Genomic DNA, 70454 nt, shown 5'->3' with positions numbered 1-70454 from the left:
CTGAGTTTTGTTGAGACGAGCTCAGGTGGTGCTGTGATCGGAGCAGCGGTCTGTGTTACTCTGAGCTACTTAGGTTCCAGCACCTTGTGGAACGTTTGCTGGTGGTTCTTAGGCTGAACGGATGTTTGTTCGTGACACGAGTCAGCTCTCCCAGCTGGGGGAGGTGGGCAGGGGGTTACTCACAGTGCCTGACAAATGCAGCCGTGCTGGCCGGGTGCCCCCCGTCCGCGCAGTCTTTCCCCCGAGTTTGGCTGATCCCTTTGTTCCGTACCAGATCTTGCAGGGATGTGAAATACGTGGCGTGCCTCTGCTTCCTGTACGGGGAATAAAAAGCATCAGATTCCTATTTAAAGGGGTTTGACTGGTTGTGAAGCGCAGCTCAGGTGGGCAGATTTCAGAACTGTTAGAGAACCCACAGATGCATTTTGCTTGATGTCTGCTTGCGATGACTGTCGTGCAGGAGGGTCTGCAAGCTCTCTGAGGCTGATGGCAGTGGGACAATGCGTGGGCCTTCAGTCACGGTTTTTCTTTTTCTTTCTCCTTGGGAGTGGATTTTCCAAAGTAGTGATCCCTACACCGATCGTATATTCCGAGCGTGATCCGTGACAGCATGGTTCACTTCTTCTTTTCGCTTTTACGTTTTTAATTCCTCGTAGCGTTGGTTTGATGTAAGGAAGGCAGTCTTAGGTGTAGAGCGTGCATTTTTCTATTTTGTTCATGAATTCCATCTGCACGTACCGAAATTTGGCTGGATGCCTGCACTGTAGCAGTCTAAGAAGTCTTCCTGCTGTGAGCCAGCAGTAAGGAGCTCATCTGTGATGCTGCAGGAGGGCTGTGAGGAGCAGAGGGAAAGGTTAGAAGAGAGGTGCAAGTTTGGACGAGATTGTAATCGCAAGTGACCGAAGAGAGCTGAGAAAGATGGTAGAATCGTAGAATGTTTGGGTTGGAAGGAAGGATCATCAAATTCCCACCCCCCTGCCACAGGCGGGGCCGCCAGCCTCCAGATCTGGTACTAGATGAGGCTGCCCAGGGCCCCATCCAAGCTGGTCTTGAGCACCTCCAGGGATGGATGGAGCGTCCTGAGCCTCTCTGGGCAGCCTGTGCCAGCACCTCACCGCTCTCTCTGTGACAAACTTCGCCCTGAAATCTAGAGTGAAGGAATAATAGAAGGAAACCAACTAAAAAGGTTAGGTAGAGAAAGTAGTACGAAAGCGTGCTGTGCATATGGAACGGTGCAGGCAATAGCTGCGTGCATCATCTTTGTGCATCTTTGCTTTCTTTGTGCATCTTTCCATTGTTGTGAAGCTTCAGTTGAAGGCGAGCAGCAGCTGTGATCTTTTGATTTGTGCTTCTGTTTTTGCAGGCTGAGGCAGAAGAAACGGTGGAGCAAATTCGGAACCAACCAGGAGTGCAAGGAATCATTGTTGTTAATTCTGAAGGTACTGTTGGTCTGCTTTTTGAGGTCATAACTTACTGAGGACTGGTGGTTGTACTGTTTGCAGTTAACTCTTTAGTGAAGATTTTCCTGTAGTGAAGCCCAGCTTTTTAAAATTGTGTGATTACCAGTTTAAGCCAAGTGTTTCCTAGAAATAATCCCTAGAAAACATGACAAATCTTCCCACTCTCCCCCTGAAATACTTGTCTGTGTTTTTATTTGTCTGTTTATACATCTCAAGTGAGTAACTGACAAAGCAGAAGTAAACCACTCACTGATTCTTGTAGAGGTGAGTGCTTATTCTCTCCTGCATCTGTGGTTCCCGAACTGAACTTTTCTGTCTTATTTCTGTTTACACTTTTGCTTTTTAAGCCTTAAAACAGGCACTCCTAATCCCATGCCCCTGTTTTGGCCCTAACACATACTACAGTTGGACGTGGCGATACCCGGAGGGATTGTGTTCTGAGGTTGTGTTACTGACCCTTGCTGTCCCAATGGTGGCTTCTTGCAGGTATTCCCATCGAAAGCACTATGAACAACGCCGCAACCATTCACTACGCAGGCCTAATGCAGAACTTCATCATGAAGGCAAGGAGCGCTGTGCGAGACATCGATCCCCAAAATGACCTCACGTTCCTGCGCATCCGCTCCGAGAAAAATGAAATCATGGTTGCTCCAGGTAAGAGGAAGTGGGTTGAGAGCAGACCTCAGGGCATCCAGCAGATACTTCTGTCGTGCGGTCTGTCAAACGTGCTTCCTGTTTCTTTGGTGGTAGAGAGGCTGTGAGCCTGAGAAAGAAGTTCTGCCTGCTGCTTTTATTCGTGTTACCTACTCTCTTGTTTTCCAAAGACTTTGTCCTTGGTTGCTGTCTTCAGTTGGAGACTTTTATTAGTAACCTGAGATTGCTTTTTCATGTGAAATCACTTTCCTCGTTCCCTTTTCATCGGAATAGAAATGATTAATTAGCATTTGACAGCAGGTTGCAGTCTCTCATGCTTTGTGTTTTTCGATACGAAATACAGGAAGTCAGCAAGAAAGATGTTTTGAGAGCCGTTTCACTTAGCTGAGAGCTGAACTGATAAGGCGGTGTAATGCATCTGAAACAGGATAGTTCAATTGGGAGGAACCAGCAGAGCTCTTCAAGTCCAACTGCCTGACAGCTTGAGGGCCAACCAGCAGTTAAAGGGCATTATTAAGGGTGCTATGCAGATGTCTCTTAAACACTGGCCAGTTTGGGGTATCCACAACCTTGCTAGGAAGTCTGTTCCAGTGTTTCACCACCCGCATGGTAAAGACAGCTTTCTTAATATCTGGTCTAACCCACCCCTGGCACGGCGTTGGACCATTGCTGGGCATCCCGTCCTTGGTTCCCAGGGGCAGATCCCAGCAGCTCCCTGTGCTCCCCCTCCTCAGGAGCTGCAGTGTGCAGTGAGGCCGCCTCTCGGCCTCCAGACTGAGCAGCCGCGGTGCCCTCAGGCTTTCCTCTCAGCACACACCTCCCCGCCCTGCTGCCTGCTCTGCGTCCTCCTGGGGACGCTTCCAAGGACCTTAATGTCCTTTTCATGTTGTGTAGCCCAGAGCTGCGCACAGTGTTCAAGCTGAGGCTGCACCAGTGCTGAATTTCGTGGAAGAATCACCTCTTTTGAGCAGCTGGTCGTGCTTTCTGTAATCCTCCCCAAAATACGTTTTGCCTCTTGGCTCCCAGGGCACGCTGCTGGCTCCTGCTGAGCCTGCTGCCGCCAGTGCCCCCAGTCCCTTCCTGCGGAGCTGCTCCTTCCCCACTGCAGAGCCCAGCATTTCCCTTTGCTGGACTGGATGCCGCTGATGATTCCCCAGTGTTCCCATCAATCCACATCCTGACACAAGGGCTGTCGTCCCACCAGGGGATCGGCAGCAGCTCTCAGATCAGTGCCATCCTCAGACTCGCTGAGGATGCGTGCCTGTATCCGGTTAGTTGATAGAAATGTTGGACAGGACTGGCCTTAGAGCTGAGCCCCAGAGAACACCGCTGGTAACGGTACGCAGCCAGATGTGGCCCCGTTTACCCCTTGAGCTCTACCATCGGGCCAGTTCATCACCCAGCATGGTGTGAACCCATTTGTCTCACAGTAGAACAATCCATCCAAAAGTGTGCCATGAAGAGCTGTATCTCAGGCCTTATCAGAATCCAGAGCAGTGACATCTGCTGCCTTCCCTTCGTCCACCGAGCAGGTGACCTTATCAGAGAAGGAGGTCACGTACTGAGGCAGGACTTTCCCTTTGTGTGCCCATGTTGCCTGTGCCTGATAAAGGCATTTAAGAATAAAGCTCTTCTGTATCCCCCAGGGTGAACTTCTCTGTCCCCTTCCCGGGGACTGAGGGTGGACTGACAGGCTGTAGTGTCCTGGCTCTTCCCTCGTGCCCTTGTGGTGGGTGGGTGTGATGTTGGCTGGCTTCAGTCGCAGGGACCTCCCCAGACTGCCAGACCTTCGGTGAATTGTTGGGAGGGATCCAGCTGTAACATCCACTAACTCCCTCAGCGCTATGAAGCGAGTCCTGCCGAGCCCCATGGGCTTATGTACAGCTGGATCCCTACAACTGTGGTGTGTGCACACTGAAAGTTATTGCTTCCCCAGTCCCAGTCCTCCCACTCAGAGGTCCAGGCAAACGAAGGTCTGTCACTGTTACTAAATACTGAGGCAGAAAAGGCGTTAGGTGCCTCCACCATTTCCTCCTCACCCGTGGGGTGACCATCCACTCCAGTTATCAGTCCCGTGTTTTCCTTTGACCTCCTCTTGCTGCTGCCATACTTGAAAAAGCATTTTTTGTAGTCTCACACCACACGGTTCACCGTCAACTCAAGTACAGCTTTGGTTTTTCTTGTTTTCTCCCTGCAGATGTGAACTGCATCTCTGTACTCTCCCTTTGAAACCAGGCCTTGCTTCCGGAGGTTGTGTGCTTTCTCTTTCTGTCCCAGTTCCGGGTGTCCCTCTTCATCCAAGCCAGCTGCCGCACTTGCTCAGCTCATGGCACGGTGGGATTGCCTTCTCCTAGGCTTTTCAAAGGTGTTTCTCGACAAGCATCTAGCTCTTGCAGGCCCCTAGGGGCTGGAGAGCAGAATTCTAGGGGGCAATGCTGATTGGCTCCCTGAGAAGCTTCAAGTTTGTTCTCTTAAAAGTCTGTGGTGACAGTTCTGTTGTGTTGTTTTTTTTTCCTCCTCACACCAAGAATTTTGAACTCAACCACTTCACTGCTTGGGGAAGGGAGACTCTGGGGTTTTATGCTGGTTCATCCTCTCGTTTCCATGTGAAAGATGAAAAGAGAAATAGCCATCGCGCCAGAACAGATGCAGCTAGAACCCCTTCAGCCCAGCAGTCTCCTGTGGGATGAGGAAGATGGCTGTCTTGCACTGCCTGTTTGGGTTAAATCCTCCATGTGTCTGTTACTCTCACTTGTTAGGCACGGGCTGTGTTAAATTTGGCTCTTGAGCTTGTGAGACTCAGATGTGATCCGACGCATCAAAACTGTTTTGGTCATTGGCGATGAATGTCAGGACTGAGCCGTTCCTACAGCGTGTCAGTGAGATACGAAAAGCAAAAAGGCTGAAAGCTCCTGTATTTAGCAGCAGGAATGCTTTTCTTTGCGAGTAAATTTCAGCAATGAAAGAATAATTTGTTTTTCTTTTTCCTTCCAGGTAAAGACTACTTTATGATTGTGGTCCAGAAGCTGTCCGAGTGATACACCAACTTGCTCTGCTTTTTTCCCTTTGCCCAACTTGCTTTTTTATTTCAATTTAACATTGAAGAGTAGAGCACTAGTGTTAACTGTTAACTGTGCTGTGCCGCTTCTGTCGTGTTCTGAAAGAGCAGCAGTAGGTGTTCTCGATGCCTGCACGTTTCTCACGCGGAGGAAGAGCGGCTTCTTTTGGTACTGCTCGTCGTTTGGAGCAGGAGTTGGTGAACAGTCTGGGCAGTAAACTAAACCATGGCAGTAAAAAAAAAAATAAAACCACAAGAGATGCTTGTACTAGTTGACAGGCTGGCATGAAAAGGCCTAAAATGGTCTGAAAGATTATTGTCTGTACATTCCCGTGCTCCTGTCACCGCTGTTTGCGTCAAGCTCTTGTACCATTGCTTTTGAATGACTGTGAATGTGAAACCTTCCTGTCCTGTTGTTCTCTTATTCCGTTGGTTTTATAAGTTACTGGTCACATTAAACTGAGAAGTGTCATCAGTGATGGCTTTTGTCTTGTTTTTCCTGCTCTTGTAAGAAGTTTAATTACTGGCATGATTGGGTTTTTTCTTCAAAAAGTAGAACCCTCATAGGGCTTTTTACCTGTGTTGCCACCTCGGAAGAGTGATTTCCCTGAGGTACACGTGCTGCGTGCTTACTATTGCCTCAGCCATTGCAGCATTTTCCCGTTGCATCTCTCTGTTGTCTCAGGCAGCGGGGAGAAGTGCTGTGACTGAGTGCAGACACCGAGGCTCTGTTGGAGCTCTCAGCTGTCACAGTTCACGAGCTGCTTCCATCTGATGCCTGGCTATTTCATTTTTGGCAGCTCCCAGTGAAACTGATCCCTGTGTGTGTGTGTAAATTCCAAAGTGCCGGTACCAATCTGAGTTGAGTATATTCAGGAACTTGGATAAGAGTCTTGAAGCTGGTTTTGGTGTGTCACATCCAGCTGCTGAGGGCAGAGCCTAGTTTACGTTATGCTGTTGCCAATTTTCCACTATCTGAATCAAAGTTGTTCGTTTTTTTGTAGATAGGGTGCATCAAGGCGAAGAGCAATACTCTCTTTTAAAGCATTGTGTTTACATACTCTCTTTTAAAGCATTGTGTTTACATCTACGTAGGTCTGTAAATACACACCTAAAGTTCTTTAAGTATCGTGCAGAAAAAGTGTCTTAGATGGGGAGCATTGGAAGGGTGACAAAGATCTGGCTGGAAGGATGTGTGTCAGGGCAGGACTTTGCTAAGGTGGCTTTAGAAAAGTGAAGTCCAGGAAAGAGCCTGGGTGACATTTTGCTGCTGGTCCTGTGTTGGCTGGGCCTGGGCCTGGGCCTGGTCATTCCTGCGGTAAAATTACTGACAACAGCAATCTGAGGAAGAAGAGAGGAATAAGCGTTGTGGTTCTGAGCTCTTTTTTGTAGCCTGAAAGCAGAGAACTGTGACTCAAAGGGGGGCTTGAATAGCGCTCGAAGCTCTGTGGCGTCAAGCTGCTTTGTGTTACGGTTGGAGAGTGGCCTAACTTGCTGTCTTTGAGAAATGGATCCCTCTCTGAAGGCAGAGGAGGAAGCACCTGCTGGGAGGACAGAGCAAACCAAAGCTACGGCATTAAGAAGCTGGTGGAAGGAGTTTGGGGTAAGGCTCTGGGCTGTGAACAGCAGCACTGGAGGCCCGAGGCCTCTTTAGCTGACTGAGATAACGCCGTGGCAGCGGAGTGGAGGTGCTAACACTCAAAAGATGGCAGAACGTAGACTTGTGGGAGCCCTTGGGGTCACTACGGTACAGCTTTGGTGCTGCAGGTTTGGTACCACTGGGTCGGTGTGTGCGTCCGACGGTTGCAAACCTCTGGCTGGCCTGCTGTTTTCTGGATCTGGTGTACAGCTCCTTGTACCCAGAGTTTTGGCAGTGATGTTGCTAAGAAGGCAAGAGAGGTGCTGGTGTGAGCAAGAGGAAAGCTGGGACCGGATGGAGAAGTGTGTAAAGCACGGCATGCTCTGCTGCACTGTCACTAGAACGTCGTTCATCCGTGCCCTGTTGCTGGAAGCAGAACGGTGTGCAAGAAGTCCGGCGCCCCTGAGAAGCAGCAGTGTCTCCCATTCACAGCACGCAGACGATGCTGGTGGCATTAGGCCCAGCCCTGCAGCCTGGGCTGTGTGGATGAAATCGGGTCAAATCACAACATCAAGTGCTCCCCATCCAAAATGTGTTTGTACTTATGGGCGGGATGGCTTTAACTAAAAGAGGGGAGGTTTAGGTCGGCTGCGAATGGAGGTGCTTCACCGAGAGGCCGTGGATGGGCGGCGGGCAGCCCGAGCCGGGGGGGCGGCTCCGATGGGAACGGAGCAGCGCTCAGCGCAGCAGCGACGCGGCGGTTAAGGGGAAAGCAGCTCCTGGCGCGGAAGCGGATGCTGAAAGGCTGCGTCTGCAAACGATATCGATCGCTCTGAGGTCATCAGAGCGGAGCAGGAGAGGCGGCGGCGGCGCTCCTCGGCGGGAGACGTCACGGCCCCTCCGCCCGCCCCGTACCCGCTGCCGCTGCCGCTGCCGCTGCCGCTGCCCGCCCCGCGGTGACGTCACCGGCCGCTCCGCCGCAGTCCCGCGCAGCCGCGCCATACGGAGCCGCCGCCGGCACCTGCGCTCCGGCCCGGCCGCCGCCATGCCCTCGGACCGGGCCTTCAAGCAGCGCCGCACCTTCGGTGAGCGGGCGGCGGGGCAGGGGGGGACGGGGCGATCTCCTCGGAACCTCTGGGTGCGGTGCGCGGGGGGAGAGGTGAAGTCCGGGGCCGCGCGGTGCTGCGGGTCGGGCGGTGCCCCTCCGGGCGGTACCGGTACCGGGCGACCCTCGGCCTTCTCCTCCTCCTCCTCCCCCCCCCTCCGCTCGCAGCCCCCGAATGCGGCGCTGAGCGCACCCGCGGAGCGCTCCGCGTTTCCCATCGTTGCACCGCCCGGGGCGCGACCGCTTCGCCCCGGGGCGCTCCGGACCCGGGAGCCGTGCGATGCCATAGTGTCCCGTGCCGTGCTATGTTATGCCGTGCCGTGCCGTGCCGTGCGGTGCCGTGGCGAGCTCCTTCCCACCGCGAACGGGCGGTCGCCGCTTCGCTATGTACCGCCCCGGTCGCGCTGGGAGCGGTCGCGGTGCATTGCTCCCGTCGCTCCCCGGCCCTGCTCGCTCTGTGCTCGCGTGGAGCGCGGCGTTCCGCTGAATGCGGGCGGTGGGAAATCCCCGGCGCTGCGCGGTTACCGTGCGGGGTTGTGCCCGGCCCGGCAGCGCGGTCCGCGGGAGCACCGCCTGCTGCTGCCCCTGAGCTTTGCCAGCCGGGAAGCGGCTGAGCCCCGCAGCGCTTCTCCGAATCTCTTTGTTAAAAGTAACGGGACCCTCAGTTACAGCCCTAGTGACTACCCGCTGCTGAGCTGTGGGAATCGGCTCGTTACGGGCGGGAGGAGTCTGCTTTGCCTTTACGCGCTGCTCGGACCGGGGGAGCACAAAACCCGAGGCTCAGAGTGGGTGAAAGAGGGCAGGGTTAAAATAGCCCAGGCGGGAAAGGGGGAGAGGGGGTTGGGTGCCGGCAGCTGCGAGTGCCGCGGGGGTCTGTGCGCCGTGCTCTGCCCTTTGTCTCTCGGCTGATCCGCGGAGCTCAGCGGCAGCAGGAGGAGGAGGAGGAGGAGGAGGAGGAGGCGGAGGCCCAGTGCCCGCACGGCCGCTTTGGGTCAGGGCTGGGATTGCTCCGCTGCAGAAAGTAAACACCGCTTGTTTTGGTCTTCAGCTCGCTGCACAGCGGGAGCAGGAAGCGGTTGTTTACAGTGCCGTTGGAGAGGGCCGATGGAAAATATTTCCAGTGACACTGCACCGTCAGAACGGCTCTGTTTGTAAGGCCGCAAAACTGCAGCGAAAAGTGGAACAGCTCCAAAAGAACAGAAAAGGCAGAGCCAGGAGGGTGGCTGTTTACAAGAGCTGCCCAGGCTCCGGTGTCATGGCACGTGGTTTGGCGAGGCCTTGGCCCACTGCCCCGTGCTGAGGCTCTGCCGTCCTTTGTGCCCGTTTTCCCCGTGCTTGTAGTGCTGAGATTTGATTTTCCATCGAGTTTCTTCTGCTTGCTCATCTGCTTTGTCTTGGGTCTGTTCTGAATACGTTGTCTGGATTCCTGTGCGTTGTTGCTGGGGGCTCAAGCGCAGAGCCGGGGCACTCCCCCAGCTCCTGATGGACGCTGCTGGGGGCCCCGCAGGGGTCTGCTCCCTGGGGCGTCTGTGGCAGTGTCTTTGGCTTGGGGGTGAGGTCTGGTGGAGCCCCTCTGCTGCCATGCGTGATCCTGCGCACAGGAGCTGTGTTCTGCTTAGTCAGATCCGCGGTAGGTGTCCAGAACAGTTCCCCGCACAAAGCTGTGGTCTGTGTCAAAGGAACGGGGTGTCCTGGCTGCAGCCTGTGCACGGCCGCCTGCTGACCCCGCAGTGCTTCCTTTGGGCTGAACGATCCCACCCCAGTAGCAGTTTTCTGGGAGGTTTGCCTTCTGTTCTGGCAGCGTACTCAGACAGAAAAGGCAGCAGTTGTTGAGAGCAGCGAGTAGAACTGAAGTGTGGCCTCCTCCAGGTGGCAGAGGGGCAAGAAAGGGGACTGTCCCGTTCTGCTCCGCTCCTGTGAGGCCCCATCTTGGTACTGCGTCCAGCCCTGGTTTAAGGAGGGTGCAGAGTTGATGCAGCAGGTCCAGAGGAGGATGCAAAGGCGCTCAGAGGCCTGGAGCATCTCTGCTGTGTCGAAAGGGGAAAGTAACACCAGACTTGTATAAACTGATCTTAGCAGGAGGAAAGCTTTAAAACTTGTTGAGGAAAGCTTACATGTATTTACAGTTGATTTTACAAACTGCTCGATTGAAGAATGCAGTGTTCCTTGTGTGGTTAGTAAGTGAATGTATGAAAGCACAGTATTTTAAAGTACAGGTAATACACGGTGTCGTTTCCGCACAAGTGCTTCTGAAAGAAAGTGGAAGAGGTTTGACACAGAACGTGTATGTCTAAACATGGAAGAATATACCGTGTTACGGATTGGCACGTCCTTACGTAATAGCAAATTGCAGTGCTCTTCTTGGTCCTTTAAACGCTGCAAATACCAGAGGATTGTGTAACCTGGTACCTTGGAAGAAGTCTTAATTTTAAGTGTTCCAGTTTCCTGAAGTCAGGAAGCCTAAGTTTTCACTTTGCACAGAATAACCTCAATTCTTAGTTTGTTTTTTGTTGTTGTTTGTTTTTTGAATTAAATGCTGGGCTAGAAGGCCTTTCTCACTTAGAAAACGTTAAGACCAAACAGACAGTCTCATACTGTAGAAGAGCAGAGTGTTTGAAGCTGTTCAGACAGGATCGGGAGGTCTGTACACCTTCCTGTAGATCTCAATACTGGAAGCAATTGCTGGGGGAGTAAATGAAAATGAAAGTGTCGTCGTCGCTGACTGCTTTATGAGGATTAGTGGAATCCACATTTTCCTCTTAGAACAACGTATATAGCAAACTAGAGTTACCACGGAATTAGAAACGTGAAGAGATTGTGTATCTCACCTCTGACAAATGTCATTTCAGCAACTGGCAATGCCACAACACATGAAGATGACAGTGAGCAGAAAAACATTATGTGGAGACTCATTTCAGCAGGTATCGCACCTGTAAACTATTGCATAGCTGGTACTTCATCAGCTCGCTCGTGAGGCTGTTGCTGGAGGCAGTGCTGAAAGCCTTATTGAGGTGGAGTGAAGCACAGTTCGCTGGTGTTTCCTCGCCCAGCAAACTGGTCACCCCGCTGTGAAAGGCTGTCGCTTTGGTATGGAGTGGAGGGATTTCCCCTCTCCTCCCAGTCACCCTCTTTTCCTTAACGAGATTTGAGATGACTCCTATGAGAAGGTGCTCCCTAACTCCCCATAGACTGCTGAGGCAGACTGGTATCCCTGCAGACCTCTGGGGGTCGGCCTCTCCTCTGATGCAGCCGTGATAAGACAAGAAGGAGTGGCTTTAAGTTGCGCCAGGGGGAGTTTGGGCTGGACGTTAGGAAATAGCCCTTCTCCAGAAGAGTGGTCAGGCGCTGGGATGGGCTGCCCGGGGAGGAGGTGGAGTCACCGAGGCCGGAGGTGTCCGAGGAACGTTGGGACATCGTGTTGAGGAGCACGGTGTCACGAGAACTGTTGGCGAGGGGTGGATGGTTGGGCTGAATGACCTTGTAGGTCTTTTCCAACGTCAGCGATTCTGTGATGAAACGCCATTCTCGTCATAAAGGCAGAAGGGACGTTTGCTTTCACGCACGTCAGGGGCGCGCGCAGTTCCGCGGATTGGTGGAGCCGGCGGCGCATGCGCGGCACGCGCGGAAGCGAGCGGTGAGGCGGCGGTTGGCGATGGTGAGTGGGGCCGCGGTGCGGTGCTTCGGGCCGCCCCTCAGCTTACGGCGCTCGGTGCGGGTCCGGTGCTGCGCGCGGGCCGCTCCCGCCGGGGAAGGAAGGGAAGGGGCCGCTCCGCCGGGCTGAGGGCGGCCGGGGCGGTTACGGGCTCGCGCGGCAGCAGCCGGGCGCCGAGGTGTGCCCACAGCCGTCCGGGGGAAGGCCGCGGCGCTGCCCCGAGCTTTGACGGGGCGCAGCCGTTTCCGGGCGCCGTCCGTTGTGTCACGCGGCCTTTTGTTGAGATGAAGGTTTTGTTCGGGGCGCGGGTTCGGGACGGGGCGTTCTGTGGGTGGTGAAGGGCACAGGCTCGGCCAGGTGTCGGGGAGGGGACCGCGTGCGTGCGGCTGCGGGCAGCGGTGAGCTGCCGGAGCGGCTCCCCCTCCTTTGTGTTCGGTTACCTGCTGGTGGGCGGAGGAGATTCAGAGTCGGTGTCGTTCTGCGCGGATGCTTCTTGGCACCCAGGCAGACTTGCTGAGGTGCGCTAAGTGCTGGATGACTTAGTGGGGCTTAGGTGCCTCTACAAACAGGCAGGGAGCTGCTTCACGTGGAGCTGTGTCCCTGTTTATCCCGCCACGCTTTCACACCTTGCACTTACGTTTGTTTGTTTGTTTGTTTTCCTCTTTCTTTCCTTGCCCTCCACTCAGAAGCAGTCCAGCAGTCGGAAGGAATCGAGGGCTTTGTCAAAGTGGCTAAACCCTGAGTTTTGTTGAGACGAGCTCAGGTGGTGCTGTGATCGGAGCAGCGGTCTGTGTTACTCTGAGCTACTTAGGTTCCAGCACCTTGTGGAACGTTTGCTGGTGGTTCTTAGGCTGAACGGATGTTTGTTCGTGACACGAGTCAGCTCTCCCAGCTGGGGGAGGTGGGCAGGGGGTTACTCACAGTGCCTGACAAATGCAGCCGTGCTGGCCGGGTGCCCCCCGTCCGCGCAGTCTTTCCCCCGAGTTTGGCTGATCCCTTTGTTCCGTACCAGATCTTGCAGGGATGTGAAATACGTGGCGTGCCTCTGCTTCCTGTACGGGGAATAAAAAGCATCAGATTCCTATTTAAAGGGGTTTGACTGGTTGTGAAGCGCAGCTCAGGTGGGCAGATTTCAGAACTGTTAGAGAACCCACAGATGCATTTTGCTTGATGTCTGCTTGCGATGACTGTCGTGCAGGAGGGTCTGCAAGCTCTCTGAGGCTGATGGCAGTGGGACAATGCGTGGGCCTTCAGTCACGGTTTTTCTTTTTCTTTCTTCTTGGGAGTGGATTTTCCAAAGTAGTGATCCCTACACCGATCGTATATTCCGAGCGTGATCCGTGACAGCATGGTTCACTTCTTCTTTTCGCTTTTACGTTTTTAATTCCTCGTAGCGTTGGTTTGATGTAAGGAAGGCAGTCTTAGGTGTAGAGCGTGCATTTTTCTATTTTGTTCATGAATTCCATCTGCACGTACCGAAATTTGGCTGGATGCCTGCACTGTAGCAGTCTAAGAAGTCTTCCTGCTGTGAGCCAGCAGTAAGGAGCTCATCTGTGATGCTGCAGGAGGGCTGTGAGGAGCAGAGGGAAAGGTTAGAAGAGAGGTGCAAGTTTGGACGAGATTGTAATCGCAAGTGACTGAAGAGAGCTGAGAAAGATGGTAGAATCGTAGAATGTTTGGGTTGGAAGGAAGGATCATCAAATTCCCACCCCCCTGCCACAGGCGGGGCCGCCAGCCTCCAGATCTGGTACTAGATGAGGCTGCCCAGGGCCCCATCCAAGCTGGTCTTGAGCACCTCCAGGGATGGATGGAGCGTCCTGAGCCTCTCTGGGCAGCCTGTGCCAGCACCTCACCGCTCTCTCTGTGACAAACTTCGCCCTGAAATCCAGAGTGAAGGAATAATAGAAGGAAACCAACTAAAAAGGTTAGGTAGAGAAAGTAGTACGAAAGCGTGCTGTGCATATGGAACGGTGCAGGCAATAGCTGCGTGCATCATCTTTGTGCATCTTTGCTTTCTTTGTGCATCTTTCCATTGTTGTGAAGCTTCAGTTGAAGGCGAGCAGCAGCTGTGATCTTTTGATTTGTGCTTCTGTTTTTGCAGGCTGAGGCAGAAGAAACGGTGGAGCAAATTCGGAACCAACCAGGAGTGCAAGGAATCATTGTTGTTAATTCTGAAGGTACTGTTGGTCTGCTTTTTGAGGTCATAACTTACTGAGGACTGGTGGTTGTACTGTTTGCAGTTAACTCTTTAGTGAAGATTTTCCTGTAGTGAAGCCCAGCTTTTTAAAATTGTGTGATTACCAGTTTAAGCCAAGTGTTTCCTAGAAATAATCCCTAGAAAACATGACAAATCTTCCCACTCTCCCCCTGAAATACTTGTCTGTGTTTTTATTTGTCTGTTTATACATCTCAAGTGAGTAACTGACAAAGCAGAAGTAAACCACTCACTGATTCTTGTAGAGGTAAGTGCTTATTCTCTCCTGCATCTGTGGTTCCCGAACTGAACTTTTCTGTCTTATTTCTGTTTACACTTTTGCTTTTTAAGCCTTAAAACAGGCACTCCTAATCCCATGCCCCTGTTTTGGCCCTAACACATACTACAGTTGGACGTGGCGATACCCGGAGGGATTGTGTTCTGAGGTTGTGTTACTGACCCTTGCTGTCCCAATGGTGGCTTCTTGCAGGTATTCCCATCGAAAGCACTATGAACAACGCCGCAACCATTCACTACGCAGGCCTAATGCAGAACTTCATCATGAAGGCAAGGAGCGCTGTGCGAGACATCGATCCCCAAAATGACCTCACGTTCCTGCGCATCCGCTCCGAGAAAAATGAAATCATGGTTGCTCCAGGTAAGAGGAAGTGGGTTGAGAGCAGACCTCAGGGCATCCAGCAGATACTTCTGTCGTGTGGTCTGTCAAACGTGCTTCCTGTTTCTTTGGTGGTAGAGAGGCTGTGAGCCTGAGAAAGAAGTTCTGCCTGCTGCTTTTATTCGTGTTACCTACTCTCTTGTTTTCCAAAGACTTTGTCCTTGGTTGCTGTCTTCAGTTGGAGACTTTTATTAGTAACCTGAGATTGCTTTTTCATGTGAAATCACTTTCCTCGTTCCCTTTTCATCAGAATAGAAATAATTAATTAGCATTTGACAGCAGGTTGCAGTCTCTCATGCTTTGTGTTTTTCGATACGAAATACAGGAAGTCAGCAAGAAAGATGTTTTGAGAGCCGTTTCACTTAGCTGAGCGCTGAACTGATAAGGCGGTGTAATGCATCTGAAACAGGATAGTTCAATTGGGAGGAACCAGCAGAACTCTTCAAGTCCAACTGCCTGACAGCTTGAGGGCCAACCAGCAGTTAAAGGGCATTATTAAGGGTGCTATGCAGATGTCTCTTGAACACTGGCCAGTTTGGGGTATCCACAACCTTGCTAGGAAGTCTGTTCCAGTGTTTCACCTCCCTCATGGTAAAGACAGCTTTCTTATTATCTGGTCTAACCCACCCCTGGCACGGCGTTGGACCATTGCTGGGCATCCCGTCCTTGGTTCCCAGGGGCAGATCCCAGCAGCTCCCTGTGCTCCCCCTCCTCAGGAGCTGCAGTGTGCAGTGAGGCCGCCTCTCGGCCTCCAGACTGAGCAGCCCCGGTGCCCTCAGGCTTTCCTCTCAGCACACACCTCCCCGCCCTGCTGCCTGCTCTGCGTCCTCCTGGGGACGCTTCCAAGGACCTTAATGTCCTTTTCATGTTGTGTAGCCCAGAGCTGCGCACAGTGTTCAAGCTGAGGCTGCACCAGTGCTGAATTTCGTGGAAGAATCACCTCTTTTGAGCAGCTGGTCGTGCTTTCTGTAATCCTCCCCAAAATACGTTTTGCCTCTTGGCTCCCAGGGCACGCTGCTGGCTCCTGCTGAGCCTGCTGCCGCCAGTGCCCCCAGTCCCTTCCTGCGGAGCTGCTCCTTCCCCACTGCAGAGCCCAGCATTTCCCTTTGCTGGACTGGATGCCGCTGATGATTCCCCAGTGTTCCCATCAATCCACATCCTGACACAAGGGCTGTCGTCCCACCAGGGGATCGGCAGCAGCTCTCAGATCAGTGCCATCCTCAGACTCGCTGAGGATGCGTGCCTGTATCCGGTTAGTTGATAGAAATGTTGGACAGGACTGGCCTTAGAGCTGAGCCCCAGAGAACACCGCTGGTAACGGTACGCAGCCAGATGTGGCCCCGTTTACCCCTTGAGCTCTACCATCGGGCCAGTTCATCACCCAGCATGGTGTGAACCCATTTGTCTCACAGTAGAACAATCCATCCAAAAGTGTGCCATGAAGAGCTGTATCACAGGCCTTATCAGAATCCAGAGCAGTGACATCTGCTGCCTTCCCTTCGTCCACCGAGCAGGTGACCTTATCAGAGAAGGAGGTCACGTACTGAGGCAGGACTTTCCCTTTGTGTGCCCGTGTTGCCTGTGCCTGATAAAGGCATTTAAGAATAAAGCTCTTCTGTATCCCCCAGGGTGAACTTCTCTGTCCCCTTCCCGGGGACTGAGGGTGGACAGACAGGCTGTAGTGTCCTGGCTCTTCCCTCGTGCCCTTGTGGTGGGTGGGTGTGATGTTGGCTGGCTTCAGTCGCAGGGACCTCCCCAGACTGCCAGACCTTCGGTGAATTGTTGGGAGGGATCCAGCTGTAACATCCACTAACTCCCTCAGCGCTATGAAGCGAGTCCTGCCGAGCCCCATGGGCTTATGTACAGCTGGATCCCTACAACTGTGGTGTGTGCACACTGAAAGTTATTGCTACCCCAGTCCCAGTCCTCCCACTCAGAGGTCCAGGCAAACGAAGGTCTGTCACTGTTACTAAATACTGAGGCAGAAAAGGCGTTAGGTGCCTCCACCATTTCCTCCTCACCCGTGGGGTGACCATCCACTCCAGTTATCAGTCCCGTGTTTTCCTTTGACCTCCTCTTGCTGCTGCCATACTTGAAAAAGCATTTTTTGTAGTCTCACACCACACGGTTCACCGTCAACTCAAGTACAGCTTTGGTTTTTCTTGTTTTCTCCCTGCAGATGTGAACTGCATCTCTGTACTCTCCCTTTGAAACCAGGCCTTGCTTCCGGAGGTTGTGTGCTTTCTCTTTCTGTCCCAGTTCCGGGTGTCCCTCTTCATCCAAGCCAGCTGCCGCACTTGCTCAGCTCATGGCACGGTGGGATTGCCTTCTCCTAGGCTTTTCAAAGGTGTTTCTCGACAAGCATCTAGCTCTTGCAGGCCCCTAGGGCCTGGAGAGCAGAATTCTAGGGGGCAATGCTGATTGGCTCCCTGAGAAGCTTCAAGTTTGTTCTCTTAAAAGTCTGTGGTGACAGTTCTGTTGTGTTGGTTTTTTTTCCTCCTCACACCAAGAATTTTGAACTCAACCACTTCACTGCTTGGGGAAGGGAGACTCTGGGGTTTTATGCTGGTTCATCCTCTCGTTTCCATGTGAAAGATGAAAAGAGAAATAGCCATCGCGCCAGAACAGATGCAGCTAGAACCCCTTCAGCCCAGCAGTCTCCTGTGGGATGAGGAAGATGGCTGTCTTGCACTGCCTGTTTGGGTTAAATCCTCCATGTGTCTGTTACTCTCACTTGTTAGGCACGGGCTGTGTTAAATTTGGCTCTTGAGCTTGTGAGACTCAGATGTGATCCGACACATCAAACCTGTTTTGGTCATTGGCGATGAATGTCAGGACTGAGCCGTTCCTACAGCGTGTCAGTGAGATACGAAAAGCAAAAAGGCTGAAAGCTCCTGTATTTAGCAGCAGGAATGCTTTTCTTTGCGAGTAAATTTCAGCAATGAAAGAATAATTTGTTTTTCTTTATCCTTCCAGGTAAAGACTACTTTATGATTGTGGTCCAGAAGCTGTCCGAGTGATACACCAACTTGCTCTGCTTTTTTCCCTTTGCCCAACTTGCTTTTTTATTTCAATTTAACATTGAAGAGTAGAGCACTAGTGTTAACTGTTAACTGTGCTGTGCGCTTCTGTCGTGTTCTGAAAGAGCAGCAGTAGGTGTTCTCCATGCCTGCACGTTTCTCACGCGGAGGAAGAGCGGCTTCTTTTGGTACTGCTCGTCATTTGGAGCAGGAGTTGGTGAACAGTCTGGGCAGTAAACTAAACCATGGCAGTAAAAAAAAAAATAAAACCACAAGAGATGCTTGTACTAGTTGACAGGCTGGCATGAAAAGGCCTAAAATGGTCTGAAAGATTATTGTCTGTACATTCCCGTGCTCCTGTCACCGCTGTTTGCGTCAAGCTCTTGTACCATTGCTTTTGAATGACTGTGAATGTGAAACCTTCCTGTCCTGTTGTTCTCTTATTCCGTTGGTTTTATAAGTTACTGGTCACATTAAACTGAGAAGTGTCATCAGTGATGGCTTTTGTCTTGTTTTTCCTGCTCTTGTAAGAAGTTTAATTACTGGCATGATTGGGTTTTTTCTTCAAAAAGTAGAACCCTCATAGGGCTTTTTACCTGTGTTGCCACCTCTGAACAGTGATTTCCCTGAGGTACACGTGCTGCGTGCTTACTATTGCCTCAGCCATTGCAGCATTTTCCCGTTGCATCTCTCTGTTGTCTCAGGCAGCGGGGAGAAGTGCTGTGACTGAGTGCAGACACCGAGGCTCTGTTGGAGCTCTCAGCTGTCACAGTTCACGAGCTGCTTCCATCTGATACCTGGCTCTTTTCATTTTTGGCAGCTCCCAGTGAAACTGATCCCTGTGTGTGTGTGTAAATTCCAAAGTGCCGGTACCAATCTGAGTTGAGTATATTCAGGAACTTGGATAAGAGCCTTGAAGCTGGTTTTGGTGTGTCACATCCAGCTGCTGAGGGCAGAGCCTAGTTTACGTTATGCTGTTGCCAATTTTCCACTATCTGAATCAAAGTTGTTCGTTTTTTTGTAGATAGGGTGGATCAAGGCGAAGAGCAATACTCTCTTTTAAAGCATTGTGTTTACATACTCTCTTTTAAAGCATTGTGTTTACATCTACATAGGTCTGTAAATACACACCTAAAGTTCTTTAAGTATCATGCAGAAAAAGTGTCTTAGATGGGGAGCATTGGAAGGGTGACAAAGATCTGGCTGGAAGGATGTGTGTCAGGGCAGGACTTTGCTAAGGTGGCTTTAGAAAAGTGAAGTCCAGGAAAGAGCCTGGGTGACATTTTGCTGCTGGTCCTGTGTTGGCTGGGCCTGGGCCTGGTCATTCCTGCGGTAAAATTACTGACAACAGCAATCTGAGGAAGAAGAGAGGAATAAGCGTTGTGGTTCTGAGCTCTTTTTCGTAGCCTGAAAGCAGAGAACTGTGACTCAAAGGGGGGCTTGAATAGCGCTCGAAGCTCTGTGGCGTCAAGCTGCTTTGTGTTACGGTTGGAGAGTGGCCTAACTTGCTGTCTTTGAGAAATGGATCCCTCTCTGAAGGCAGAGGAGGAAGCACCTGCTGGGAGGACAGAGCAAACCAAAGCTACGGCATTAAGAAGCTGGTGGAAGGAGTTTGGGGTAAGGCTCTGGGCTGTGAACAGCAGCACTGGAGGCCCGAGGCCTCTTTAGCTGACTGAGATAACGCCGTGGCAGCGGAGTGGAGGTGCTAACACTCAAAAGATGGCAGAACGTAGACTTGTGGGAGCCCTTGGGGTCACTACGGTACAGCTTTGGTGCTGCAGGTTTGGTACCACTGGGTCGGTGTGTGCGTCCGACGGTTGCAAACCTCTGGCTGGCCTGCTGTTTTCTGGATCTGGTGTACAGCTCCTTGTACCCAGAGTTTTGGCAGTGATGTTGCTAAGAAGGCAAGAGAGGTGCTGGTGTGAGCAAGAGGAAAGCTGGGACCGGATGGAGAAGTGTGTAAAGCACGGCATGCTCTGCTGCACTGTCACTAGAACGTCGTTCATCCGTGCCCTGTTGCCGGAAGCAGAACAGTGTGCAAGAAGTCCGGAGCCCCTGAGAAGCAGCAGTGTCTCCCATTCACAGCACGCAGACGATGCTGGTGGCATTAGGCCCAGCCCTGCAGCCTGGGCTGTGTGGATGAAATCGGGTCAAATCTCAACATCAAGTGCTCCCCATCCAAAATGTGTTTGTACTTATGGGCGGGATGGCTTTAACTAAAAGAGGGGAGGTTTAGGTCGGCTGCGAATGGAGGTGCTTCACCGAGAGGCCGTGGATGGGCGGCGGGCAGCCCGAGCCGGGGGGGCGGCTCCGATGGGAACGGAGCAGCGCTCAGCGCAGCAGCGACGCGGCGGTTAAGGGGAAAGCAGCTCCTGGCGCGGAAGCGGATGCTGAAAGGCTGCGTCTGCAAACGATATCGATCGCTCTGAGGTCATCAGAGCGGAGCAGGAGAGGCGGCGGCGGCGCTCCTCGGCGGGAGACGTCACGGCCCCTCCGCCCGGCCCGTACCCGCTGCCGCTGCCGCTGCCGCTGCCGCTGCCCGCCCCGCGGTGACGTCACCGGCCGCTCCGCCGCAGTCCCGCGCAGCCGCGCCATACGGAGCCGCCGCCGGCACCTGCGCTCCGGCCCGGCCGCCGCCATGCCCTCGGACCGGGCCTTCAAGCAGCGCCGCACCTTCGGTGAGCGGGCGGCGGGGCAGGGGGGGACGGGGCGATCTCCTCGGAACCTCTGGGTGCGGTGCGCGGGGGGAGAGGTGAAGTCCGGGGCCGCGCGGTGCTGCGGGTCGGGCGGTGCCCCTCCGGGCGGTACCGGTACCGGGCGACCCTCGGCCTTCTCCTCCTCCTCCTCCTCCTCCTCCCCCCCCCTCCGCTCGCAGCCCCCGAATGCGGCGCTGAGCGCACCCGCGGAGCGCTCCGCGTTTCCCATCGTTGCACCGCCCGGGGCGCGACCGCTTCGCCCCGGGGCGCTCCGGACCCGGGAGCCGTGCGATGCCATAGTGTCCCGTGCCGTGCTATGTTATGCCGTGCGGTGCCGTGGCGAGCTCCTTCCCACCGCGAACGGGCGGTCGCCGCTTCGCTATGTACCGCCCCGGTCGCGCTGGGAGCGGTCGCGGTGCATTGCTCCCGTCGCTCCCCGGCCCTGCTCGCTCTGTGCTCGCGTGGAGCGCGGCGTTCCGCTGAATGCGGGCGGTGGGAAATCCCCGGCGCTGCGCGGTTACCGTGCGGGGTTGTGCCCGGCCCGGCAGCGCGGTCCGCGGGAGCACCGCCTGCTGCTGCCCCTGAGCTTTGCCAGCCGGGAAGCGGCTGAGCCCCGCAGCGCTTCTCCGAATCTCTTTGTTAAAAGTAACGGGACCCTCAGTTACAGCCCTAGTGACTACCCGCTGCTGAGCTGTGGGAATCGGCTCGTTACGGGCGGGAGGAGTCTGCTTTGCCTTTTACGCGCTGCTCGGACCGGGGGAGCACAAAACCCGAGGCTCAGAGTGGGTGAAAGAGAGCAGGGTTAAAATAGCCCAGGAGGGAAAGGGGGAGAGGGGGTTGGGTGCCGGCAGCTGCGAGTGCCGCGGGGGTCTGTGCGCCGTGCTCTGCCCTTTGTCTCTCGGCTGATCCGCGGAGCTCAGCGGCAGCAGCAGCAGCAGCAGGAGGAGGAGGAGGAGGAGGAGGCGGAGGCCCAGTGCCCGCACGGCCGCTTTGGGTCAGGGCTGGGATTGCTCCGCTGCAGAAAGTAAACACCGCTTGTTTTGGTCTTCAGCTCGCTGCACAGCGGGAGCAGGAAGCGGTTGTTTACAGTGCCGTTGGAGAGGGCCGATGGAAAATATTTCCAGTGACACTGCACCGTCAGAACGGCTCTGTTTGTAAGGCCGCAAAACTGCAGCGAAAAGTGGAACAGCTCCAAAAGAACAGAAAAGGCAGAGCCAGGAGGGTGGCTGTTTACAAGAGCTGCCCAGGCTCCGGTGTCATGGCACGTGGTTTGGCGAGGCCTTGGCCCACTGCCCCGTGCTGAGGCTCTGCCGTCCTTTGTGCCCGTTTTCCCCGTGCTTGTAGTGCTGAGATTTGATTTTCCATCGAGTTTCTTCTGCTTGCTCATCTGCTTTGTCTTGGGTCTGTTCTGAATACGTTGTCTGGATTCCTGTGCGTTGTTGCTGGGGGCTCAAGCGCAGAGCCGGGGCACTCCCCCAGCTCCTGATGGACGCTGCTGGGGGCCCCGCAGGGGTCTGCTCCCTGGGGCGTCTGTGGCAGTGTCTTTGGCTTGGGGGTGAGGTCTGGTGGAGCCCCTCTGCTGCCATGCGTGATCCTGCGCACAGGAGCTGTGTTCTGCTTAGTCAGATCCGCGGTAGGTGTCCAGAACAGTTCCCCGCACAAAGCTGTGGTCTGTGTCAAAGGAACGGGGTGTCCTGGCTGCAGCCTGTGCACGGCCGCCTGCTGACCCCGCAGTGCTTCCTTTGGGCTGAACGATCCCACCCCAGTAGCAGTTTTCTGGGAGGTTTGCCTTCTGTTCTGGCAGCGTACTCAGACAGAAAAGGCAGCAGTTGTTGAGAGCAGCGAGTAGAACTGAAGTGTGGCCTCCTCCAGGTGGCAGAGGGGCAAGAAAGGGGACTGTCCCGTTCTGCTCCGCTCCTGTGAGGCCCCATCTTGGTACTGCGTCCAGCCCTGGTTTAAGGAGGGTGCAGAGTTGATGCAGCAGGTCCAGAGGAGGATGCAAAGGCACTCAGAGGCCTGGAGCATCTCTGCTGTGGAGATGGGCTGGTGGAACTGGGGGTGTTCTGCTCAGAGATGGGACAGCTGCAGTTAGGGCTCATTATGTCCTTCCAATATTTAGAGGGAGATTATAAACAGGAGGGGAATCAATGTTTTACCCAGGTAGATAGCGATAGGATAAGGGAAGATGCTTTTATGCTAGAGGGAAGATTCAGATTAGACATCAGGGGGAGTTTTTCTCAGGAGGGGAGATCGGCCCTGGCACCTCTTCCCAGAGCTGGCAGTGCCCTGTTTCTCAAGGTGCCCACAGCTACCGATGTGGCCCAGTGTAACCTGATGGAGCAGTTGGCCACCCTGCCCATGGCAAGGGGATGGAACTAGGGAATCTTTGAGGTCCCTTCCAAGCCAGACCATTCAGTGATTCGGTGAGTTGCCAGGTGTGAGCTGGGTGTGCTTGTACTAGTGGAAAGACCACCAGTGGACAAACTGTCCCACGTGCCATCCTGCTCTTGTCAAAACTGTTGATGCTTGATGGTCAGCTTTCCTGGAGTTGGGCTGGCTTGTCTGCACACCGTGCCCTGAGGGTTCGTGCAACAGTGCTGCAGGAGCTGAGAGCCCCGAGGTGAGCTTTGCTCATTGGTACCTGGCTGTCTCTGTCTGCTTGTGTTATTTGCTGCGGGCTTTGTGTGACTTGATGTGGGGCTGATTAACAGCACTGATGAAAGTGCTGTTAGAATAGGTAAACAAATGCTGAGGAGAAATGCCAGTGAAATATATAGGCCACAAGTGCTGATCTTTATTTTATTTGTCTTTAAACAAAAGCTCCTGACCAGAAGCCAGCACTAATAAAGCCTGCATCTATTTTGTTGATTCTTTAATAATGTATTTGCTACAAAAAACATGAAGTATGCACTGAACCAGCAGGGCAGAGGCTCTGCTGAAGGTAGGACTGACAGCTTTGGCACTCACATGGTGGCATCTCATGTATCATCTGCTGCCTGTGCTGTGCTTCTGGAACTGTCTGATGCCTCTTGTCTTTAGAAGGAAGTTTGGGAACAGGGTGTGAGGAAAAAGGAAGGAGCCCCTGCATGGCTCAGCCTCTGCCCATCCCCACGTGCTCACGTGCAGGCGGCACTGAGAGGCCCCTGCTATCTCTTCGTACGTGCATGTGTGTGTTCTCCCATATCCAAGTGTAATTCTGTCAAAAACACCAGTTGTTTGCTTGAGCAATTTGAAGTGTCCTGAGCAGTTCTGAGAAATAGGAGCACATTCCTTCTGTCTTGGGAATTTGTAATTATGGAGTTATGAAGATGGAAGGAAAGGTCAAACAGAAGGCAGAGGGAAGCCCCAGCAGGGGACAGCCTGCTCGTCACACAGGAACTGGTTGTTCTTTTTCCAGTACTAGTGAAGCTGTGATTAAACATTGAGCAAAAACCTTTATCTGGAGCACTAACGTGAGCACAGCGTACGCAATCCAAACGTGTGGAAAATATTTTTCTCGGTGTTGAGGGGGAAGCTTTCAACATGAGCTTTCTCCTTCTTGGCTTCTGCCTTTCACACAGACCCTGTTCCCTGGAAGCAGAGCTGTTGGTTCCCTTATGCCTTTTTGTAGCAGGGGTGCCCTGAAACTGGGTAAGAAACAACAGCCTTTGCTTGGTTACCTTTAACTGATGTGAAAAGAAAACATCTGGTTGGATTTAACAAATTGGTGATTTCTTTCTCTGTCTGTACCACATCCATCCTTTCTGGAGCATGTTGGCTGATGCTTCCTGGGTACAAAGTCATAGAATCACTGAGGTTGGTAAAGACCACTGAGATCATTAAGTTCAACTGCTAGCCCACCCCCACCATGCCCACTGACCACATCACTCAGTGCCACATCTCTGTGTTTCTTAAACACCTCCAGGGATGGTTACTCTGCCACTGCCCTGGGCAGCCTGTGCTACTGCATCACCACTGCTCCAGAAAACTAATTTTCCCTAATATCCAACCTGAACCTCCCTTGGTGCAGCTTAAGGCTGTTCCCTCTGATCCGATCAGCTGGGAGCAGGGGCTGAGCCCCAGCCTCCTTTCAGGGAGTTATAGAGGGTGATAAGGTCTCCCCTTGAGCCTCCTCTTCTCCAGGCTGAACATTCCCTCAGCACTCAATCCCCTTGTCCAGGTCGTCAATAAAGCTATTAAACAGGACTGACCCCAATGCTTACCCCTGTTGAACACCACTAGTGACTGGGACTCCATTCACCACCACTCTGCCTGGCCATCCAGCTGGTGTTTACCCAGTGAACAGTGCACCTGCCCCAGCTGTGGGCTGCTGGATTCAGGAGCATCTCTGTCCCCTGGGCTGTAAGCAAGAGAGCATCCTGAGTGGCTGAAGATCAAGCACTGTTCTTGTTGCTTGGCATCCCCTATGGTGATGTGATTTTGTGCTTTTCTGAGTCTCTGTGTTTTGCTGGGCACAGTGGGATGCCTGCTGATGTTGTGGGTGTCCTGAAGGTGCCAGCAGAAGCAGCACTTTCTGAGCAGTGGGGGTCTGATGTGCACCCTGCATGTCCTGGCACAGGGAGGTACTGTGCTGTGTGACTGGAGATCAGCTGTCCTGACTTGAATCTACACTTCCAGTTGCTGTGACAACACTGTCCCACATGTGCTCCCAGGGCAGTGCTGGCCTCTGGGCCTTGTTCTGCTTTCTGGACAGTGGGAGGCTGCTGCCTCTCCTGCAGTGCCCATGTGGGAACGAGCTCTGCAGCACTGGGAAGGGACGGCAGGTCAGCTGTGTGAGCCCTGCACGTAAACATGGGTGGATTTCCTGGTAGGTTGAGTCCTCAGGGCAGTGAATTACATAAATATTATTGACCTTCATCTGGAATGAGCTACTACGCAATATGCCCACCCCTTCAGCCATCGCCAGCTCATCCCAGACACATCCTGATTTCACACCATCCAGTCCTCCATGCCCGAGATCTCTTGGGGAGAGGACCACAGTAACAGTGCTCTGTCCTGGGGCTGACCACAGACATCAGCCCTGTGCAGGCTGTGGGGCATGCAGTGAGAACCCCATGGCTGCTGTGAGCAGACACCTGCACACGCCCCGTGCACATGCACTGAGCTGTGTGGGCCGCTGCCAAAGGCAGGGCTGGGGCTGAATCCATGCTTTGCTCTGCCCTCTACGTGCAACTCTGGCTCAGGTCCTGAGCTGTTGCCCTTGACGCTGTGTCCAGGTGGTGTGTTCTTACTGAAGTAGTGTTGGTCACAGCCAGCGGGGCTGGGCATGGAGTCTGGCTGATGCCTCGGGGCAGCACCAGTGCCTGACCCCCTGAAAATGCTGCTCCTTATGCAGTCCTTGCAGGATTTGCCTTGTGTTCTTTTGTTCCCTCACTTGCATCTGTGGTCTGGTGGACCTGTCATGCTGTCTTCTTGCCTGTGTCTGTGCAGTGTCTGCATGGCAGAGCAGTGTCCCATGGGCACTGCTGGTAGAGGTCAGCACAAAGCCACAACGTCTTTCACTGTTCTCCTTAGCTGGCATAATGGCCTCATCCCATATTGCTGTGGGAGATCCTGTACACCCTGATCTTTGGGAGAACAGCTTGGGAAGGACCTGCCTCAAGAAAACCATGGAGATTCCTATGTTTTGCAGCATTGCTGATGGTACTCAACAGCTGAAACTGCAGTTGGAGGAGAGAGAGGCAGTTTTCCTGTCATGTGCACAGCTACAAAAATAACTCCTGTCTTTCAGTGGGCCAGAGCAAGGAGTATTTTGGGAGTAGCCAATAAAAGGTGTGGGTTTTGCCTTACCACCATTCTGAGGTCTCTTGGCTTCCTGGGGCCCGCACTGGGAGCTGGCACGGGGCCTTCCCCCGTGGGTGGATGCAGCTCATTCATCATTGCTCGGCCTCTCCACACAGCGGCTCCATCCCCTCCTGCTTCAGTGCTGGCCAGTCAGGAGTGCTGCTTAATTTACTTAATTTTAATTCTACTTAATTAGACCACACACAAGTTAAATTAAAGACAGCGTTACAGCCATTCCTGTGTGGTGTGGTGGCTGCCTTCCTGGAGCCATGCTTGCCTCCCAAGCAGGAAGGGGATGTGTGGGTGAGCATTGCCTGCTTCTCACAGGAGAGAGACACAGAAGGATGTGCACAGCGGAATGAGCACTGTCACAAAGTATAAACTCTGGCAGAAAATGGGTTATAATGTCTGAGAATGGCTGCAGAAAAAGCCACTCTCTTTGCTTAATTTTTATCTCTGTTTCCACCACAGTTCTAGAGTTGCTTTCTCTCAGGCCAAGAGCTCCTGTAGCAGATCTATATTAGTGCAGAATTTCTTCTTGGCAAGGCACATCTCTTTAGCTCAGAAGCACTCTGCCAGATAGTGCAGGTGGAGGAAGTGAGCAGAACCCAGCCCTGGTTGGAGGCTCCTCTGGAGGAGCAGCTGCGAGGCATGAGGAGCCTGACCAGAGCCGAGACCCTAAAGCTGCTGCTGCCCAGCACTGATGGGTGTGAGCTGCACTGGCTCGTGTAGATTTAGGACTATAGCTTTATAATCCTTACACCTCATGTGGATCACTCCATTTCTACATGTTTTACTGGGCAGGGTGGCACTTAGCTGCTCTGGAGGCTGATGGGGGTGGTGGGGAACCTCGAAGGGCTCCTTGCTGCAGCTGAGATCTGCCTGACAGTGCCTGCTGCAAGGCATGTGGGAGCAGTCTGACGAAGCATTTGGATTTCTTTCGCCGTGTCCCTGTCGTCCGTTTGTGGCTCACAGAGCACAGCCAGCTACTTCTAACGTTCTTGCTTTTTTTTCCCTTCCAGCTGATCGTTGTAAAGAAGTACAGCAGATCCGAGAGCAGCATCCCAACAAAATCCCAGTAAGTGCTTGCTCTTCTTGTAATTATCTGTTAAAATCACTCCACCTGCATCAGAGGGCTGCCTGTGCGTGGCAGTGTGTGCCCCTGCAGCACTGGGCTGATGGGGCAGATGGTCACAGTGAAGATGGCAGCAGTCACACCTTCCTGCTGGTAGGAGTGTCAGCAGACTGATTCAGGGCTGCCTGCTCAGCTTCATGCCTCCTTGCTGGGAGCTCTGGGCACAGCCTGAGGCAGGTGCTTCGGAAATCATCTTCTGCCCACTAGAGGACGTGCTGAGCTTGTGCCTGTCCAGGCTGTCAGCTCCAGTAGTCTCTTTCTGAAGCCCGTTGAGGTTGGCCCTTTTCATGTCGGCCCTTTTGAGGCCTTAAAACCAGCTCTTGTGAGCCTGAAGAATCTACAATCACAGGGGATCAATGCTGTTGGACCCAGCGCGTGCTGGGTAGCAGTGGGAGCTGACCATTTCCCAAAGCCCTTTAATTCTCAGCTAAGCGAGGCCTGGTGACACATGGGCAGTATTGCTGCAAAGGGTGCATTAGCAAAGGCTTAGGGTCTGTTTGGGTCATGCAAAGAAATAACTGTAAGGTTATGTGGTAAAAAAATGCATTTTCACACCCATGGAGGAGCACAGAGAGACATCAGGCAGGAGACCCAGAGTAACACCCCCCCTCAGGACAGCGGTGGATGGAAACCTAAACTGTGTTCTCAGAGGAGGGGATGAGGGGATGAGCTGCTCTGGGCTCCTGCCAGGGCTGTTCCAGGGACCATCCTTGTCCAGGGTGGGTAGGCAGCAAGATGAGCCCCTCTGGGACTGAGCAGTACTGTGTATGTTCCTACTGAAAGACCTCCACCCTGCTCAGGAGGACGGGGGAGGCTGTTGCTGATGTCAGTGGCCATGTGAGTGCTGATCTGTATGGCTGGCCATGCAGATAAGTACTGCTTTTAAAATCTGAAACTCCAGGTGTTGCCTCTGTATTTCCTAGTGGGCACCTGCATCCCTGCAGGTGGCAGTTGTGAGCACCCAGTCCCTCGAGTCTCTTCATCTCCCTGTAGCCAAAATATTAATCTGTGTGACTCAAATAAGTAGAGCAGGACAGCTCAGATTGAGTTTGCCCTTCCTCCTGCAGCGGGGAAGTTAGCAGGTTGGTAGGAGACGTCCTGGTGCAGAAAATTTTCCTTTCAGCAAAGCCCTGTGTGGCAAAAGGGGCCGAAGGAACAGTACCTATTTTTTCATGTTCTTCTGCTCTGGTGAAAGAGGGAATGTGGCCCATGTGAGAGTACTTCAGCAGACGTGGAAGCCCTTCATGTGCCGGTTGTTCTGTTTTCTTGGGATTCTGGTTCCCTTGTGTGAGTTTGAGAGGGTGCTGAGGTTCAGCACTCCTAACAAGGTTCCCTTGTTTTGGGAATGCTGTGGCCCATGCTGTGAGATGGTGTGTCCCTATGGTGTGGGACACTTGTCAGATGTTCCAGCCTGCTGGTGGTACTGCAGCATCCCAGCACCAGTGTCAAAGACAGAGCCTGAGAGTTATGCTTAGGTAGCAGTGCTCTTCTCCTTACGTCCCGTCCCCTTTGTTACCCATAGCTGTCCCTGTCCTCTAGGTGCTTCCCCTACTCAGTCTCCACATCGCTTGGCTCTAAATTAGGAGATTACAGTTAGAGATCTGAGTCTGGTGTGTGTGTGCAGGCTCTGTGTGTCAGAGCCCAGCCGCAGTACTGCGTGGTGCTGGGCAGCCTCTCAGCCTCTGTGCTCCTGCAGCATCCTGTTATGTCAGCAAAAGGAGGAGCTCTTGCACGAGGAGATGGAGGGGAGGCCCTTGGCCCCACCACTCCCCAGCAGCTCTGCACAGGGCATGCAGCATTGCGTGCTCCAGATGCAGGGCTGCTGTTTCCTGTGGTGAAGGCACACCAGTGGCTGGCTGACTGGGAACTGCTCCCCTTGCTGGTCAAAGTGCCAGCCAGGGCTGCCTTCTTTCCCAGGGCAGCCTGTGCTGCAGGGAGAACAGGGAAGGGCATGGGATGGACACGAGGCTTTCTGCAGTAGGAAGAGATCTGGATGTTCCTCTAGCACTCCTCTGACAGGTGTCTGCAGGGGCCCCAGGGATGCTGACTGCTTTTGTTTGCACCCAGGCAGCAGGAGATGCGTTGCTACTGGTGGCAGAAGCTGGTACATCATCAAATGGTTGAGAGGCAAATGGAGCAGTGCACCCTAAGTTCCCGTCTTCCTTTTGGCTCCACAGAACCCTGTTCTGGGCCCTGTGATCTCTGTTCCTCTGCTACCGAAGGCATTTGTGGTCTCCTGGCTGTTTCTTTTGTGAAGGAGCTGGGAAAGCTGCTTATGAGAATTGTCATAAGTGGAAAATAATGTTCAGTCTCAACTTGGAGAGCACGGTGAACAGATTAGCATACAAGTGTTATTCTGTGGAGAAAATAACTAGGTACTGGAGAGATGTGGGAGTCAAAACATCACTTTAAGGGGAATGTATTGAGCTTTTTAAGTAAGATCATTAATTACTATAAATGCATACCACCTTCTTTCTTAGTAAACAAACAGCACATTTCCAGATTGGTTTAGAATAGTAATTGTAGCTGTCAGGAAATACATTCATTATTTATAATAGATGAGAAAAGTGGACAGAAATCCTTGTTTTGTCTTTTCAGAAGGTGTGGTGAGAACTTTACGAGAGCAGTGACAGGACAGGCACTGTGCTGAAGTGGTTCTGGGTTTCTGGTTTGAGTTGGTGTCTGGCTGTTAATATGAGGAACAGGACTGGCAAAATGCAGCCCCCCCTTTCTGAAGGAATGCCTTGAGTGACTTTGCAGACATTTCTAAGAACTTCGCTTGTTTGGGAATATCTACAGCTTTTCCTAAACAGAGTGATGCTGTGCAGAGGCTGTCTGGTCAGAGCTGGTTGGACTGGGCCAGCTCCTTTCTCTCTCTGGCCACTTCCACCACATGAGTAGAAGTTAGGTCCTCAGCAGTAAGTCTGAAAGTGGTGTTAAAATATACTGCTGTTACAGATCTCCCACAAGTTGGGGGAGGCATCAGTCCACTAAGGCCTACTGTTTTGCAGTCAGCTGGAGCAACTGATGCTTTAGTCACTTTAGATGCCCTCCGTGGTCTGGCTCAGGCAGACAGATGACTGTGCTGAAGAGTGTCTGCAGCCAGCCTGCTGGGCACTGCTTGTGACCTCTTTTTGCTGTTCTGCCAGAGAGAAGCAAGGTGGGGCCTCACCTGAGCTTTTCCCTTTCTGTTAGTTTGATTTGTGTATGACCTTGAGGCTAGGGCTTGTAACACATGAACATTGGCTAACCCTCTTCTTGGCTGTCTCCTCAGGTCATCATTGAACGTTATAAAGGGGAGAAACAGTTGCCAGTGCTGGACAAGACCAAGTTCCTTGTCCCGGACCACGTCAACATGAGTGAGTTGGTCAAAATAATCCGGTGAGTAGGGTGGCCCTGACTGATGTGCTGTGAACACAATGGTGGGGTGAGGATGAGGCAGAGGCAGCTGCTGAGGGAGGGGATGGAGGACAGGAAAGCCACAGCAAGCTGTTAGTGTGAGAGGCACCTGGCATTTGGTGAAGGGCTGTTACTTCTTCCTCAGGAGACTCCTGAAGGGGACTCCAGTTTCCTTCCTGTATCCTTCAGCTCAGATGGAGGAGGGTCCCCTGCTTTTGCAGCAGTGCTTGGGTCTTTGCTGAGTCCTGCCATCTTAGAAGGCCAAGAGCCCACAGCAGCTCAGCATGGCTCACCAGCAGCACGTCCTGATGCCAGCTTGGCTCTGTGTGAACAGCATCACGGGGGGAGGCAGAACTTGCTCTCACAGTGGGCTGACCCAGACCTCCTGCCCTTGCTCCCGCAGGCGCCGCTTGCAGCTGAATCCCACCCAGGCTTTCTTCCTGCTGGTAAACCAGCACAGCATGGTGAGTGTGTCTACTCCCATCTCAGAGATCTACGAGCAGGAGAAGGATGAGGATGGCTTCCTCTACATGGTCTATGCTTCCCAGGAGACCTTTGGCTACTGAAGCCTGCCAAGAGGTGTCATGTGGAGACAGATTAACTGTGGCACATGTGCTCCCAGCCCTGGGAGACAACAACTGTCGGCTCATGAGAGGGGGACTGTGCTGACTCTCCAACTCTCCCTCCCTCCTCTTCCCATCACCCTCTCACCAAAGAGGCTCATGGTGTGTGTTGGACTTGTACAACCCTTCACCTCCGTGTAGATTAGCCCCACTCCATCCACACACGTGCGTGCACATGTACACACAGACACCCAGGCGCACACATAGGGCCTCAGCTTCCCATCCTGTCCCCTTGGCATAATCTGCTCTCGCTGTGCTGTGTGTGTGTGCGTGTGTGTGTTCCTAGCGTACTGCCAAATCAGTTTGGTTGGTGGTGGAGAGCAGACAGGACACTGTCACCTTCACTTTCAACACAAGGAGAGCTGCCTCCTCCTTCCAGACACTAATAAAGGGCAGAAAATCTGCAAAAACAACAAATGTAATCATTGCTCCTGAGTTTTAATTGATTTTAATTACACCCATATCAGATTCTTGGTGCTACTGAGTAGATGTAGGCTTCTCCGTATGACTGTGGATAACGTATATCTTTCAGATTTTTTTTATTGGTTTGTTTGTGTTCTTTGGTTTTGTTTTTAAGGGACAGATTGGAATGGGGAGAGAGGTAATCTTTCCTGTAATCTGTAGCATGGTCAATCAAGCTTTGTTGCACTTTAAGGCATAGTAGGTGTCAGTGTGGAATTTACTTTTAATTTATACAGGTTTGCCATATTTAGTGCTGCTCCTCTGATGACAGTTGTACCTAGATCGTCTTTTTTAAAATAAAACTTACTTCCCTTCTTCCCATTGCATGCAGTCTTTCAGTCTCAATATGGCATAGAGTTTGCTCAAGGGAGGTATGGATTTGTATTTGCTATGTCCCTGTTCCAGTTTTTCATGTATTATACCAGAAAAAATGTATATGATAAAATTCCACCCAGTTTAATCTATACAAATATATATATATATATATATATAAAAATAAATATGCGTTCAAGTTGCGTCTTGTAGGTATGTTTTGTTTCCATCTCATTTGTCTGTCAGAATGTCACTCATATCAGATAAGAGATGCATATGTGATGCATGTTACTCATGTTTGCTGGTGCATTGTATGCCCAGCCCTTGGCACTGCTTACTCCAAGGTATGGCAGAGGGACTAAACAAACTGTCTTCTGTCTTGACCCTCGAATCTATGGAACATTGCTACCAGTGTACTTGCGTACCGCTCTGGTGCTGTTTTTGAGAGCTTGCGATATACATCAGGTGTGCGCCTTACTCTATCAGGATCACGGACCTGGTGTGGATTGTTAGGGACGAAATTGGGATCATACAGCATCTCTACTACGGCTGTTTCTCTCAAAAATTGGATGCCTTTCTCCACGGTGTTCCATCTTTCCACCTTAGGCTCCAGATCATCTTTGTAAGGGTATCTATTCTTTACAGCCACTAGTACTTGTTCCCAGAGGGTAGCGACTCCATTCAGACATCTGCCAATTCTCTGCCATCTAGGGACACGCTGCTGGCACCGCTGTCCCAACACCGCAGCAACCAGGTGACAATAGATTCACCCGAGCGCCGTACAAACTCCTTTCTTGAACCTTGTATTTCAGTCATCTTTAGGGGCCGACGAGTAATGGTAACAGTGACTCCATCATCATCGCTGTCTTCTCCATGTCTCTCACTTTTCTTAGCACCAGCTGTGGTGGTGGTGGTGGTGGTGAGGAGGGCCCCTCGCCTGGATCTTCCTTTTTTTTCTCTGCTTCTTCTTCTTTCCGTTCTAGGCACAAAGACGGCCGTGTCCCTTTCTGGCCTTCCACAGGGGCAACCGACACTGATACCGGTGCTTCCTGTGATTGGTCAGGTCTAACTTCGAGGTTTTCATTTTTGCTTTGGACCTTGGTTTGGAAACCATTTCTCTCCAGAATATCAATTATGGCTCGATAAGCACAAGCCAGACCCCAAACAATACATTCCTTCTCAGATCGTCCTGAGTCACATGACTCCTTACCTAAACACTCACTGAATTTCTCAGGGTCCCACAGGTGCTCAAGATCAAAATTGCATAACACCGGGGGTCCCCACGCTTCTAATTTCTTTCCTAATTTTTTCCACCTTCCCTGCCATTCAACACTCTCTGGTTTTGAGGAACGCTCCCTCCACATGATGTAAATTACTATTGCAGAGAGTGCATTCAGAAAAACAGATAACACAGTTGCCAGGCTGACATCTTGAATATAGGTAAAGACCTGAAAAGAGTAACTGGAAACCATTCCAAATGCCGCATAATCTGTCACGTTAGCCAGGGTGTTTAGGTAGGAGGCATGTAACCCCCTCAGCACACTAAAGTAGCTGTATATCCACACTACTCCGGTGCTGAACGCGAGGAGCTTAAAAAGACGCCAGCATGCTATAAGGTACATGAAAAACCTTAGTCCACTCTGCACCAGATTTACAATGGAGTGCCAATACTGCACTGCCCGCATTCTCCACCAATAATTGTCACGGTGTTGTCCGTGACAGTGACCCAAGAGAAACTGAGAGGGGAGAGGAGAGAGAAAAAGAAACTGCGTCAGTGGCCGCGCGGCCGCCCGAGCAGAGCCGCGCTCCGGGAGGGGGAGGGGGAAACGGCGGGAAGAGATGGGTCTACAAGAAAACAACGGCACGATCTGAGAAGGAACAGTAACTTTACTAAATCTAATAAAATTGAACAATTGAGAGAGAGATAAAAATTTCCAAACCAAAAGCTATGAGCTTACGTTAAGGAGGACCTGCAGGGGAAGCACACGTGCTGAACCTCCACGGCAGCCCCGAGCAACGCGCCCAGACCGAGCGCCGCCTGCATCCGGTGCGGAGCTCCGCCCCTCTGCTGCTCCCACAGCATTAACTCCTTCACTGCTGCATGATGCTCTGATGTGGAGTACCGGCATCAAAACCACAAAACCACAACACAACTCTTTAGGAAAGACAGGCAGGGGAGAAGGGGAGGGAGTGTTGTCCTCTACATCAGTGACCACCTGGAGTTCATGGAGCTTCACCTGGAGACAGACAAAGAGCTGACACAGTTTATAAGCGTGTTCAGAAAAGGGCAACAAAACTGGTGAGGGGTCTGGAGCACAAGTCTTATGAGGAGCAGCTGAGGGAGCTGGGATTGTTTAGTCTGGAGTAGAGGAGGCTCAGAGGAGACCTTATTGCACTCTACCACTTCCTGAAGGGGGGTTGTGGTGAGGAGGGGGTGGGCCTCTTCTCCCAGATAACTACTGACAGCACGAGAGGGAATGGCCAGAAGTTGTGCTGGGGAAGATTTAGATTAGATTTGAGGAAACATTTTTTCTCTGAAAGAGTGGTCAGGCACTGGAATGGCCTGCCTAGGGAGGTGGGTGAGGCACCATCCCTAGCGCTGTTCAAGAAGCGTTTAGATGAGGTGCTAAGGGATTGGATTTAGTAGTTCAGTGGGTAGGGATAGTGATAGGCGGATGGTTGGACTAGATGATCTTGTAGGTCCTTTCCAGCCTAATATATCTATAAATCTATGAAAATAGTCCAGACAAGATATCTGTTCTTTGGATATCTCTATATAGTCTATGAATCTCATTCCAATTAAATAAATAAATAAATAAATAAAACAACCGAAGAACAGACTTAAACAATTGACATGCAGCTCATTCCTCTAAAGTCTTTCTGTACTTCTTTAGTCTTAGGGAGTTTGGCACAAATTTCATTAGCAGTTAAAATTGACTGACAGATTATTGCTGCAAAAGCTGCCTAGTACTGGGCCTGCCATTGATTCCAGCAGCAACCCCTCAGAAACAGCACTTTTCTGAGGTGATTTCCCACTGACACCATCTTATAAGCATTTAATTCATACAATATTTACTCTAATGGTAGTGGGAGCTAACTCCAGGAGTTACGCAGCTGTGAATACTAGTCATGCCTGACAAACTCAGTGGCCTCTTATGATGGAGTTACAGCGGGAGTGGATAAGGAAAGAGAACCTGACATCATCCATTGTGGCCAGAGCAGTTTCAAAAGAAGCAGTTAGAGAAGGAGCTATGGGAAAGGCCTCAGCTGCAGCATTGGATGCCGACACCACGGCATCTGGGACGATGGGCTCCGTGTCACAGCACAGCTCTATGGCTCAGGCTGCACGGGGTCTACAAGTCAGCTGTGGCAGGCCTGTTGCCAGAGTCCTTCCCAGTAGGCACAAAGAGAGCTGTCCCTCTAAGGACCTGCAAAGCTCAGCTGATTGTCTGCCGCCCATCCGCTCAGGCTCTGTGCCTGGTGTTCCCAGCACGCCTGCAGACCTTCAGAAGCAGCCCTATTCAACCTTTGAGTATTTGCAGTCCCAACAGCAGTCACTGCAGTGCCTTCCATTTTCTCTGCAACACTCCCACCTCTGTAGCGGCGCACTTCCCTGGATGAAGATGTTCATCCCAATGATCTCTCCCAAGGCTCTTGATATTTCTTAACGTTTGTTGTTTTGAACTAGTTTAGTGGACATTGTGGTGATGGATTGGTGGTGGGACTGGATGATCCTAGGGGTCTTTTCCCATCTTTAATGAGTCTACTTAGTCTACAAAGTCCCTGGGTTGCATCTCTGCCCCTGTGAGAATACAAGAAATACGATTCACAGCAGAAGCTGCGGAGCAGATAAACTGCCTGAGACAGCAATGCTGAGAACCAAGGACAACTGACAACTCCAGAAGAGAAGAAGTAAAAGCCAAGTGAGCTGCGGGATTGCCACATGATAATGACCCTGACTGGAGGAAGAGCGCGTGGCTTGGAACGACTCATGACTCTAACTGGAAAAGCGCCTGCGTGAACGGTTAAGGAGCGCTTCTGGAATGTTTGGCTGACATGTAAAGGGATGTGGGAAAGTTACAAGAGGGAACCTGGAAATGTATAAATCTACAAGTAATATTTTTTAAGAGGAAACCTGGAAATGTACAAAGACTATTACAACAATCAATGCAATAAAACAATAAATCACAACTAAGGGTTTGGATTGTTCACGCCTGAGTCCTTGCCTCAGGCACTGCATGCACCCACAGCAGGATCTCCCGCAGCCCCAAAGGGAGCGGAATCTTGGGAGTGCCTTCCTCTCCATGGGCTGCATTCTGCCACACAGCCCATTCCTCCAGCGCGTCGCGATTGCCCTGCCCACACAGGAGCTCTGTGCCCAGGGCTGCATGTCACAGCTGTCCTGCCCACAAGGCGGTTGGTCTCCATGAGCTTTAGCGGTTCCCTCAAACTCAAACAATCTGACAACTCTGTGATCTAACACTGACATAACAGGATTCCAGATGGCCAGAGACTTTTGATTTCCTGCCTGGTGCTTGGGTGAACACTCTCCTAAACCTTCTTGCTTTTGAATCCCATTGTTGGAGTAGAGTGCTGTTTCTGCATAAGAACACATTTCCTGGTCTCCGTAGCCATCTAGCACCACATAAATTAGAAATAAAGATTGTAAATTCATTAGCAATACACAGGTTTCGCTAGTAACAATTTATGTTTAGCCAGTATGAATGTGTATTTAATATTTATGAATGTATATTTAACATTCTGTGTGTGACAGTACGCATTAAAAAACTGCCCACAGTGGAGAAGGGAGGAGAAGTTGCCAGGTGCCTTAGGTTCAGAATAAAAATTTGGTCCCACTAGGAGCCCTTGGTAAATAAGGAGATGGGACCTGAGGGGGAGGAGATATTTAGTTGACACTGGGGCAGCTCGATCAGTGCCAGTCCATAGCAGTGCCGGGACTCAAATTAATGAATGACACCTTAAAAATAACAGGGATAGAGGGAATCAGGATAACACTGCGGTCAAGGAGCGTTTTCGGAATGTTTGGCTGACATGTAAAGGGATGAAACCATTTCCCCTCGTGCTGTCACTACATGCCCTTATAAGGTCCCACCCCCGCCTTCCTGTGGGTCCCCTTCATGTACTGGAAGGCCGCTCTCAGCTCTCCTTGGAGCCTTCTGTATTGCAGGCTGAAAAGCCCCAACTCTCTCAGACTGTCTCCATAGGAGAGGTGCTCCAGCCCTGCTGCCACCCAGCACTACTGCAGCTGTATGGAGGCCCGTCCTGGCACCCTCGTGGGCAAGCTGCTCCAGCTGGCCCAGCTTTGAGCCCAGGACCTGGATGAGGTCACTTCCCCAAGTTCCTTCCCACCACAATGCTTTTGTCATTCTGTAAATAAATACAGCTATCCATGTCCACTTGTTCCAAATGTGCAATTTCCACTCTGAAATGCTCACTTTTTGGCTCGGTGGTCACAAATGCATTAACTTCAGTAGCTGTGTGACAGCACAGCAAGCAGGTCACACCTTGTACCTATTCCCATGGCTTTCTCATTCAGAAGACCCGTGGAGCCTGCCTGCAGCTTCTGCGCCATTGGGCAGAATGGAGAGCTTTCTTCTGCCCGTTTCTTCTCCAAAAGCAACTGCTGATAGACACCCAGACAGCCTTCCTTAGCAGTGCAGGCCCCCAGGAGCCACTCTGCTCTCTACCATCCCCTGCCGCAAGAGAGGGTCCTCCAGTTTCATCCCATCCAGAGCCAAGCAGACCAGTGCCAGGCCTGTCCTCAGCTGCCTCTTCCGCTCCAGCAGTTCAAGGCAGCTGCACAAGCACAGAAGGTGGAACTGCCTGCCGGGTGCTGCAGCTAGGCCTGCTCCCAGGGAAGGCTCCCCGTGGCCGACAGCGGCAATGGGCAGCTGCATTCCTCGACACAACTGGAGAGCTTCCAGAGACCTGTGTTGGTGTGCCATTCTTCTGCAGCCGAGGAGTCCCAGGCACTAATGGGTGGCTGAGAGGACAGTGGCAGTGCAAAGAGTGGCACATTAAAGCACCGGAGCCTCAGTCACCTCTTGGAAGACTGTGGATTCAGGCATAGCTCTGAACTCGCAAACTCCAGAGAACTGTGGCTTTCTCGAGGCATTTAATGCAGCTTCTGTACGGATGTTTCCAGGGAGCTTCAGCACTCCCCCACTAGCTGTCACCTCACTTGCTCTCGCTCATCTCCTGCTACTGACCTGGGCCGCAACTGCCGCTCGCCGCCGCCCGCCATTCGCAGCAGCCTGGTGCTGCCCTCCCGCCCCGCTCCCCAGGCTGTGTCTACGGAGCTGCTGCTCATCATCCCCACTTCCCTTCCCTACGTTCATCGGAGCGCTGTGCCTTTCCAAAACCCAGGCAGCAGCTGGGACTCAGATGTGCCATATGCACACGGATGCAGCCACCTTCAGAGAAAAGCAATGGTTTTCTCTGAGATGAAACCACCTCATGCCTCCGTGCAGCCCTTTCTGTGAGAGGCGGCCTCGTCAAGGAAAGACACGAGCCCTGCCACAGCTGCGGTGCTGGGCAGGAAATGGGGTCTGCAACCAGCAGCCCACGAGCCCCTGGAGCCGTTCTTTGGTGCACAGCAGCTGGCTGCACGGCCAGACCTGCCCTCACAGAGGGACCACCTCGAGGTGAACTTGAACTTGGGTCCTTCTGATAGATGGGGGTTGAATTTTACCGATTGTTTAAGTGTTTTTGCAGAGCACAGTGAAATCAGGAATCAGGTAAATACGGGCCTCTCACATGAAGAGTAAGGATAATCTCAAGCTTTGAGAGAATTCAAAAGAGAACTATACAAATGTGAAAAGACCAGTGGGACATACCGACATCACTGCAGTCAAGATAATGGATATAATGGAGCTGGGCAACCAGAAGGGGAAGGATAGCCAAAGAAACTGGTGTTGACCGGTTTGAGTTAAGGAGCTGGGCCAAGGTAAGAAGGTCAACCTGAGGAAGATGTCTGACTTCATCCCAACAACCACCAGAGCAAAACCACCTCTACTAACTGTGCACGCATCAGTAGGAGGGACAGCATGTAAATGAGTTCCTGGAAAAACAATGAATATGTAAATGATTTCTCAGAAATTTGTTGAATATATATGTAATTGCTCACTAATTATCCAACACTTCTGTTCACTGATGCACATATGAGGAGGAGCGATCCCCCATGTGCCCAGCAGTGAATAAACATACCTCTTATAGCATAGCTTTGGTTATAGAGTTTGATTCCACACATCAACAGCAAGAAAAACAGGCTCTGATCTCCCTAGTCAGCAGGATAAGGAACAATCAGGAGGAAGGAGCACGGCCACAGTCAGAAGAACCAGGAGCAAACAGGGGGAAGGGGCAAAATCACAGCAAGGAGGAGAATTGCTGCAAAAGTTCAAAAGGAAACGCTGAGGAAGACTGCTTACTTCATCAAGAAACGACCACCAGATGGGGAGGAGAACGCTGAGCCTTCATTCACCTACCACCTAAGGGAGCCAAAGCGCATGTGTCAGAGGAGGAATGATATGTAAATGATTTCTCAGAAAAACAATGAAGATGTCAATAAATGTCATGAAAACTGCTGACTATATGAGCTTGGCTTATGAATACGTAGTGCTTCTGCTGCTAGTCATGAAAGTTGGGTGGAGCAATCCCCCTGGCACCTAACACTTGCGCATACGCCGAATGAACATTCCTGCTTTATATCCTAACTCTGGGCTATAGAGTTTGACTCCACAAATCACCCCCTCCTTCTACGGCGAAACACTGAGGAGCATGCGCAGGTCAAGCAGAGCCTCCCGGAAACATCTGGAACTTTCTGGAAGCGTGAGCTACTGCGCACACGGAGGTTCTGCACGCACAACCCCTGAGGGCTGGGCTGTGACCGCCTACCCGCCTTAAAGGGACTGAGCTGTGCAACCTGCGGGTGTTGTGGGAGCGGTTCAACGCTGGGTCTGGAGCGATTGTGAGAGGAGCGTCCCGTCGCGTCTGCTGTTCCCTTTCCGTCTCTCTGCTGCCGGTCTCGCTCGCGTTCTGTTGCAGCCGTAGCCCGCACTTGTCCCACAGCGGTTGGCTCATTAGTCCTGCTCGTAGCAGAGCGCCGTCCGTTGCTGCGAGAGACATCCTGCATCCGCCTGAGGCGGCTGCCCGGTCGCGCCACAGAGCCGGAGAGACGGTGGCATTTTCGGAGTCATCGACCCTGCTGAGCGAGGAGCGCCCCGCCGTGGGGGTCCTCAGGCGCTTGCCCCCGCCGCCCTGCGGGTGGGACGGGATGCTACATCACCACAGAGAGGGTTCCCGGAGCCGAGGCCGAGGGTGAGAGGAGCGCGGTGGGTGGAAAGCAAGGGTGCTGGATCTGATGGCATCTGTTCCCCGGGGCCTGGTCCCAGCCACTGCCCCTGCAGGGCAGCTTCATGGAGCCACCGGAAGTGCCACATGGTTCCAGAGGTGGCAGAGGCACGACGAGCCTTGGAGACCTGCAGCTTTGCCTTGTGACACTACATCTCCCCCCTTTTCATGAATTAATGAGACCCCTTTACCAGCACCCCATGTTAACCCGGTTTCCCCACCTCTATTGTAGAAGTAACATAATGAGTGCCCTAGAGAGTGCCTCACAGCATTTTGAAGTTCATCTCCACAGTGGGCTGCGTGACCTGCAGGTGGAACAGGATGCCGAAGTCCAGGAGCTTCAGCATTTCCTTGGTGTCTGGGTCCACTTCAATGATCTCCTGATCAAGAGCAGAGACCTTGGGCACATATTTGTCCTGGTGCTCCCTTTCCTCCTCCTGCAGTTTGATGGAGGTACCTTGGACCGGGCCCCGCTGGATGCACTTCATCAGATGGACGACATACCCGGCTATCTTGTTGCGCAGCTTCTTGCTGGGGATGATGTCAATCTCCTCGCACACACGCTTGTTGGTGTGGAAGTTGTTGCCCAGACAGGTGTAGTACTTCTCAATGATCACCCGCGACGCTTTCTTCACCATCTTCGTTCTCACACGTCCCATGGCTGCAGCAGTCGTGGAGAGAGGAAGCGCAAAGGCTAAAAAAGGTGCATTACAATAATAAAAAAAATACCCGTCAAATTTTTTTATAACTTTTTTTTCTTCTTCTTTTCTAACAGTATTCTTGACAACAATAAACATTTTTGTGTAACAAGGAAATATCTTTAACAGTATTTTAGCTAGTATTATTTTTATCTAACAGACATATAACCAGAACGAACTTAACAGACATATAAAACTAACTTTATAAACCTATGACATCTTATGAACTAAGTTTGAGGCCCAAAGGGATCAGTAGAGGGACACAGTGACCGTTTCCATGGCAAACATTTACAAGGACAAAAAATGAATGTCAGAATAATAGCCAAAATAATAGTTAGCAAGGCAAAGACAGCAACATGAATTAAGATTAATATCAAGGTGTGATCCATTGTTGATTACACCGCAAGATAAAGTCCACACTGCAGCTCTGGTCAACTGGGATTGGGATTAGCATGTGTAGCAGGAAAAGGGCTTTCCAGCTCCCCCCTTATCCTGATATGCATGCGTCATTAGGGCCCAGAACATTCTATTAAGCCAACACATTTTATAAGGCAGTTTGGGGTTCAAGGGGAATGACAAAAGAACAAGATGGCTGGGGTTCAGGGGAAACAACAAGACTGAGGGAGACAACAGTATCAGGGGAGACAGCGGGAACAGCAAGAGGACAGAATGGACATAATTGACATTTGCACGGCCAAAAAAAAATACCACAATGGCAATTAAGGCAGCAATCAACAAAAGAAGAATTTGAATCAACATCAAAATACAATTTCAGTACATGATTACAGCAAGTTACAGAGCTGGAAGGAATGGTGGTCCAATTTGCCTGGGTCAAGGGTCCATGTGCGCAGCGAGAAAATGGATACCCACACCCCCAGTCCAAAGCACATGCATTGTTTAGGCCTAAAATCACTTATCCTAAATATATACCAAAACATCTTTATCTATATAAAGTTCAAATGATTGATATAGTGGCAGACTTTGATTGGTGAACAGTACATATGTGTTTTACACCATCAGGTAAAGTAACAGACGTGAATTGCAAGTTAAATACAACATGTTAGATTAACTTAACTAAGCAAGGAATAATACAGTGCAAAAACATCAAAGCTGCAAATGCACCCAACAGATAAAATAAAAGCTGTTTTACCCATAGTGCTTCAGGTAACCAAGACCATAAATCATTATTCCAGCCTTTCCATGTTTGAACTGGGACATGGGCTAGTTTCCTAATGTATGTGGTTACTGAAGAACTACTTCAGCTATTTCCAAACAACAATTAGAAACATTTACTTTTCCACATACTCCACCCTCTTCTGCTGGAAGATAGTCCAAACCACGCGATGTTGAAGGATTGCAGTGCACATCTGTTCAGTTTGTTGAGTTAAAAGGTGTATAGCATTGGCAGTTTTATTGATAATAATTTCTCAAACTGCTTGTAGTTGAATTATATGGTTCAAATTATAAATTGGTTCTCTTGCCCCTGAGATGGAAGCAGGGGGGGGAGGGCAAGGATTCTAAGCCATGGGGGGTGCACATGGGTGGGGCGGGGGGGGGTGTGTGGGAGGGAGGGAGGGCAGTGCCAAGCTGAGCTGGTGCTCGTACAGCACCTGGTGTGACAGGGCTGAGATTTCAGCTGGACCTGTTAGACTGCAGCACAGCACTGGCCATTGCTGTGAAGGACACAGGAAGAGGCCCTGAGCCCAGGTGGCCAGGTGGGTGATTTAAGTTCTTCTGTTGTTCGTGCTGTGAGTGGGGCACGACATGATGTTGCGGTGACCCCAGGAGGATGAACCACGGTTGCATTGGAACGATCTTCTTAAGATGCCGATGCAAGGACTCATAGATTTATAGATATATTAGGCTGGAAAGGACCTACAAGATCATCTAGTCCAACCATCCTCCTATCACTATCCCTACCCAACTACTAAATCCAATCCCTTAGCACCTCATCTAAACGCTTCTTGAACAGCGCTAGGGATGGTGCCTCACCCACCTCCCTAGGCAGGCCATTCCAGTGCTTGGCCACTCTTCCAGAAAAAAAATGTTTCCTCAGGTCTAATCTAAATCTTCCCCGGCACAACTTGTGGCCATTCCCTCTCATCCTGTCATTATTTATCAGGGAGAAGAGGCCCACCCCCTCCTCACCACAACCCCCCTTCAGGAAGTGGTAGAGTGCAATAAGGTCTCCTCTGAGCCTCCTCTTCTCCAGACTAAACAATCCCAGCTCCCTCAGCCGCTCCTCGTAAGACTTGTGCTCCAGACCCCTCCCCAGTTTTGTTGCCCTTCTCTGAACACGCTCCAGGGCCTCAATGTCCTTCTTGTAGTGAGGGGCCCAAAACTGAACACAGTACTCGAGGTGCGGCCGCACCAGAGCTGAGTACAGGGGGATGATCACCTCCCTGCTCCTGCTGGCTACACTATTTCTAATACAGGCCAGGATGCTGTTGGCCTTCTTGGCCACCTGGGCACACTGCCGGCTCATGTTGAGCCGAGCATCAACCAACACCCCCAGGTCCTTTTCCTCTCTACATTCTTCAAGCCATTCTGCCCCAAGCCTATAGCATTGCATGGGGTTATTGTGGCCAAAGTGCAGGACCCGGCACTTGGTCTTATTGAACCTCATCCCATTGAGCTCAGCCCAGCTGTTCAGCCTATCCAAATCCCTCTGAAGGGCCTCCCTACCCTCAGGCAGTTTGACACATCCTCCCAACTTGGTGTCATCTGCAAACTTACTGAGGGTACACTCAATTCCCTCATCTAGGTCATCAATAAAGATATTAAACAAGATGGGCCCCAAAACTGACCCTTGGGGGACACCACTCGTAACAGGACGCCAGCTGGACTTAACTCCATTAACCACTACCCTCTGGGCACGGCCCTCCAGCCAGTTCTCCACCCAGAGAAGAGTGAACCTGTCCACACCACGGGCTGCCAGTTTCCTTAGGAGAATACTGTGGGAGACCGTGTCAAAGGCCTTGCTGAAGTCCAGGTAGACTACATCAACAGCCTTTCCCTCATCTACCTGTCTGGTCACCCAGTCATAGAAGGAGATGAGGTTGGACAAGCACGACCTGCCCCTGGTGAACCCGTGCTGGCTGGGTCTGATCCCCTGATTGCCATGGATGTGCCGTGTGATTTCCCTCAAGATCATTTGTTCCATAACTTTCCCTGATACCGAGGTCAGGCTGACAGGCCTGTAGTTCCCCGGGTCTTCCTTACGGACTTTCTTGTAGATGGGAGTCACATCGGCAAGCCTCCAATCTTGTGGGACCTCTCCAGATAACCGGGAATTCGGATAGATGTCAGAAAGTGGCTCGGCAATCACCTCTGCCAGCTCCCTCAGCACCCTTGGGTGGATCCCATCTGGCCCCATGGACTTGTGGCAGTTCAGATGGAGGAGTAGATCTCTGACCATCTCTGCTTGGATCTCAAGGGGTGCATTATGTGCCCCGTCCCGGACTTCCAGGTCAGGGCAAGTATCCTGTGGACAGCTGTTCTGTCTATTAAAGACAGATGTGAAGAAGGCATTGAGAACCTCAGCCTTTTCCTTATCATCTGTGGTTACATTCCCTGCCTCGTTGAGTAAAGGAGGGAAATTTTCCTTAGTTTTTCTCTCGCTGTTAATATATTTGTAAAAGGATTTCCTGTTCTCCTTTACAGCAATAGCCAGACTAAGTTCAAGCTGGGCTTTTGCAGTTCTAATTTTCTGCCTGCAGATCTTGTCCAGTTCTCTGTAGTCACCCCAAGTAGCCTGACCCATCTTCCAGAGGACATAGACTCTCTTTTTCTCTCGGAGTCTCAACAACAGTTCCCGGTTCATCCACACTGGTCTTTTGCTCCTCCGGCTTGACTTACGGGACTCCGGGACTGCCTGCTCCTGTGCCTTTAAGATTTCCATCTAGAGGAGCATCCAGGCTTCCTGGACCCCTTTACCCCTCAGGAGCGAGTCCAAAGGGACCCTTGCAACAAGTGTCCTGAACAGGTCAAAGTCTGCCCTCCGGAAGTCCAAGGTAATAGTTTTGCTAGTCACCCTCTTGACGGCACCCAGAATAGCAAACTCCACCATTTCACGGTCACTCTGGCCAAGACAATCTCCAACCTTCACATCCCCTACTAGTCCTTCTCTGTTAGTGAAAAGTAGGTCAAGCAAGGCATCTCCCCTGGTAGGCTCTTGCACCAGCTGTGTCAGGAAGCAATCATCCACACATTCTAGAAATCTCAAGGACTGCTTCCACTGCGCAGTATTGTATTTCCAGCATATATCAGGGAAGTTGAAGTCCCCCATGAGAACGAGTGCTGGCCATCGTGCAACATCTACGAGTTGTTTATAGAACACCTCGTCTATTTCTTCATCCTGACTAGGTGGTCTATAACAGATCCCCACCACGATGTCACTCCTAAAGACTATCCCCCTGATCCTTATCCATAGACACTCTACTTTGTCATTTCCAACCACTAGCTCTTCAACATCAAAACACTCTTTGATATAGAGAGCTATGCCACCACCCCTTTTTCCCTGTCTATCCCTTCTGAAGAGCTTGTAGCCATCAATCCCAGTATTCCAGTCATGGGAGAGGTCCCACCATGTTTCTGTAATAGCCGCAAGGTCATAGTTAGCCTGCCTCACAATGGCTTCAAGCTCTTCTTGTTTATTGCCCATGCTGCGTGCATTGGTATAGATGCACTTCAGCTGAGATATCTGCCTCACCCCTTTCTCCAGCACAGCCTCCTTAGGCTCTTTACTGGTGAGCCCTGTTTTATCCCCTTCCCCCATCTCAGGTAGTTTAAAGCTCTCTCAATGAGTCCAGCTAGCTCCTGTGCTAGGATTCGTTTCCCCCTTTGGGATAGGTGCGTCCCATCAACAGATAACAGGCCAGGAGCCGAGTAAACTGTCCCATGGTCAAAAAACCCAAAGTGTCTGTCTGTACACCAACCTCTCAGCCATTTATTCATCACCTGGTCTGAGAAGGAATGTATTGTTTGGGGTCTGGCTTGTGCTTATCGAACCATAATTGATATTCTGGAGAGAAATGGTTTCCAAACCAAGGTCCAAAGCAAAAATGAAAACCTCGAAGTTAGACCTGACCAATCACAGGAAGCACCGGTATCAGTGTCGGTTGCCCCTGTGGAAGGCCAGAAATGGACACGGCCGTCCTCGCGCCTAGAACGGAAAGAAGAAGAAGCAGAGAAAAAAAAGGAAGATCCAGGCGAGGGGCCCTCCTCAGCACCAGCACCACCACCACCACCTAGAAAGGCCACTAAGAAAAGTGAGAGACATGGAGAAGACAGCGATGATGATGGAGTCACTGTTACCACTACTCGTCGGCCCCTAAAGATGACTGAAATACAAGGTTCAAGAAAGGAGTTTGTACAGCGCTCGGGTGAATCTATTGTCACCTGGTTGCTGCGGTGTTGGGACAGCGGTGCCAGCAGCGTGTCCCTAGATGGCAGCGAAGCCCGCCAACTGGCAAGCATTGCCCGAGACCCAGCTATCGACAGAGGAATTGGCAGATGTCTGAATGGAGTCGCTACCCTCTGGGAACGAGTACTAGTGGCTGTAAAGGATAGATACCCTTACAAAGATGATCTGGAGCCTAAGGTGGAAAGATGGAACACCGTGGAGAAAGGCATCCAATTTTTGAGAGAAACAGCCGTAGTAGAGATGCTGTATGATCCCAATTTCATCCCTAACAATCCACACCAGGACCGTGATCCTGATAGAGTAAGGTGCACACCTGATGTATATCGCAAGCTCTCAAAAACAGCACCAGAGCGGTACGCAAGTACACTGGTAGCAATGTTCCATAGATTCGAGGGTCAGGACAGAAGACTCCCAGTTTATGAATTGACTATTACACTCCAAAACTTTGAACAACAGTTTCCACCATCACGTGCTTCCATTGCAGCTATAGTAGCAGAAGAAGTAGGTGAGATAAAGAAAACTATACTGGAGGAACTGTCATTACTGATGAATAGGGATGAACCTGTGTCAGTATTGGAAACACCTGATGAAGACGAGCATGACGCAAAGAATCTGATGAAGCAATTGATCAAACTGTTGAAAGTCTCGGCCACCAAAGGCAACCGCCTCTCTGCACGAGCAAATGACGGCAGTAACATCATGTCACGTGTGGCCATGTGGAGCTTCTTACGAGAAAACGGAGAGGACATGAGGAAGTGGCATAAAAAACCCACTCCTGCACTGCGAGCACGGGTGAGAGAACTACAGCAGAGATCAGCCACCAATGAAATTGCTCCCGTCACTGCAGGTAACCAATAGAGGGGCCCTGCCCTCAGCCAGGGGAGGGAAAGGGATAATAGGGTGTATAGGACGGTGTGGATTAGATGGCCTGGCACATTAGAGTCACAAAGATATAAGGCACTGGTGGACACTGGTGCACAGTGCACTCTGATGCCCTCGAGTTATAAAGGGACAGAATTGATTCATATTTCTGGAGTGACTGGGGGTTCTCAGGAACTATCTGTGTTGGAGGCAGAAATAAGCCTCACCGGTAAAACCTGGCAGAAGCATCCCATAGTGACTGGACAGGGGGCTCCATGCATACTCGGTATTGACTATCTCAGAAGGGGACATTTCAAGGATCCCAAGGGGTACCGATGGGCTTTTGGAATAGCTGCTGTAGATGCAGACAACATTCAGCAGCTGTCTGTTTTACCTGGCCTGTCAGAAAATCCGTCTGTTGTGGGGGTACTGAAAGTGAAAGAGCAGCAGGTACCTATCGCTACAAAAACGGTGCACAGACGGCAGTACCGCACCAACAGGGATTCCTTGCTCCCCATTCATAACTTGATCCGTCAGCTAGAGAGCCAGGGAGTGATCAGCAAGACTCACTCACCGTTTAACAGCCCCATATGGCCGGTGCGTAAAGCCAGTGGAGAATGGAGGCTGACGGTAGATTACCGTGGCCTGAATGAAGTCATACCCCCACTGAGTGCTGCTGTGCCAGATATGTTGGAGCTGCAGTATGAACTGGAGTCAAAAGCAGCCAAGTGGTATGCCACTATTGACATTGCCAACGCATTCTTTTTTATTCCTTTGGCCACAGAGTGCAGACCACAGTTTGCTTTCACCTGGAGGGGCGTTCAGTACACCTGGAACCGTTTGCCCCAGGGGTGGAAACACAGCCCAACCATCTGCCATGGGCTGATTCAAACCCCACTGGAACAGGGTGGGGCACCTGAGCACCTCCAGTACATTGATGACATTGTTGTGTGGGGTGATACAGCAGAGGAAGTTTTTAAAAAAGGGGAGCGAATAATCCAAATTCTTTTGGGTGCTGGTTTTGCTATTAAACGGAACAAAGTGAAGGGACCTGCCCAAGAAATTCAGTTCCTGGGAGTAAAATGGCAAGATGGACGTCGTCACATTCCAGGAGATGTGATTGACAAAATCACCAGTATGTCACCACCCACTAGCAAGAAAGAGACACAGTCTTTTCTGGGTGTAGTAGGTTTTTGGAGGATGCACATCCCAAACTACAGCCTCATAGTAAGCCCCCTCTATCAAGTGACTCGAAAAAAGAATAATTTTGCATGGGGTCCTGAACAGCAGCAGGCCTTTGAGCAAATCAAGCAGGAGATAGCCCGTGCTGTGGCCCTGGGGCCAGTACGGTTGGGACAGGATGTGAAAAACATCCTCTACACTGCTGCTGGAGAGAAAGGTCCCACTTGGAGTCTGTGGCAAAGAGCCTCTGGGGAGACCCGAGGCCGACCCCTTGGATTTTGGAGCAGAGCGTACAGGGGTTCTGAGGAGTGCTACACTCCAACTGAGAAGGAGATTTTGGCAGCATATGAGGGGGTTCGGGCTGCCTCTGAAGTAATTGGTACTGAGACACAGCTCCTCCTGGCACTTCGACTGCCAGTGCTGAATTGGATGTTCAAAGGAAAGGTTCCCCCCACCCATCATGCTACCGATGCCACCTGGAGTAAGTGGATTGCACTGATTACACAGCGAGCTCGGATGGGGAACCTCAACCGTCCAGGAATCCTGGAGGTGATCATGGACTGGCCTGAAGGCAAGAAATTTGGAACATCCCCATCAGAGGAGATACCACGTGCTAAAGAGGCCCCACCATATAACGAACTACTAGAGAATGAAAAGACGTATGCCCTCTTCACTGATGGATCGTGTCGTATTGTTGGGAAGCACCGCAGATGGAAGGCTGCTGTGTGGAGCCCCACACGACGAGTTGCAGAGGCCACCGAAGGAGAAGGAGAGTCAAGCCAATTTGCGGAGGTAAAGGCCGTCCAGCTGGCCTTAGATGTGACTGAACGGGAGAGGTGGCCCATGCTATATCTTTATACTGACTCTTGGATGGTGGCAAATGCTTTATGGGGGTGGTTGCAGCAGTGGGAACAGGACAACTGGCAACGGAAGGGTAAACCTATTTGGGCTGCTGAACTGTGGAAAGACATTGCTGCCCAAACAAAAAGGTTGGGTGTAAAGGTGCGCCATGTAGATGCTCATGTGCCCAAGAATCGAGCTACTGAAGAGCAGAGAAATAACCATCAGGTAGATCGAGCTGCCAGAATTGAGGTGTCTCAGATCGATTTGGACTGGCAGAACAAAGGAGAGCTATTTTTAGCTTGGTGGGCCCATGAGACCTCAGGCCATCAAGGAAGGGATGCGACCTATAAGTGGGCTAGAGACCAGGGGGTGGACTTAACTATGGATGCCGTTGCACAGGTTATCCATGACTGTGACACATGTGCCATAATTAAACAGGCCAAGAGGATGAAACCCCTCTGGCAGGAAGGGCGATCGGAAAAGTATAAATATGGGGAGGCGTGGCAGGTTGATTCTATCACCTTGCCACGAACTCGCGATGGTAAGCGTTACGTGCTCACCATGGTGGAGGCGACCACTGGGTGGCTTGAGACATACGCAGTACCCCATGCAACCACCCGAAACACCATCTTAGGGCTCGAGAGACAAGTCCTATGGCGACATGGCACTCCAGAGAGAATTGAGTCCGATAATGGGACTCTTCAAAAATTCTCTTGTGGATATCTGGAGCAAAGAACACGGCATTGATTGGATCTACCATATTCCCTGCCATGCACCAGCTGCTGGTAAGATCGAGCGCTACAACGGGTTGTTAAAAACCACGTTGAGAGCAATGGGTGGTGGGACATTCAAGCACTGGGAGAAGCATCTGGCAGAAGCCACCTGGCTGGTCAACACTAGGGGATCAGTCAACCGAGAGGGTCCTACACAGTCCAGCTCCCTACAGATCATAGAGGGAGATAAGGTCCCTGTGGTACATGTGAGGAGCATGTTGGGAAAAGCGGTGTGGGTCCTTCCAGCCTCTGGAAAGGGCAAACCCCTCCGTGGAACCGTTTTTGCGCAGGGACCTGGGTGCACCTGGTGGGTGATGGATAAAAATGGGGACGTCCAGTGTGTCCCACAAGGGAATTTGATGCTGGGGGAATGCAGTCTGTAATTACATGTGTATATATGTATATATATATATGTTTCTATGTAACTTATGTTATTACTGTTTGGTTATGTATAGATGTGTGTTAAGCATGATGTGATGATGTGGAATAAGGGGTGGAATGTTGTGGTTTTGTGGTTTTGATGCCGGTATTCCACATCAGAGCATCATGCAGCAGTTAAGGTTTTAATGCTGGGGGAGCAGCAGAGGGGCGGAGCTCCGCACCGGATGCCAGGCGGTGTTCGGTCTGGGTGCGTTGCTCTGGGCTGCCGTGGAGGTTCAGCACATGTGCTTCCCCTGCAGGTCCTCCTTAATGTAAGCTCATAGCTTTTGGTTTGGAAATTTTTATCTCTCTCTCAATTGTTCAATTTTATTAGATTTGTAAAGTTACCGTTCCTTCTCAGATCGTGCCGTTGTTTTCTTGTAGACCCATCTCTTCCCGCTGTTTCCCCCTCCCCCTCCCGGAGCGCGGCTCTGCTCGGGCGGCCGCGCGGCCACTGACGCAGTTTCTTTTTCTCTCTCCTCTCCCCTCTCAGTTTCTCTTGGGTCACTGTCACGGACAACACCGTGACATGGGTAGTAGTCGGTGGGGCGTATCAAATCCGGGAGTCTTCTAGTAATGTCCCTGATCCGAGCCCCAGGGAGACAGCACACTTCCCTGCGGTTTGGGTCTGGTCTGCAAATGGGGCCCTCAGTTCCCTTTAGAAGGGAGTCACTCACTACGATCACCTTCCTTTCTTTCTTAGTAGCAGCAGTCTCAATGCACGGAGGTGACTGCCTTGCCATTGTTCACCTCCTGCGGGAATCTTCCTTCACTTCACCCCTTATCAGCTCTTCAACTTCCAATGCTGCAAATCTATTGCTTAGGGGTATCTGGGGACACTGGGGAGGCAGAGGGGGAGATTGCCCACGGTACCGAGCAGGGTACCGAGCAGGGACTCTCTGCCAGCCCTCCCTATCCCTCAGATATCCCCCTTCTGCCCTACGGGGACAGGTCAGGGAGTTCACCACCAACTGTGGGGTATCTCCCTGGTGCCTTTATCTCTGGCGCCTTTCTCTCTGGCACTCTAGGGAGTTACTCCACCAGTCAATCTCCCGCTCACAGACCCTGATGGCCCTCAGTCTCTCAACCTCCTCTTTCAATTCAACCACCATGTTAAGCAGATCTTCCACCTGCTCACACCTTGCACAGGAGAACTGCTTAGCACCCTCATCTAGTAGTAGCAGGCTCTGGCACTCCTTGCAACCAGAGACCTGTGTAGCCACACTTCTAGGCAGACCTTCTGTCTGGGTCGCCACAGCCTTCTTAAGGCAAGCCCTCTGTCTAATAGAGACCATGGCACAAAAAAAATAAAAAGAAAGAAATGAAAAATTGAAAGTAAATAAATAAATAATAGTTTATAATAATATATATATATAGATATGAATTGTAATGTGATACTTCGCTGCCCTCCCTGAGCCCTTCAGGGATATACCCCTTCAGCCCTATTCAGCTGAGGGGTGAGGGCGAAGGCGCTGAAACCCTGGCAACGCCTACGCCTCGTTAACACCTATGCCTCATTAACGCTTCGTTAACCTCTCGCGAGAACAGCCGTTGGGACTGCCTGCTCTCACTCGGTTCCCGAGAGACTGGAATCCCCCGAAAACCCGCCCTGTACCTCAATCAGCCACTGCGGCTCCGGCTGTGCCGACTCCAAAGCCGTTGATCACGAGGACTGAGTGGTACTTCCGGGTTCTGACTGTTTTAAATCCCCCGCCATTGCCCTGGCAACGCCTACGCCACGTCAGCCTCTCGCGAGAGAGAGCTGCCGGGGTCTGCCGGGACTGGCTGCTCTCACTCAGTTCCCGAGAGACTGGAACCTCCCGAAAACCCACCCTGTACCTCAATCTCAGAGAGACATCAATATGATTATGCAGCTGAGCCAACTTTATTGCGCAGGTTACATACTTTTATACCCCTTGAACATATGCTATTTTTAGAATAACTGTTAAGCAGTGGTTCTTGCTCTGTCCTTGCGAGATAAGTAGTGTCCAATTAGTTCTTCTTTTTCCACACATACCAGGGCCATCTGGTTCCACCGCAAACTTACTCCCTCATCGTTGCCCGGTCAACGGTGCACCACTTCTCAAAATTCAGTGATCTGAACATGCTGTTTTGTTTGCACTGCTACAAAGATAAGCACATACAACCTCCTTCCCTAAGCCAGTTCTCCACAAATCCTCCTTTTTCTTTTTGTGCTAACAAAACAGCAGAAGGTAGTTTGGACAGTAAGCGTTTTACAATGCCAAGTATAAATTTAATGCAAAATCGTAACACAAATTGCATTAGTAACATAACTACACCTTGTACACAGCATCCCAACCACCTGATTTACAGCTTCCTTCATTTTGTGTAAAACTTTGTAACAGCATTGAAAGGTTCACTTAGGTTATCACAACTTAGTCAAGGTTTCAATCGTTAACATGCTGAATGTAAGAAAAGATACAAGGCAATCATATCATAATGACAAGAAATACTATTAAACTTATAACAAAAGAACAAACATATATTCTACCTACAGCTTAAGTTCCTGCAACCTGAAAAAGAGTCCCTGAGGGTATCATTCTATGTGACTCAGTAACTGATTAGGAAGAATCTTTTAATTTTTATATACTTTGATATAGTGGTTTTCTAATGTTCCCTAAGATTCATATAACACATGCCCTTAAAATATTCACCATCGTACCTTTGGTTAATAATGGAAGATCAGTGGTGGCACAACTTTGTTAAGTTGCCTGTCAGACAGAATCAATATCAGTGGATAAACCTGCTAGAGCATCACTGGTGGTATAATTTTCCTTTGCTAGCTAACATCCTAACTTGGTGACTGTGACTAAAACTAGAGTGGTGCTGTTTCAGGGTGTGCTGGATCTGAGAAACAGGACATCTCAAGAACAGAAGCAAGCAAACTGCACATTCAGAGTAGCACAAAGGGTTAAAGTTTAAGTCAACATACACTCAGACATCCATTTTAGATAAGAGTAAGCATGAGGCAGAAATTCCCTAAACAAATGCATTATTAGCTATTAACCCTTGAGAAATGACAAATCACCAGAAAGAATAGAGAAAAGGAACGTACCAGTGGTGGATGTGAAAGGCAGTGCTAGCAAGGCGTCCCCTGCTTCAAGGTGCACTTTTCCTCTCTCACCCATCACAGATTTCCTCCAATTTTAATTCTTCTCAGAGTTTGCAAAGTTTTTCTATTTGTATACTGCATATGCGTGGCCAGTGCATGATGCAGAATCCAAAAGGAACACCTGCTTGCAAAACAGAATAAACTACCAAGATTAGCTCTATCTAAAAATATTTACAGTCATAAGTATCAGTTGCCCTAAAGCTAGCAGAATACTTTGTTCCTTCCCAAGATCATTCTTCTGTCAGGGGCTTTTTGGTTACTAATATAAGTGCTAATTAAAGGAATCAGTGAACTTAAATATCTGTTGGGTAATATTTCTCTGTTAGAATCATATGCCAAATTGAAGTAAGATAGTGTGCTTTTATCTCATGTGATGCATAGTTATGAAGTTTATCTTGATTAAAGAATTGAAAGAGAAGTGATCATTCTAAAAACAAGATCATTCCTTTGCCTGGGATTCTTTTTCAGGTTTGTTTTAACAAATTAGAAAAGAGCTAATTGATAGGCTAACAACATAACTGTGCATTCTAAATACATTAAAGGTGCTATTTCCATAGACTCCAACATTAGTAACATCAAATCCTATCTAATTCACACTTGATTTACTACTAAAATAGAAGAAGCACACAGCAACCTAGATAATGCCTAATAATTCTAATTCTTAAGGCTACATTGGTAACACAGAAAAATCACCCATTTTTGTCATACCATGATCAGTGTTATTAGTGAGATACCATTCAATGGCTAATCCAGCTGTTTCTCATCACATACTGTGGCACACATAAGTTATCAACAAATACAACAATCTGCAAAAAAAAGACAATAAGATAGAAACACACAACCCCAGTCCTTATGAGGGTTGGATGCTATTTTCTGCTTTGAGATAAGGCCAAATGTATCATGCCGGAATCCATGTAAGGTACTCATGTTTTCCTGTTGATCCATGTGATGAATTGTAGTTATTTCTGGTCATGCCAAGGGCGAACACAGCGAGCAGGAATCCAACTTGGTCCATTCTGATCTGTAGAGACACAAGAATAGCCCCTACTGGAGAAGATTAGTGTGGCTGGTCCAGACCATTCTCCTGTTGTCGGATCCCTATATTGAACTTTGGGCGATCTTTGGATTGATCGTAAGCTAATACTATAGCGATGTATTACAACAGGGGGATTAGTGGCATCTCCTCGGATAAATAAAATTTCAAAGCAAATAGAGCTTGATACAAATGCTCATGGATATTTAGAGTTGTCAGTACCTTAGATATCTGCATTTTTCAAGTAGCATGTTCAATATGTTCAATAATCGCTTGACCTGTGGGAGAGTGTGGTATACCAAATAAATGCTGCACACCCCATTTCTGCAAAAAGTCTTGAATGGATTTTGATCGATAGGCTGGTCCATTATCTGTCTTGATAGTATTAGGTACACCCATCATTGCAAAGCTTGCTCTCCAATGCCGAATGACATGTTTCGCTGACTCTCCCGTCTCAGCAGTAGCCCACAACATCCCTGAAAAAGTATCAATACTGACATGTACATATTTTAAACAGCCAAATTCTACAATATGGGTAATATCACTCTGCCAGATTTCTAAAGCTTTTAAGCCTCTGGGGTTAGTCCCTATACCAAGACCTCCATTATGATGACTACATTGTGGACATGTTTGCACAATCAGTCTTGCATCAGCTTGACTGATATGAAACTGCCTCTGCAATCCTTTTGCATTTTGGTGAAAAGCTTCATGTGATATTTTGACTGCCTCAAACAAATTCACTGGAACCGTAGTCACCAATTTGTCTGCTAACATGTTTCCTTCCCCTAAACAGAATTCTGTGAGATGACTTCTGATGTGGATCACACAATATGGGTGCTCTCTTGCTCTTAGTAGATCGTGTAATCTGATAAACTGTGACGCTAACTCCTCATTTCTCGATTCTCTCAAGTAGGAGTCCTCAATTCTTTTACAGATGCCGGTAACATACAGGGAATCAGTGACCAGATTTAGGGGCTCATCGCACCAATTCTCAAATGCCCATAGGACAGCCTTCAACTCTGCAATTTGTAGAGAATCAGCAGCCTTTATGGGCACATAACGGTGCTTCCATGTACCATCCCACCATGTACACACTGCTTTGTCTTTTTTCCTGCATCAGTATAAACTGTCCTCCCTCTAATTGTTTGATCTGATTGCAATGGGGGCTTTACCCACTGCGTTTTCTCTAAAAATTGAGCTATCTTTGAGGAAGGCCTCAATGTATGTGCAACACCGCCATACCCCTCTAGGGCACTAATTAGTGGTGTTGAATGTCATAGTGTCCATTCTAACCAAACTTTTGCAAACAGCAGACTGATATCATCAGGTTCTATCCCTGAAATAGCAACCACACGCTCTCGGCCTTGAACGATGAGTAAAGCTGCCATCTCTGTTCGTGTCAAAAGTGATGACTTTGGTTGAACAGCAGGAAACACCCATTCTAAAAGAAAAAGATTTTGTGGTGAATGATGTTCTCTCAGCTTATTAGATATAGGTAATCTGTCATTGCCTTTCTCTTTGTTTGTCAATGGCATCCTTCTTAGACATTATAGACATTGCTGCCTAATATTCCCCACATCCCCCTTTTCTTTTTGCCATTGACAAAGAACTGCAAAGGCATGAGTACTTTGGACATAGATAACAACCAATAACCTAAGGTCTGGACAATACCTATAAGATATTCCTGCTCTGATTATTTTGCTGATTTCCTGCAATGTATCAGTAGCTTCCTTAGTCAAGGTAATTTTAGTATTGGCGGATCGTTTTCTCCTAAGTAATTGTACCAATGGTTCTAAGTGACGATTCGTAATCCCTACTGTAGGTCGTAACCACTGTATATGGCCCAGAACTGTTTGTAAATCAGTTACATTGTGCACATTCACATCAAGCTCTGCAACTTGTGGTCGAATCATTGCGTCAGGCAAAGATCAACCAAGATACAAATAAGGACTTGACCGTTGAACCTTCTCAGGAGCTACCTTAAGGCTGAATTCCTTAAGACATTCAACAATGATTTTTTTCCCATTGTTTTGTGAATGGTTCCTGTTGGCAAAAAAGGATATCATCCATATAATGGTAGATAATAGTATTGGGATTTTGCTGCCTGATTGGTAACAACGCCGTAGCTACAAAAAGTTGACACAGCGTTGGAGAATTTTTCATGCCTTGCGGCAAAACAACTCATTCGTATCTCTGTGCAGGTTGCATTTTGTTTATGGCAGGTACTGAGAAGACAAAACGTTTACAATCTTGCTCTGCTATAGGAATCGTAAAAAAGCAATCCTTAAGATCTGTGATAAGTATATGCTAGTTTCTGGGCAACATAAATAGGGATGGCATACCAGGTTGTAAGGTTCCCATAGTCTCCATCTGATCATTAATTTTTCGGAGATCATGTAGTAAACGCCATTTTCCAGTTTTTTTAAGGATTACAAAGATTGGAGTATTCCAGGGGCTTGTAGAGGGACGAATATGCCCTGCCATCTTTTGTTCTTGAACCAATTGTTGTGTTATTTCAATGCGCAATTTTGTCATAGGCCACTGTTCCACCCATACTGGCTCGTTAGTTTTCCAACTAAGAGGAATTGGTGGCGGCGCAACAGTGGCCACTATCTTAAATTTTGATTTGTTAGTTGCACACCCAATTGACTGAGTATGTCTCATCCAACCAACATTTGTAATCCTCCAAGCAGAGGGGCTACATGCACCAAGCATGGCATTGGTCTCTCATGTACTATTTTTACTGTTACAGGATTAACAGCCTGTTTAGTTTCAGCTGCACCGCCCACCCCGCTAACTCCAGCTACTACCCTTGTCGGCCAATCCAAGGGCCACTTGTCTGTTGCCACAATCAAAATGTCAGCCCCAGAATCGAGCAATGCTGTTACCTGAATCTGTTTTAATTGACAGCATAACGTGACACTGATGGTAGGTCGCTCCCCTAGATCAGTGACTAAGCAGACCGTTGCCCCTGTGGAACCAAAAGCACCTGACCGCTCACAGTCCATTCCAGGATTCTGAGGAGTGGCTGGAATGGGGATAAATTGCCCAATTCGAGTCCCTTTAGGGATAAAGATTGGAGGATTAACTGTAAAAACCATAGCGTAAATCACCCCTTTATAATCAGCATCAATTACCCCTGGTATTAGAACTACATGTGATACTCCGAGAGAGGACCGTCCCATTAGTATCGCTTGTAGTTTACAAGTGGTAGATAGTGGCCCCACAGCATCTAATGGGACCTTTTGCACCTGTGTATCTGTTAAATGAACATCTACTGCTGTTGCCACATCTACTCCGAGGCTTCCTCGAGTTTGTGGACAGTAGATATCGAGATATCCTGTTTCCTTGGCCCCGATATTTGTGTCCCTGCACGACGGGGTTTCATGCTGCGCTTCCCATTTCTCTGCTTCCTACAAGTTTTGGAATCGTGTGTAGGTTGGTTACATTTATCACACCACACCTGTTTTGTACACTGACGTCTCATATGTCCAAGTGATCCACACTTATAGCATTTAATGATTTCCCAAATTCGTGATTCTTTCCCACCTTTGCCTATTGCTGCTTGCACAGCAGCGGCGATATGTGATGCTTGTTGTCTCTGTTCTGTTCTCGCTATGCGTTGCAACATAACCTCTACCGGGTACACACCTTGTGGAAGGGTCGCAAGAATTGACTTGGTAGCCCCATTAGCATTATCATGAACCATTACTCAAAATAATTGCTGTTTCGTCTCCTCTGGTAATTCACTATCACGAATCGCAATCCACATACGATCAACAAAATGTGTAAAAGGCTCAGTTACCCCTTGACGCACAGAAGCGAAAGCTGGCTCTCTCTTTCCAGCTGGTATAGTAAAAATAGCTTCTAGTGCTAGTTGGGCAGATAACTGATGAAAATTCCTTGGGAATGTGAGCTGAACCTCCCCACTACTGTACTGCCCAGCACCTATCAGCATATCAGTGGTAAGGCCATAAAGGGGATTGTTGGGCTGACGATTTGTCGCCGTGACTTTACCTGCCCGATCTGCCCATTCCTGATTGAATAGAAGCCGTTCAGAAGGGGTTAGTAACAAACGCACAATATTTTTGACATCAAGTGGTAACAAAACATCTGCAGTAAAAATCCACTGAATAATTTGTTTATACGCCTCAGATTTCAAACCGTATTCAGTAGCAGTCTTTCTCGCCTGCTGCAATAGCTTCCAGTCGTGCGACTCCCATCGAGCCGCACCAACCTGATCATAGATGACTGGACACAGTACACGGGAGGCTGCTTGCCATTCCCCATCTAATATTGTGTCCCGTATAACTCCAGACCAACGAGAAGCCGCTGGCCAGGGCCCTGCTGGTGGTATCGGCAATAGTAGAGCGGATGGAATGGCCATCTGAGACCCCGGCGCTGCAGGTGTTGCAATCTTAAGCTCCAGTTGCTGAAGTCGTTATGTTAGGGATTTCATCTCCTTTTCTAACTGTGCCAGATCTGTATGAGTCTCTCCGTCAGGCTCAGTTTCCGAGGGTGGCATGACAGCAGCTTGCAGAGGAGGGGGTGTGTGGAGAGAAGCAGCTTGAGGGGGGAGGGGGGGGGGAAGTGACAAGTGGCTACGCACAGGGCAGAGAGGGGGGGAAGGAGGCAGGGGTACAGCAGGAGGTGTCGAGTTCCCTGCTACCCAGGCGGGGGTGAGGTTGGAATCAGAGATCGAGTCCCGGCAGGAGCTGCTTCCCGTGCTAAGGAGCGGCGGCAGGGGCAGAGGGGGGGGGGCATGGGGAGCAGTCAGAAGAATTTGCCCTTTCCTGTTGAGTTAGTTTGAGCGCTTCCGAATCAGGGCTATCCTGCTCCTTTACTTGTTCAGTACCAGTCATTTCAGCAGACTGAGCCCCCTCTCTGCCCTCTACAGAGGAAGATTCCAATGCCGCTTTTACTTGGGCTGCTGTTGAACAAACGGGGTGCCCTATGCCTGGTGATGGAAAGTCTAACAGGTTTATCGTAGTCGTTGGAGATGTAGTTGGAGTGGAGGGAGCAGACAGGGCTTGGACAGCCACTGTTGCAATCTGACGCTGTGCCTGCATATGGTTCAAGCTATTGATAATGGCCCGCCAGGTTGGGCCTAGCGATACTAATTGTTTTCCCACCATTTTATCTTCTGTAACTGCATTCCACATATAATTTCCAATCTCACACCACTCAGAGACACTGAATATCAGTGCAACCTCTGATAAATGTCCATTTTTTCGAGCCCATTTTATCAGCTCCAAAATGCCTTTTGGAGATGCCTGCTTGCCTCCCTTAGAGAGAATACATAGAAGCAGTTTCTCTGCAGCTTCCCACTCCATGGTGGCACAGAGGGCAGGTCGCGACCCCGCTTCCAGCTACCGCAAAACTTTTTTTGTTGCGGCGCCAACCGTCTGTGAAGCACCGGTCACCTTCATCACGTCCCAAGCTTGGCAGTGGTTTCAGGGTCCCTGTTCAGGCGCCAGATGTTGCGGTGACCCCAGGAGGATGAACCACGGCTGCGTTGGAACGATCTTCTTAAGATGCCAATGCAAGGACTCAGAGAGACATCAATATGATTATGCAGCTGAGCCAACTTTATTGCGCAGGTTACATACTTTTATACCCCTTGAACATATGCTATTTTTAGAACAATTGTTAAGCAGTGGTTCTTGCTCTGTCCTTGCGAGATAAGTAGTGTCCAATTAGTTCTTCTTTTTCCACACATACCAGGGCCATCTGGTTCCACCGCAAACTTACTCCCTCACTGTTGCCTGGTCAATGGTGCACCACTTCTCAAAATTCAGTGACCTGAACATGCTGTTTTGTTTGCACTGCTACAAAGATAAGCACACACAACCTCCTTCCCTAAGCCAGTTCTTCACAACATGAGGCTGGCAGATGATGGAACTGTAAGGTCAGTTGACCTCTTCATTCCATACACTGTGTTTGTGGGAGATGAGTCTGTCAAAGAGCTGGAGTTGCACTCGACATCCTTCAGCTGATGTGGAAGTGCCAGTACTATCTGTACTCCCTGAGATGTTGAGAAAATAAACAATAAGAGCAATAAACAAGAAGATATAAAATAAACAATAAGGGCAATAAACAAGAAGAGCTTGAAGCCATTGTGAGGCAGGCTAACTATGACCTTGCGGCTATTACAGAAACATGGTGGGACCTCTCCCATGACTGGAATACTGGGATTGATGGCTACAAGCTCTTCAGAAGGGATAGACAGGGAAGAAAGGGTGGTGGCATAGCTCTCTATATCAAAGAGTGTTTTGATGTTGAAGAACTAGTGGTTGGAAATGACAAAGTAGAGTGTCTATGGATAAGGATCAGGGGGATAGTCTTTAGGAGTGACATCGTGGTGGGGATCTGTTATAGACCACCTAGTCAGGAAGAAGAAATAGATGAGATGTTCTATAAACAACTCGTAAATGTTGCACGATGGCCAGCACTCGTTCTCATGGGGGACTTCAACTTCCCTGATATATGCTGGAAATACAATACTGCGCAGAGGAAGCAGTCCTTGAGATTTCTAGAATGTGTGGATGATTGCTTCCTGACACAGCTGGTGCAAGAGCCTACCAGGGGAGATGCCTTGCTTGACCTACTTTTCACTAACAGGGAAGGACTAGTAGGGGATGTGAAGGTTGGAGATTGTCTTGGCCAGAGTGACCGTGAAATGGTGGAGTTTGCTATTCTGGGTGCCGTCAAGAGGGTGACTAGCAAAACTATTACCTTGGACTTCCGGAGGGCAGACTTTGACCTGTTCAGGACACTTGTTGCAAGGGTCCCTTGGGACTTGCTCCTGAAGGGTAAAGGGGTCCAGGAAGCCTGGATGCTCCTCTAGATGGAAATCTTAAAGGCACAGGAGCAGGCAGTCCCGGAGTCCCGTAAGTCAAGCCGGAGGAGCAAAAGACCAGTGTGGATGAACCGGGAACTTTTGTTGAGACTCCGAGAGAAAAAGAGAGTCTATGTCCTCTGGAAGATGGGTCAGGCTACTTGGGGTGACTACAGAGAACTGGCCAAGATCTGCAGGCAGAAAATTAGAAATGCTAAAGCCCAGCTTGAAATTAGGCTGGCTACTGCTGTAAAGGAGAACAGGAAACCCTTTTACAAATATATTAACAGCAGGAGAAAAACTAAGGAAAATTTCCCTCCTTTACTCAACGAGGCAGGCAATATAACCACAGAGGATAAGGAAAAGGCTGAGGTTCTCAATGCCTTCTTCACATCTGTCTTTAATAGACAGGACAGTTATCCACATGGTACTAGCCCTGACCTGGAAGTCCGGGACGGGGTGCATAATGCACCCCCTGTGATTCAAGCAGAGGTGGTCAGAGATCTACTCCTCCATCTGAACTGCCACAAGTCCATGGGGCCAGATGGGATCCACCCAAGGGTGCTGAGGGAGCTGGCAGAGGTGATTGCCGAGCCACTTTCTGCCATCTATCAGCATTCCTGGTTATCTGGAGAGGTCCCACAAGATTGGAGGCTTGCCGATGTGACTCCCATCTACAAGAAAGGCCGTAAGGAAGACCCGGGGAACTACAGGCCTGTCAGCCTGACCTCGGTATCAGGGAAAGTTATGGAACAGATGATCTTGAGGGAGATCACACGACACGTGCATGGCAATAAAGGGATCAGACCCAGCCAGCACGGGTTCACCAGGGGCAGGTCGTGCTTGTCCAACCTCATCTCCTTCTATGACTGGGTGACCAGACAGGTAGATGAGGGAAAGGCTGTTGATGTAGTCTACCTGGACTTCAGCAAGGCCTTTGACACAGTCTCCCACAGTATTCTCCTAAGGAAACTGGCAGCCCGTGGTGTGGACAGGTTCACTCTTCTCTGGGTGGAGAACTGGCTGGAGGGCCGTGCCCAGAGGGTAGTGGTTAATGGAGTTAAGTCCAGCTGGCGTCCTGTAACGAGTGGTGTCCCCCAAGGGTCAGTTTTGGGGCCCATCTTGTTTAATATCTTTATTGATGACCTAGACGAGGGAATTGAGTGTAAGCTCAGTAAGTTTGCAGATGACACAAAGCTGGGAGGATGTGTCAAACTGCCTGAGGGTAGGGAGGCCCTTCAGAGGGATTTGGATAGGCTGAACAGCTGGGCTGAGCTCAATGGGATGAGGTTCAATAAGACCAAGTGCCGGGTCCTGCACTTTGGCCACAATAACCCCATGCAATGCTATAGGCTTGGGGCAGTATGGCTTGAAGAATGTAGAGAGGAAAAGGACCTGGGGGTGTTGGTTGATGCTCAGCTCAACATGAGCCGGCAGTGTGCCCAGGTGGCCAAGAAGGCCAACAGCATCCTGGCCTGTATTAGAAATAGTGTAGCCAGCAGGAGTAGGGAGGTGATCATCCCCCTGTACTCAGCTCTGGTACGGCCGCACCTCGAGTACTGTGTTCAGTTTTGGGCCCCTCACTACAAGAAGGACATTGAGGCCCTGGAGTGTGTTCAGAGAAGGGCAACAAAACTGGTGAGGGGTCTGGAGCACAAGTCTTATGAGGAGCGGCTGAGGGAGCTGGGATTGTTCAGTCTGGAGAAGAGGAGGCTCAGAGGAGACCTTATTGCACTCTACCACTTCCTGAAGGGGGGTTGTGGTGAGGAGGGGGTGGGCCTCTTCTCCCTGATAAGTAATGACAGGACGAGAGGGAATGGCCACAAGTTGCGCCGGGGAAGATTTAGATTAGACTTGAGGAAGCATTTCTTTTCTGAAAGAGTGGTCAGGCACTGGAATGGCTGTCATCGGTTTGCGGGACAGTTTGACCCGGTACCGTGACAATTGAGGCAGGGGACCCATGGGCCCACACCCTGGGGAAGGGGGAGGGGGGGAAAAAGGGAAAAAGGAGAAGGGAGATGGGCCTAGGAACAAAACAGCGGCAACGATCTGAGGAGGAAAGCTAATTTACTAAATAAGATATCAGAAAGGAAAATAATATAATATAATTGGAATTGAGGCAAATGAATCAAATAAAATGAGCAAGAGAGAGAGTGTCCGATAAACCGAAGGCCTTACGCTAACGCTGAAGGCGGACGGCTGCAACAAACACCCACTGCCGAGCTCGGTCCCGAAGGGAAGAGAGAGTCCCGTGACTGCAGACAGTTTTTATCTTTCCCTCTGAGCGTAAACACGTAAGAACGCAAAGCATTGCAAAGTCCTCTGGGGAATGGAGTTCTTCTTCTCTTCTGAGACAGGCATACCTGGAACTATCGATGATCCACGGAGCTGGAACATTAACTCTTTAACTCTAAATGCACTACATGATGTTATGATGTGGAATACCAGTACCAAAAATCATAAAACCATGACAATGGCCTGCCTAGGGAGGTGGTTGAGGCACCATCCCTAGCGCTGTTCAAGAAGCGTTTAGATGAGGTGCTAAAGGACTTAATTTAGTAGTTGGGTAGAGATAGTGATAGGAGGATGGTTGGACTTGATGATCTTATAGGTCCTTTCCAACCTTATGAACTTATGAACTTATGAAAAGCCTAGGAGAGTCTACTCTTGAAATTACTGGCAATACATCAACAGTTCAGGGGCTGCTTCAGCCCAATTCAGTGACCATGGAGGAGAGAGGGGGGGATCCTTGGACCCACGTCCCCAGAAACAGAAAGGGGCAAAGGGCAGGGAGCTACCTTGTCAGCTGTTTGGAGCCATCTGCCCTTGTCTCTCCTTAGGTTGTATGCACTTTGAAGGAGTTGAGTACAGGCAGAACCTGACTAGGCTCATGCTGGAGCCCAAGCAAACAAAGAGGCAAGAAGAGGTAAGCCAAACTCAACGCTGCTGGGAACAAGTTGGCAGTGTGGTACTGAGGGCAAGGGCTGTACTTGATGGCTCTGTGGGGGATGGGGATGCAGAAGAGCTGAGGGCTGGGCTGGTGGACACTGAGGCATGGAAAGGACAGCCCAGCTCAGCTGAGCTAGCACAGGATGCTGGAGTGGGCTAGGGCCCTGCCCGCAGCTGCTGGCAGCGTGTCAGGATGCTGGGGCCAGGTGCCGATCCAGCACAGCCAGAAATGCAGAGACCAGGATGTGCCTGGAGGAGGGCGCAACCCTCTCCTGCTTTCCCTCTTAGAAGATTCTAGAAAAAGCCATGAGTGTCTGTTTGGGAAATGCACGCAGCATGCTCCTCCTAAAGCTGGGTGTGCAAGAGGTCAGCCCAGGAGTGTGAGCTGCTTCAAAGAGTCTGTCTCTTTGCTGCTTCCTCCTTTCCCATTCATGCTCTGGAACACGTCTCTTCCAGGTTCACCAGCCTTCACCTTGTTCTTCTGGTTGGGTAGAGCTCAATGGCTTATGCTGCCTGGGATCTACAGGCTGAAATGTGGGAGGCTTTCAGCCAGAGTCCGTTCCGGGAGGTGGCAAGGAGACCTGTCAATCCATAGTTCAACTTATCTCCTGCCTCGCAGATGCTTCCGAGATGTCCCCTTCCAAACCTAATCAGGAAATTGCACTGCTGGTTAGCAAAGTTATTTCAGGAACAAAGAAGAAGTTAGAGAAGGTACTGTGGGCAAAGGCCTTGACCACAGCGTTGGATGCTGGTGCCACGGCATCAGGGATGGCGAGCTCCGTATCACAGCACGGCTCTATGGCTCAGGCTGCACAGCTGCTACAAGTGAGCTCTGGGAGGCCGGCTGTCAGAGTCCTTCCCAAGAGGTGGCAAAGAGAGCTGTCCCTCTAAGGACTTCCAAAGCTCAGTTCATGTACCATCCATCCGATGAGGCTCTGGCTGATGCGTTCCTAGCATGGCCAAAGACCTTCCAAAGTCCCTGATGACACAGATGGAATGTTGGAGTAGGAGGTAGTGGGCCGCTGGAGCTCCAGCTCGGGGTCGAAATCCCTGTGCAGCCTGGTGACAAGCCTATCTTCTACAGGGCAAAGATGGAGAAGAAGATGAGAGAAGGAGGATGGGGTCAGAAAGGGCTCATGTTTCACGGGGTTGCCATCATGTAACCCCATTCCATCATCGCTCCTCCTCCAGCTGGGTGTGCAAGAGGCCAGCCCAGGAGTGTGAGCAGCTTGGAAGAGTCTTTGTCTCTTTGCTGCTCACTCTTTCTCCATTCACGCTCTGAAACGTGTTTCTTCCAGCTTCACCAGCCTTCTCATTTTGATCTGGGAGATCCATACTGCCGCCAGCTGCGCACAGAGTATAACAACCTACATGACCCACATCTGCAGGACTTCCACAACTGCAAGTCAACGTGCAGAACCTGAGGAAGAGGGGCGTCGTCACCAACAATGGTAGAGAAGGTTTGGACATGGGGCTGACCACCACTGGTCTCCTCAGGAGGTTTTCCAAGCACCCAGGCACGGGCCTGGCCTCACAGTGAGGAGTCCTCTCAGCTTTGGAGGGAAGGAAGGGAGGGAGGCAGATGTCCCACAGCTGGGGTCAGGAGGGTGGAGAGAGGAACAGCTTCCTTGCTGTTGGGTGCCTGCAGCTTTGTGGAAGGCCATGTGGGTAGATCCCTTGACAGCTCTTTGGAGCCATCTGCCCTTGTCTTCCCATAGGTTGTCTGCACTCCAAAGGAGTTCAGCGAGTACAGGCAGTACGTGACTTGGCTCAAGCAGGGATGTGAAGAAACTAGTGGAGAGAAGAGGTAGGCAAAGCTCAGTGCTGACAGGCACATGTCAGTGGAGCGGTACTGAGGGCATGGTCTGTACTTGGTGGATCTGAGGGGGATGGGGAATGCAGAGGAGGTGAGGGCTGGGCTGGTGGAGTGGGTACTGAGGTGTGGGAAGGACAGCCCAGCTCAGGGCTGAGGTCACTGTTATGGTTTTATCTGTGACAGGGACACAAGGTTAAATGAAGGAAGGAGTGAGGGAGAAGAATAAAAAGTGCACTGTCGGTGGCCACACGGGGACCTGAACAGAGCCGTGCACTCCGGGGTGGATGGAGAATATAGATGGGTCTACAAAAAACTAACAGCAGGATCTGAGGGGGAACTGCAGGGGAAGCACACGTGCTATATCTCTGCCACAGCTGAGAGATGGTGGGGAGAGGAAGGGAGGCTGGTGTTGGGTGCGGTGCTCCTCCCTTCTTCTGCTCTCTGACACAGCGTTAACTCTTTTAACTCCTAGCATGATGTTCTGATGTGGAATATCAGCATCAAAACCACAACTAGCTTTAAACTAGCTGTGATGGGGGAAGGGGATAAAACAGGGCTCACCAGTAAAGAGCCTAAGGAGGCTGTGCTGGAGAAAGGGGTGAGGCAGATATCTCAGCTGAAGTGCATCTACACCAATGCACACAGCATGGGCAACAAACAAGAGGAACTTGAAGCCATTGTGAGGCAGACTAACTATGACCTTGTGGCTATTACAGAAACATGGTGAGACCTCTCCCACGACTGGAGTACTGGGATTGATGGCTACAAGCTCTTCAGAAGGGATAGACAGGGAAAAAGGGGTGGTGGCATAGCTCTCTATATCAAAGAGTGTTTTGATGTTGAAGAGCTAGTGGTTGGAAATGATAAAGTAGAGTGTCTATGGATAAGGATCAGAGGGATGGTCTTTAGGGGTGTCATCGTGGTGGGGTCTGTTATAGACCGCCTAGTCAGGATGAAGAAATAGACGAGGTGCTCTATAAGCAAGTAGTAGATGTTGCACGATGGCCAGCACTTGTTCTCATGGGGGACTTCAGCTTCCCTGATATATGCTGTAAATACAATACTGCACAGAGGAAGCAGTCCATGAGATTTCTAGAGTGTGTGGAAGATTGCTTCCTGACACAGCTGGTGCAAGAGCCTACCAGGGGAGATGCCTTGCTAGACCTGCTCTTCACTAACAGGGAAGGACTAGTAGGAGATGTGAAGGTTGGAGATTGTCTTGGCCAGAGTGACCATGAAATGGTGGAGTTTGCTATTCTTGATGATGTCAAGAGGGTGACTAGCAAAACTGCTACATTGGACTTCCGGAGGGCAGACTTTGACCTGTTCAGAACACTTGTTGCAAGGGTCCTCTGGGACTCACTCCTGAGGGGTAAAGGGGTCCAGGAAGCCTGGATGCTCCTCAAGATGGAAATCTTAGGGGCACAGGAACAGGCTGTCCCTGAGTCCCGTAAGTTGAGCCGGAGTGGAAAAAGACCAGTGTGGATGAACCGGGAACTTTTGTTGAGACTCCGTGAGAAAAGAAGAGTCTATGTCCTCTGGAAGATGGGACAGGCTACTTGGGGAGACTACAGAGAACTGGCCAAGATCTGCAGGCAGAAAATTAGAACTGCAAAAGCCCAGCTTGAACTTAGAATGGCTACTACAGTAAAGAAGAACAGGAAATCCTTTTACAAATATATTAACAGCGAGAGAAGAACTAAGGAGAATTTCTCTCCTTTACTTGATGAGGTAGAGAATGTAACCACAGAGGATAAGGAAAAGGCTGAGGTTCTCAATGCCTTCTTCACATCTGTCTTTAGTAGACAGACCAGTTATCCACAGGGTACTTGCCCTGACCTGGAAGTGTGTCAACGGTTTACGGGCAGGTTCGGCCCGGTTCCGTGACAATTGGTGCGGGGGACCCACGGACCCACGCCCCAGGAAAGGGGAAGGGGGAAAGGCAAAAGGGAAAAGGGAGATGGGCCTAGGAACAAAACAGCGGCAACGATCTGAGGAGGAAAGCTAATTTACTAAATAAGATATCGGAAAGCAAAATAACACAATATAATACAATACAATTGGAATTAAAGCTAATAAATCAAATAAAATGAGCAAGAGAGAGTGTCCGATAAACCGAAGGCCTTACGCTAACACTGAAGGCGAATAAAATGAGCAAGAGAGAGTGTCCAATAAACCGAAGGCCTTACGCTAACGCTGAAGGCGGACGGCAGCGAGCACCCACTGCTGAGTCGATCCCAAAGGAAAGAGAGTGTCCTGTGACCGCAGACAGTTTTTATCTTTCCCTCTGAGCGTAAACACGTAAGAACGCAAAGCATCGCAAAGTCCTCTGGGGAATGGAGTTCTTCTTCTCTTCTGAGACAGGTATACCTGGAACTATCGATGATCCATGGAGCTGGAGCATTAACTCTTTAACTCTAAATGCACTACACGATGTTATGATGTGGAATACCAGCACCAAAAATCATAAAACCATGACATTCCACCCCTTATTCCACATCACTACATCATGTTTGATATATATGTATAGGAGAACAATGATTAACATACATTAAATACACACACACAACATATATATGTATATACATGGAATTAACGACTGCACTCGCCCAACATCAAATTCCCTTGTGGTACACATTGAACATCCCCATCTTCTGCATCACCCACCAAGTGGACCCAGGTCCCTGAGCAAAGACAGTTCCCCGGAGAGGTTTGCCCTTTCCAGAAGCTGGAAGGACCCACACTGCTTTTCCCAACATGTTCTTTACATATACTACAGGGACCTTATCTCCCTCTACAGTAGGTAGAGATCTGGATTGGGCAGGACCATCTCAATTGTTGGATCCTCGAGTGTTGACCAATCAGGTGGCTTCTGCCAAATGCTTCTCCCAGTGCTTAAATGTTCCACCACCCATTGCTTTCAACGTGGTTTTTAACAACCCATTGTACCTTTCAATTTTACCAGAAGCTGGTGCATGATAGGGGATATGATAAATCCATTCAATGCCATGATCTTTGGCCCAAGTATTTACAAGAGAGTTTTCTGGCCTGTATTAGAAATAGTGTAGCCAGTAGGAGCAGGGAGGTGATCATCCCCCTGTACTCAGCTCTGGTGCGGCCACACCTTGAGTACTGTGTTCAGTTTTGGGCCCCTCACTACAAGAAGGACATTGAGGCCCTGGAGCGTGTTCAGAGAAGGGCAACAAAACTGGGGAGGGGTCTGGAGCACAAGTCTTATGAGGAGCGGCTGAGGGAGCTGGGATTGTTTAGTCTGGAGAAGAGGAGGCTCAGAGGAGACCTTATTGCACTCTCCCACTTCCTGAAGGGGGGTTGTGGTGAGAAGGGGGTGGGCCGCTTCTCCCTGATAAATAATGACAGGATGAGAGGGAATGGCCAGAAGTTGTGCCAGGGAAGATTTAGATTAGACCTGAGGAATTTTTTTTCTGAAAGAGTGGTCAGGCACTGGAATGGCCTGCCTAGGGAGGTGGTTGAGGCACCATCCATAGCGCTGTTCAAGAAGTGTTTAGATGAGGTGCTAAAGGATTTGATTTAGTAGTTGGGTAGGGATAGTGATAGGAGGATGGTTGGACTAGACGATCTTGTAGGTCCTTTCCAACCTTATGAACCTATGAACCTATGAAATGAGTCCCATTATCGGACTCAATTCTCTCTGGAGTGCCATGTCGCCATAGGACTTGTCTCTCGAGCCCTAAGATGGTGTTTCGGGCGGTAGCATGGGGTACTGCATATGTTTCAAGCCACCCAGTGGTTGCTTCCACCATGGTGAGCACATAACGCTTACCACTGCGAGATCGTGGCAAGGTGATATAATCAACCTGCCACGCCTCCCCATATTTATACTTTTGCCATCGCCCTTCCCCCCAAAGAGGTTTCATTCTCTTGGCTTGTTTAATTGTGGCGCATGTATCACAGTCATGGATAACCGGTGCAATAGCATCAGTAGTTAAGTCCACCCCTCGGTCTCTAGAGCATTTATATGTTGCATCTCTTCCTTGATGGCCCGAGGTCTCATGGGCCCATTGAGCTAAAAATAATTCACTCTTGTGTTGCCAGTCCAAGTCTGCTTGAGCCACCTTAACTTTGGCAGCTCGATCTACCTGATGCTTATTTTGTTGTTCCTCAGTTGCCCGGCTCTTAGGAACATGAGCATCTACATGGGCACCTTTACAACCATATTCTTTATTCGGGCAGCAATGTCTCTCCACAGTTCAGCAGCCCAAATAGGTTTACCCCTCCGTTGCCAACCATTTTGTTCCCATTGCTGTAACCACCCCCATAAAGCA

The 70454-nt window shown here is 50.3% G+C and overlaps 2 protein-coding genes across 2 annotated transcripts; one reads left to right on the top strand and one right to left on the bottom strand.

The window, feature by feature from the left end:
• Positions 1-19980: 19980 nt before the first annotated feature.
• On the top strand, positions 19981-32012 carry MAP1LC3A (microtubule associated protein 1 light chain 3 alpha). Its single transcript, XM_065754083.1, has 4 exons — positions 19981-20076; positions 26901-26956; positions 30288-30394; positions 30816-32012. The coding sequence occupies exons 1-4, from the start codon at positions 20037-20039 to the stop codon at positions 30976-30978; spliced, it is 366 nt and encodes a 121-aa protein (XP_065610155.1). The 5' UTR covers positions 19981-20036; the 3' UTR covers positions 30979-32012.
• An 8430-nt stretch (positions 32013-40442) lies between these two features.
• LOC136060024 (small ribosomal subunit protein eS17-like) lies at positions 40443-40838 on the bottom strand. The gene has a single exon (XM_065754265.1). The coding sequence runs from the start codon at positions 40836-40838 to the stop codon at positions 40443-40445; it is 396 nt and encodes a 131-aa protein (XP_065610337.1).
• Positions 40839-70454: the final 29616 nt, after the last annotated feature.

Source organism: Cyrtonyx montezumae, unplaced genomic scaffold (assembly GCF_038088225.1).
Source record: "Cyrtonyx montezumae isolate F1298 unplaced genomic scaffold, pur_monq_1.0 scaffold_9, whole genome shotgun sequence".
In the NCBI taxonomy this organism is placed as follows: Eukaryota; Metazoa; Chordata; class Aves; order Galliformes; family Odontophoridae; genus Cyrtonyx; species Cyrtonyx montezumae.
Note: the sequence above shows the minus strand (reverse complement) of the source record. Positions and strands in the feature narration are given on the sequence as shown.

Excerpts from the sequence above, each read along its gene's own strand:
- MAP1LC3A (XM_065754083.1), top strand. The coding sequence starts at position 20,037 with ATGCCCTCGGACCGGGCCTTCAAGCAGCGCCGCACCTTCG. Across the intron at positions 20,077-26,900 it reads CAAGCAGCGCCGCACCTTCG|CTGATCGTTGTAAAGAAGTA; the intron begins GTGAGCGGGCGG and ends TTTCCCTTCCAG. Across the intron at positions 26,957-30,287 it reads AGCATCCCAACAAAATCCCA|GTCATCATTGAACGTTATAA; the intron begins GTAAGTGCTTGC and ends CTGTCTCCTCAG.
- LOC136060024 (XM_065754265.1), bottom strand. The coding sequence starts at position 40,838 with ATGGGACGTGTGAGAACGAAGATGGTGAAGAAAGCGTCGCGGGTGATC.